General features: G+C 34.8%; 7 protein-coding genes and 1 pseudogene across 8 annotated transcripts; 2 read left to right on the top strand and 6 right to left on the bottom strand.

Moving 5' to 3' along the window:
- Window positions 1–8,432: 8,432 nt before the first annotated feature.
- Window positions 8,433–13,129, bottom strand: LOC110662870 (cytochrome c1-2, heme protein, mitochondrial). Its single transcript, XM_021822013.2, has 8 exons — window positions 12,888–13,129; window positions 11,559–11,632; window positions 11,022–11,242; window positions 10,259–10,538; window positions 10,106–10,177; window positions 9,010–9,126; window positions 8,825–8,890; window positions 8,433–8,742 (listed from the first exon to the last, which is right to left on the bottom strand). The coding sequence occupies exons 2-8, from the start codon at window positions 11,616–11,618 to the stop codon at window positions 8,626–8,628; spliced, it is 933 nt and encodes a 310-aa protein (XP_021677705.1). The 5' UTR covers window positions 11,619–11,632; window positions 12,888–13,129; the 3' UTR covers window positions 8,433–8,625.
- Window positions 13,130–15,242: 2,113 nt separating this feature from the next.
- On the bottom strand, window positions 15,243–21,395 carry LOC110662871 (uncharacterized; annotated as a pseudogene).
- A 3,174-nt stretch (window positions 21,396–24,569) lies between these two features.
- LOC110662866 (protein TPLATE) lies at window positions 24,570–31,905 on the top strand. Its single transcript, XM_021822010.2, has 7 exons — window positions 24,570–25,881; window positions 26,224–26,820; window positions 27,272–27,633; window positions 28,657–28,960; window positions 29,510–29,632; window positions 30,437–30,892; window positions 31,125–31,905. The coding sequence occupies exons 1-7, from the start codon at window positions 24,754–24,756 to the stop codon at window positions 31,635–31,637; spliced, it is 3,483 nt and encodes a 1,160-aa protein (XP_021677702.2). The 5' UTR covers window positions 24,570–24,753; the 3' UTR covers window positions 31,638–31,905.
- A 258-nt stretch (window positions 31,906–32,163) lies between these two features.
- LOC110662867 (COP9 signalosome complex subunit 3) lies at window positions 32,164–45,110 on the bottom strand. The gene is made up of 11 exons (XM_021822011.2): window positions 44,799–45,110; window positions 43,818–43,933; window positions 43,463–43,709; window positions 35,751–35,808; window positions 35,088–35,177; window positions 34,712–34,777; window positions 33,921–34,010; window positions 33,643–33,801; window positions 33,280–33,401; window positions 32,551–32,623; window positions 32,164–32,443 (listed from the first exon to the last, which is right to left on the bottom strand). Exons 1-11 carry the CDS (start codon window positions 44,981–44,983, stop codon window positions 32,375–32,377), a joined length of 1,275 nt encoding a protein of 424 aa, XP_021677703.1. The 5' UTR covers window positions 44,984–45,110; the 3' UTR covers window positions 32,164–32,374.
- Window positions 45,111–45,205: 95 nt separating this feature from the next.
- On the top strand, window positions 45,206–47,403 carry LOC110662868 (uncharacterized). Its single transcript, XM_021822012.2, has 4 exons — window positions 45,206–45,541; window positions 45,767–45,910; window positions 46,012–46,217; window positions 47,036–47,403. Exons 1-4 carry the CDS (start codon window positions 45,300–45,302, stop codon window positions 47,194–47,196), a joined length of 753 nt encoding a protein of 250 aa, XP_021677704.2. The 5' UTR covers window positions 45,206–45,299; the 3' UTR covers window positions 47,197–47,403.
- A 2,829-nt stretch (window positions 47,404–50,232) lies between these two features.
- On the bottom strand, window positions 50,233–58,706 carry LOC110662864 (uncharacterized). The gene is made up of 6 exons (XM_058140880.1): window positions 58,618–58,706; window positions 58,432–58,525; window positions 52,503–52,574; window positions 52,001–52,167; window positions 51,534–51,645; window positions 50,233–50,726 (listed from the first exon to the last, which is right to left on the bottom strand). The coding sequence occupies exons 2-6, from the start codon at window positions 58,471–58,473 to the stop codon at window positions 50,505–50,507; spliced, it is 615 nt and encodes a 204-aa protein (XP_057996863.1). The 5' UTR covers window positions 58,474–58,525; window positions 58,618–58,706; the 3' UTR covers window positions 50,233–50,504.
- A 1,791-nt stretch (window positions 58,707–60,497) lies between these two features.
- On the bottom strand, window positions 60,498–61,870 carry LOC110658478 (mitochondrial pyruvate carrier 1). 2 transcript variants are annotated; one of them, XM_058140865.1, is made up of 5 exons: window positions 61,640–61,870; window positions 61,202–61,320; window positions 61,037–61,091; window positions 60,799–60,934; window positions 60,498–60,615 (listed from the first exon to the last, which is right to left on the bottom strand). In XM_058140865.1, the coding sequence occupies exons 2-5, from the start codon at window positions 61,292–61,294 to the stop codon at window positions 60,573–60,575; spliced, it is 327 nt and encodes a 108-aa protein (XP_057996848.1). In that variant the 5' UTR covers window positions 61,295–61,320; window positions 61,640–61,870; the 3' UTR covers window positions 60,498–60,572. The 2 variants fall into 2 exon arrangements, with proteins under 2 accessions (XP_057996848.1, XP_057996847.1); XM_058140864.1 differs by having other exon boundaries at window positions 61,202–61,301; window positions 61,640–61,864.
- A 1,353-nt stretch (window positions 61,871–63,223) lies between these two features.
- On the bottom strand, window positions 63,224–66,818 carry LOC131175868 (transcription termination factor MTERF5, chloroplastic-like). The gene is made up of 5 exons (XM_058140548.1): window positions 66,669–66,818; window positions 66,491–66,570; window positions 64,934–64,983; window positions 64,588–64,803; window positions 63,224–64,503 (listed from the first exon to the last, which is right to left on the bottom strand). The coding sequence occupies exons 1-5, from the start codon at window positions 66,816–66,818 to the stop codon at window positions 63,416–63,418; spliced, it is 1,584 nt and encodes a 527-aa protein (XP_057996531.1). The 3' UTR covers window positions 63,224–63,415.
- Between the last annotated feature and the right edge of the window lie 3,908 nt (window positions 66,819–70,726).

Raw genomic sequence — 70,726 nt, forward strand, 5'->3', positions numbered from 1 at the left:
CCCCTATACAGCTCTTTTAGTTCTAACCTCTGCCAGTTATATTAACTCAAAGTCGAACTTTCTCTTAGTATCCAAATGTGGGGGCCAATGAGATCAACTCGAGCTGTGCCTACCCCGACTTATCCATAATAAGGAGTGGGTCCCAGCGAGTCAAGCTCCAATCGCGTCTACTCTTCTACCCATATCCATATGCACACCACATGCACACAAACTCACACACACGACTCCAGATCTCCATAAAGTAATAACCACATTAATGTCATCAATTACATATGCAATAAATGGCATACCTAATAATTAACTATGTACATATATTTATAAGTGATGTATGAGTATGCCTTAAATATATAATAATATTGAAATTATAAATAAAATCAATATCTACTCACAGTACTTTACAAGTCACTGTGACGGCTAGGCAGAGTAGGAAGGCTGACCTGATTCGCCTAAAAATTATACCACAAATTTATCAATATTTGCTTAAAGCAAAACTTTACAGAATCAAAAAACAACCTAAGTTTTGTCAAAAATTTGGCAGAGTTCCCCTGCATCTAGGACCTACCCATCTTGCAAAATGGTTTAAATAATACTTCTAAATCATACACCTCAATCTATCCCATCAATATCATATGGCTCCTCCTGGGCCCTCCAAACTAGGCAATAATCACAAAATTGAAAAATTACATTTTAGCCCTTAAAACTAACATTATACAAATATCATTCAAACTAGCTCTAAAAATTCCAAAATTTTGTCCTGTGATCCTTAACAAGGTTATAAAACTATTGCAAAAAGAATTATAATTTTCTAATCGCCCATGAATATTTTATAAATTTTTATTCTAAACCTATTACTATGTAATTAAGGAAACTTAGAGTTCGCGTTGTTACATTCTTCCCCCTTGAAGAAAAATTCATCCCTGAATTTTTAAACAAACAAGGAATAGTAAAAAGAAGGATATTAAAATACCTTATTCTTCAAACTCTTTGTATATTATAGTTTACATTCTACTACTCTCCGGTTCCGCTATAGTCTCTTAGCTATCATCGTCATTTCATAGCGAAACTCGTATCTCAAACCACTCCTCAATCTTTTTCTGACATCTTCGGTACTCACTATACCTACACCGTGCTTGACTTGATATCTCATAACTTCAATCAACTTTGGTGCTTACCCCTCTTCCATTGCACCCTAACATGTCTCTTAGTGGCTTCAGTCCCCATTCCTCTATTTCAACAACCTTTGCTCTTCAAAGACATGAATTATGTTCCTTATCCTATGGTATCATATGAGATGCTTTCCTGTAGCACTTGTCATAGGCATCTCATTCGAAATTTCTACTTGTCCTATGACCTCAATAGTCAATACCTATGTATCTTCTCACTCCCATGATACTTTTAATTTTTAATCTCCTTTGTGTCATTACTAAGGTCCTTAGACCAACTCCTATCCATCTTATGCAACTAGTCATGTAGAGTTCCATTCAAATGCCAAGTGTACCTTGTACCATCTATGCTTCCTCTGCACTCTGATATGGTATCCTGCAGCACTAGCCTTTGTTTCCCTTTATTATCAATCTCTGTGGTGCAATGATGTGACTCATATTGTCTATTTTATAACGTCTCATGAAACACCCTTCTGAAACAACTATTTTTGTATACACCTTACCTAAGATCATTGCTAATTCTATTGGCCATTGAAGCTTTAGCCAGATCTTCCCATATTAAAAACATTATTACCTTCTTAATTCCATGATACTGCGAGCTTCTAACTTTCTTTGTGTCACCAAAGAGTTCCTTGTAACAATTCCTACCTATCTTAAGTAATTAGTTGTGTAGAGTTCCACCCAATCAACACTACTTATCATAGCCTATTCTTTTCCTGAAAAAAGAGTTTATTGACTTCTGCTTGAAACTTCTTACTATCTGACGTGCTTCCGGACACATTGGTACTTAAATCGAGGCTTTATTATTCCTTTAGTCTATCATCTCACCATAACTTGTTTTAAACATCTCTTAGTGTGTCCCTAGCATACTTATTCCTTCTTATTCTCATCATTGTAACCAACTCTACTGAGCTTTCTCCTGTCCTTTGGATCTTATCCACTTTCTTTTCCTATTTTTGCTATTGTTGATATCTTGTCAACTTACTATACTTATTATTTAACCTTTGTCCTCTCTCACCCGTATACCTTTTTCCTTTAAGGTTGTCAATCTTATCATCAACTTTAACCTTCTTTTTATTTCTTAGTCCTTTCTTGATTACTAGTCCCATTACTTCTGAAATTCTAACCTTATGATTGGCTCCTACCAGCACATCCTTCACATTATGTAACACTTGTAATTAACCATAGAAAATTCTTCTTGTATCTCCTTTCCCAACTTGACCATCAGAACATTATCATTCCCTACTGCCATTTATAGGAAATTGCTCATCATGGTTAGATAGGAGCCCTTAAAACTATAAGTTCCACTTGAACTAACATGGCTATGGGAAATGTGTGCTATACTATAATTTCAGATAAGATATTTCCCGTGTTCATTCTTCTTATTATAACCACATATACTGCCCATGGATTTCCAAACTTCAGCCTCAAGTTTACCCATCAATAATAATTTCATCCACTGAAACTCATCCACAAATTGTACTTTCTCCTGCTTATAGTTCAGGAGGGTTGCAAGCCCTAGTAACTAACTCGATTTAATTCCTGTCATTGCTCTGATTGTCCTTTCTTCCTTAACATTAGATACACATTTACCATCATTGCCTTTAAGGAGAATGTGTGTGGACTGGTGCCAACCAAGTTCTTAAATACTGGGTCACTTCAATGCCATTTCCTTTAGTTACATAGTCTTGTAGAGCCAAAAGCATGAGCTCAACTTGAAGAGAATGAGAGATCTCCTCCTACAATCATCAGCACACTATTGTCTATAAAATAATGTTCAACCCATGTCTCTTGATCTTTTTCTTGAAATTTCATCATCTCTTTTTACAAGATATCAGCTGCAATAATCCTTTTGTTGTACCACCGATTGGCTTGACATATCATCTTAAGATTTACTATCCTTACTTATACTTAATTTTTACCTTTTATGCCTACCCTTGCTTCGTTGCATCCCTATATCTTACTGTATTCTATAAGACACCTCTCACTAATAGACTCTTTCAGAATTAATTCTAATCATGCTTACTGCCATAATTCTTATCCTTGTACTTCTCAGGGACTTGTGACTATCACTCATACATATCTCTTCATGCTTTATCTCCTACTGTCGTTTTGTCAATAATTTTCATTCATGTTTCCTTATAAAGTGACCCTATTGGTCACATTGAAAATGCTTACCTAACCCTTGATCGCAGACCCCATAACTATTATCTCACAATCTTTACTTATGACCTAAGCCTATGTGCCATTTTCCACCATCCTTTTTGTTCGTCATTGTTATTTGAACCATTAGGTTTACTTTTATTTAATTTACTACTTATTAATTCACTCCTTTGCCTGATAGGATAGTTCAAGGCATCATTGCACATCCTATAACTTTTGCTTGCTCTGGTTGCATTCCTTAACTAATTTCCTTATACTGTTAGAAGTTTAAATGGATCTTATCCCATTGCTACCTACTCCATCTTGGGAACAGGAATAGATAGAGTTTGATCTATATCCTGCAAATCTGAACTCCGTGTTCTGGCTTCTCATACTGTCCAAACTATGACTTGCTCTAAATCCTACATTTCTGGATCCTATATCTTGACAACTATCCTCACTCATGTAATTTCATTCTGAGCTTTCTAATATTGCTTTTCAATTCATCCTATTTACCTTGCTCAGGATGGCACTTTATGTACTTTATATCTCACTTTAATCTTCCTATTCTTGGCTATTCAGTTTGCTTTTTAATTCATCTCTTTTATCTTACCCAAAATAGAACTTTGATTACTTTATTCCTTAGCTTCATTCTTCTTCTTGACCAGATAGCTATGTTGGATAACTGTACTTTTCAGTGTCTCTGCTAGGTCATCTTTACCTTTGTACTACTTAGAATTAGTTTTTCTACCACTCTGGTTAGCACTTCCACTGCTATTCAAATGTCTCTCCTGTTACATCTGAAACTAACTATTCAAATTTTCATTTTTATATCTTCTTTTATCTACTAATATTCTATGACTTATTTTCGCTGACTTGCAGTCATTATCCTTTCCTCTGCTTAACTACAAACTACCCTCTAATAGCTCAAGGAGAAAATCTACAGGATTTCTTTTTTTTTTTTTTCCTTGCTACTCAAAAGCTCTGCATCCATCATGATATGATTCCTTATAATTCTTACAACGAAAATTGTACTCTCTTTAAGGGGGGGGGGGGTACTTGAGTCACTATTTCCTATCACACTACAGTCCCATTTAGGACATCATTTCACAGATTGTTATATTTGTGGCACTCTTCTATCTCTCCTGAAAAGACATTACCATACTTTGTATCATAACTGATTGCAAGAGAGGTATTATCTCTACTACATTACCACAACTATACAAGGCTATCTGCTCTCTTTTTATATTATAAACTTTCCTAGAATGTCATTTCGCAGGCTATAAATATTATTCATAACCTTCTGTCTCCTTTAGGAAGTAGAATCATACTTATGCTCCACTGTCACACAAAGAAGACTAGATGTAAACTTTAGGCAATACGTTCACTGTAATGCCAACACTGCTAGCGATCTCATACTGGAGACTAGATGATCCCACTAATTAGGGGTCATCATTACACTGTAATCATACTAAAAACCTCTAATCTCTTGCCACTTATGCTATAACTCTGCACTCAAGTTAGGATAACCGAGTCACTGACTCTAGTTATCACCCATCTGTAACCTTTCATATTCAAGCTCAAGGGTTTTAAACCGCTAACTAGGAATTCTAAACTCTTCTGCAAAAATAAAACTCTGTCTTGGCATAACTATACCAAAACAAAGACTGTCTGCAATAACCCTCATCATGGTGCACCAGGAGTAAGCACGCAGCTCTACACAATAATCCTATGCTAGTAATGTAATCTGTAGCTTACAACATAAACATAGAGAATATAGCATAATTACTATGGTATATCCCAACAGATAAGTTTTCTCAATCTCTTATCTCTCTCGAATCCACTGATATCATAAACTTACTCTAACTGGGTTATCCACTGATGACTGCCAACAGTGGTACCCTCACTCCCATCTAGGGTAGCTATACTGTCATAACTCACCTTTAAGTACTCGTGCATTGCACTAGATAGGCACTCTAGTTAACCCTATACTGATAAAACATAACATTTTTTGGGGTACATATTCTCATGGCAGACCTCAATGTGTCTACTAACTCCAGTTCACATTATCATGTACTTTATGAAAATTGAGACACTAAATTGAAACACTCTTACACTACCCAAGGAATAATGCAGAAGCTAGAAATAAGGATTTATAGAAAAAGATAAAACAAGATCCTATACTCCGCATGTGACCTCCTAAAAAGACCCTTTTTAAATCCCTAGACATGCACTTTTCATGAATCTGGAGCCTAAGCTTTGATACAAACTTTATCACGACCTGATCCCACGGGCAAGACCGGCACTAGGACCTGGGTTGGCATAAGACCTCGAGGCCCGTAGTAAGTCTTACTGTTCCCCAAATCCATAATCAGGGCCAAAATCTGAGGCCCAACATGTAAATAAAAAAAAAATATACATATTTTATATTTTTATTCAGGCCAAACCAACCCGATAACCATTAGATACTAAAGTTAGGGAAGCCCGGCTCAACCCTGATACCATCATTTGCAAATAATTTAAATATCATACAAATTTTGCATTTATTAAAAACTCCAAAACTTAAAATTTATATAGCACCTAATAAGATTGTTACTATTGCTAACACATGCGGAGTTCTCGATTACAATTTAAAAAAATAATAATAATACAAATAAATAACTGCTAATAAACCTGCGAAGAAGGAAACAGGTTATTTTGAAAAATAACTCCTCCTGTAGCCTAGAAAAATAGGGTGAACAGAAGTGAGCGTTTGACTCATAGAGTAAGATATTGATTTTATATATAATTTCTATAACCATCTAAGTCTAGTACATCCCTAAAAATAAAATGCAACATTTTTGCACAATTCCAACAATTCAAGTCACAATCACACCAAAGGCAATCTAGAGCACTCACACACCCGTGTGTCAAATCCACACACACACACACACACACACACACACATATATATATGGGAGCTAATCCCCTATACAGCTCTCTTAGTTTCAACCTCTGCCAGCGAGATCAACTCAAAGCCGAACTTTCTCTTAGTATCCAAATGCGAGGGCGAGAGAGATCAACTCGAGCCATGCCTACCTCAACTTATCCATGATAAGGATCGGGTCCCACCGAGTCAAGCTCCAGCTGCGTCTACCCGTCCTACCTTTATCCATATACACACCACATGCATATTAACTCACACACGCAGCTCTAGATAGCTATAAAGCAACAACCACAGCAATGTCATCAATTACATATGCAACACAGGGTGTGCCTAATAATTAACTATGTACATATATTTATAAGTGATGCATGAGTATGTCTTGAATATATAATAATATTTAAATTATAAATAAAATAAATATCGACTCACAGTATTTCACAAGTCACTGCGGCGGCTGGGTGGAGGAGGAAGGCTGACCTGGCTCACCTAAAAATTATACCATAAATTTATCAATATTTACTTAATGCAAAACTTTAAAGAATCAAAGGATATCATAAGTTTTGTCGAAAATCTGGTAGAGTTCCTCCTGTACCTAGGACCTACCCATCCTGCAAAATGGTTCAAATAACACTTACAATTCATACACCTCAATCCATATCCCATCAACATCATATGGCCTCTCCTGGGCCCTCCAAACCAAGCAATAATCACAAAATTAAAAAAATTATATTTTAGCCCCTAAAACTAATATTCTACAAATATCATCAAACTAGCTCTAAAAATTCTAAAATTTTGCTTCACGGTCTTTAACAAGGTTATAAGACTATTGCAAAAGAATTATAATTTTCTAATCACCCATTAGTATTTTATAAATTTTTGTTCTAAATATGATACTAAGTAATTAAATAAACTTAGAGTTCAGGTTGTTACAATTTATAAAAATAGTATTTACTTAAAAAAACATTATTGGGAAAGTAATTTTCTTAATATATCAAATCAATAATTTTTCATCAGAAAGTATAATTGTACCTTTTTTAAAATACCACTCTCAATAGTATTTTCAGAAACACGTAACCAATGCTTTTAAAAATGTCATTGAGTATGCTTTTGAAAACACCACTCTTAGTAACATTTTCAAAAGCATATAATTATTTAAAGGTGTATAATTATTATTTTGTTTGTACTCTTTTTTTTATTCAATCATTTTCCTTTTAATGAGTGTAAAATAAATATATATTTTAAAATTATGTAAGTAAAATGATTTTTAAAATTTTAAAATTATTTAAACTATAATTAAATAAAAAATAAAACAATTATAATATCACAAGGACTCAACTTAGTGAACAAATTGGAAATTTTATTTTATTTTTAATGTGTTGTAGATTTTTTTAGGGTAAATGACAAAATAATTTTTAAATTTTGATAAAATTAATAATTTAGTCCCTATATTTTAAAATAAAATAAGTTAGTTTATCACTTTTTATTATGTTAACAAATTGATTCATTTACTTAATTTCTATCTAATGTACCATTAATTATAATATTTCAATCTAAAATTTATATTTAATTAGCTAATAAATTTTACATTTAAATAACGATGTTATATATATATATATATATTACACTCATTAGAGAGAATGAATAAAAACAACAGCAAAAAATATTTATACACATTTAAATAATTCTATATCTTATTTTATATGCTTCTGAAAATGTTTCTCCTCTTGATATTTTAAAAAATATATTGCTTTGTATTTTTAAAAATGTTTAAAAATGCTATTGACAATGACATTTTTAAAAATATATAATTACGCGTTTTAAAAAATATTATTAAGATGTCTTTAAAAGCACATAATTGCACTTTCTTAAAAAAAATTATTAATTTGACAAATTGAAAAAACTCATTTTTCAACAGCATTTTATTAAGCAAAACATTATTTTAAAATTGACATTAGACTGGTAAATAATTTTTCTTTTTATATTTTTTTAATAATTAATCCGAACTAATATTGCTTGCGATTTCTATGGTTTCCACTACAATATATATATATATATATATATATATTTTTTTTTTTTTTTTTTTTTGAAAAAAAAATTATCGATAATAGCAATAAAGATTGCAATTGAAGCAGACGACCATATCACTTCAGAGGTTTTTTTTTTTTTTTTTTTTTTTTTTTTTTTTTTTAAAAAAATCAATCTAACAAAATTCATGTTGCCTACATGGAGAATAGCTTATTATCTTCCTCAATTCAACAAAAAAAAGACTCCGCAGGTGACTCCATCACCATTACAATATGTCCACCGGCAGAAGCCTAGTTTTCTGACAAAAGCAATTATTGCCAATTTCAAGTCCACACATAATCATTGGAATGAGAGAAACCAGACGGAAGCTTAGTTGACGACGTCAACAACTAGCCTGCGAGACTTGAGAACTGACCACTTCAATCGCCGGTAATATGCAGCCTGAAGTAATGCCAGTGAGAGTACAAATATCCACTTAAAACCCATCTGCATTGGAAGGAATATCGAGTCAGGTACGATAAACTCTAAATGATCAGGCAATAAAAACATAATTGGAAGCCAAAAATACCAATTTCCTTTCTTCCATTTCTGGCTCTGCTGCCCATGATAAGAACGTTACAACATCTTTTCCCATCTGCACCACAAAAAATATTGAAGTGACTTAGCTAGACCCCAGAGACCAGTGTAATCTAATCTAGCAGATATGTTCTTCCTCATAAAAGTAATAAATACAAAGAACCAAACTACACCAACCTGTGCTTCTGTTGCAGGGGTACCATCTTCATACTCAACGGCACCATCATTCAGCATTTTAGGCATGGCAATAGCTCCCCCAGGAAAGTAAGGATTGTAATGCAACCCCTCTCTGATCTATACCATATTTCATTGTTTTAAAATTTATTTCAGGTTAGAACGAAGAACAATAAATAATTATTGTGAAAAAAGAAACATTTAGTCTATAATTGTAAAATGAAAGATACATCTAATTTTCCACAGGCACAAATATGCTTAATGATGAAGTTCCTGACTTACCATAGGGCAGCGACATTTGAGAGAAATGGCCCACCACAGAAGTATGATAGAAACAGGACAAAGCAATTTTATACATGGAGAAAAAGGAATTCAAATCACATTCTTAACTGTGAAACTTAAAGAGATTAATGAAATTAAGGCTCCATTTGTTTTGTGTAAAATATTTTTCTAAAAAATATTTTTTGCATTTTCTAGTATTTGAGGCACTCAAGACATGGATCAACGAAAAATATTTTTCTGATCAAAGAAAAAATTAAACCTGTTTTTAAGGAAAATAACTTCTTTTTTTTCAAAAAAGGAAGTCATTTTCTGGACTTTAACAATCTTATTGAAATATGAAAACACTTATACATCCATAATATAAATATATACCATTAGTTTAACACTGCAACCAAGCAATGAAAAATATTTTCATGGAAACATTGTTTTAAAAAACAATTTTCATGGAAACATTGTTTTAAAAAACAATTTTCATATATAAGTTATTTTTCATGAAACGAGGAGCCTAAGAATTAATAAGTTTAGCAGACACATCCAGGACCAGCCAACCTTCCTCCAAAGACGCAACGGAATTAAAACCGGCATGCTCAACAAAAGAGAAGTGCAAACTGTATTATATCAAAGCTTTTTTCTTGAGAACTTAAGCTGCGACAGAAATCTACCAATTCTCTATAGAGTATATCAAACTAGAAATTTTCCTTCAACACATCATGAAAGGTATTTGTATACAATTGCAACCTGTATTTTTCCAGGGCTATAAAGTTAAATTCTTATAGTTTACGAAAGCATGCCGTAAAAAGAATAAGGCAACACTTACTGAAACACCAGCAGGAGGATCATGGTAACCAGTTAAAAGAGCAAAAACATAATTCTGACCATTGTGACGAGCCTGCAAGAACAAGAAGTTAGGAAATTCTAGAACACACCATTGAAACTTCCAAAAAATTCTTAACAAGGAGTTATGATTTACTTTCGTAATAAGACTTAAATCAGGAGGATAAGCCCCTCCATTAGCAAATCTGGCCGCTTGTTCATTTGCATATGGCTGAGGAAAACGATCACTGAGTTTACCAGGACGAGTAAACATCTCACCCTCATCGTTGGGCCCATCAACTACCTCAATCTCAGCTGCCATTGCTTTCACCTCCTCTTCTGTATATGCAACACCTACCAAATCACGATATGATATCAAAGACATGGAGTGGCAAGATGCACACACTTCCTGGTAAACTTGGTGACCACGGCGAATCCTGCCATGAAAAATTACTACATTAGACACTTCACATTTAATCTACAAACAGTAGAACATCCATGCTCCAGAGCGAAAAAGTTTAATATCCATGTTCCACTGAGAAGGCCCTTGTATCCCATTTTTATGGATATGAAACCAACACCATAAAACAGAAAGAGAAAGTGAAAAAACAAACAGCAAATCAAAACCAAGTTCAAGATTGTTTCCCATCCTGTTGATAGCATAGAAGAAACTAATTAATAGCAGAAAAAAATAGTCCAATTTTATAGAATAATCGCATGTATTCTACAAATAGTATGTATCAGTATTATGGTTCACATTGAAGACATTACAGGCAAATATAGACAAAGGACAGCCTGTGATCATGGGGAAGAAATTTGTGCATATGACTCGACTGAAATTATAGCTATCAAGCATTGAGTGGAATTGTGTGCCCAAGCACAATTTCTATGGCAAAAGATGGTAAAATCATACTACTCACGATGCATGGTCATATGAACTGAGAATGCCTTTGTGAGGCCAAGGATAGCTCGGACATTCTAAGCCGTGTTCAGCCTCATCAGCAGATGCTACAGTTGCGAAACTAAGAAACCCAGAAAGGCCAGCTCCAAGGAGCGCAAATGTTCTTAGGGACTTCATACCCACTGATCCAGTGTCATCATGAACTTTCTTTGAAGTAAAGATAGATAAAAATGGAGATGCCTGTAAAATAATACGTACAATCTATTAACAAGAGATATTTTGCTCCCAAGATGCAAATGTAGAAGTATGCGAAGTTTGCCACTTCGCAAAATGCAGAAATTGCAGTCCATAGCATTAAAACATGAGCACTGGAAATCAGTCACAGACAAGATTTATTTTTTTTTTTCGGTTGTGGGGAGGGGGAGTGTGGAAAGGGAGGCAGGAACCATCCCATATGATCTCACTCAGACAAACATATATACCACCATGAGCTACTGATGAAGCATATGAAACTAAGATTAAACATCAAAGTGAAAAGGTGGAAGAGAATTCTTACAGCAGAGTGTGGCTGAAGCTTCCTCCTCAAAAGCTGGTGGATGAATCCTCCTCCAGCCATTTCAGTGAATATTTCTGCAATGAATCACAGATAACTATAAATGAATATAAACAAAACTCAAGAAGATAACTGTGCAATTTTGAAGTAAGAATTTGACTCAACACGTAATTCTACCCAAACCTGCCCATAAGATTTCAGGGTCTGGATTCAGTTTGCCTCTCTAGACCCAAGGAACTATTATCCTATACCATTTTACAAGAATTAAAATGCAAGATATGTGGAATAAATAGGCCAGATGAATCAGGATAGTGCTGATATATATATGTATGGTTAAGGTTCATAGTAAAATTTTTCAAGCTCATTAATAAGTGGGTCAAGCGTTCACACATTCATAAAACTGCTAAATCAGACCAAACCAATTGCAACCCTAGCTCAATTGTAGCTTACCACAAAGAGTCAAGCACAAGCAAATATTTTTTTAAAAAAAAAAGGTGAGACATTCAACATCCATAGGAAGGAGGAAAAAAGAACATCCCCATCAATTCTATCCTTTTTGTACCCAGGGAGGATGATGACTTGAAAGAAAACACGGTAAAAATTATACTCCAAAATCTGTATAAGCATATTTAGATTATAATTTCTAATTCCATATTAAGATATCCTCAAAGCATAATTTTTTACTAGCCGAAATAGAAAACCATACAAAATATTAGCTTCGCCAGTCCCATCTTTTAGTTCTTACAATCAATTCCCAAAATCAGACTTATCATCACTTTCAAACATCAGAACACTAACACTCCCATACCAGCACAAAAGACACAAATTCGATGAATAACCATAAAGCCTCACTTCCAAACATCTCCAAATTACCACAATTCATAGAAACAATAACTTTCTTTTTACCCTCAAAAGAAACAAAACAAACACATAACTCACGACCATGGAAAACCATCAGAACATAATTGCGTATGCTTTTAGCTGAATCAATCCAAAAACAAACACATATATAAACATAATTAGACATACAAATGAATACCCAAAAACAAAAATACCAAACTTTCGATGGCAAAAATCATTCAACTGAAAAATCACATTATCCAAACAAATCTCAATTGCAGCAAACATAACTTCAATATTCTCGAAACTAACTAATACAACGATCTTCTATGGTCCTCGAAGAAACTAGCGGCTAACAGGCGAGCGACGGCACATAAAAAGGGTATAAACGCATATACATTGAAGGGCATGTAGACCCTAGCATGGTTCATAGATCGAAAAATAAGAGTAGAAAAGGATCAAATAGAAAGCGAAATGGCGCAGTGAACTTACGGGATGAGATTGGAGATGGAATCAGTCAAACGAGCAGCCGTAGCTCAGAGATCCGAATGAAAAGCACAAGAAGAAGAAGAAGACTGGTAAATATGAATCATATACTCTCCCTTCCTATCTTTTTCTCGCCAATTAATTTTCTGGGCTTTCTGGTTGGGCTGCCCCTTGGAGTTTGGATCGTAGCAGCACTACCCAATTTTTTTGTAAAGAGATCAGAAGGAGAGAGAAAGGTTTAAGAAGATGATATGGAGTGAAATAATATTAAAATATTTAAAAGTTTTTGAATACTACAGCAAAACTCGCATGAGCTGAATGGTGGAAAAAAGAAGATTTGGTTGTTTTTGCTATTTATTTTTATGACAAAGTAATATTTAGTTTTAAAATTTTATTTTATTTTTAAAAAATTCAATTGAAAATTTTCAAATACTATAGATTTTCATAACTGGTATATGAGCAAATTTTGTTTCCATTGGATCACATAATTGATTTGGCCTTTAGCAGCAACAAATACCCTATAAATTCTTCACTGTTTCAGGTTGTTTCTGATGATGAAAAGCTTTGCCTGCAGTGCCAAAACCCAACTCCCATATCGAGTGTAATTGTGTACTTGCGAACAATTTGATCATCATTGCTCAGGAACAAGAGAAATGAGTAACAGCTAGCTGGGTACGTTTAACCAAAGCTCGAGATATAATTATAGACCAATGGATGAGAAGGCAAAGAGGTTTTGAAAGGCTGGAAAGAAAAGGCTTGATTCAATTCATCATAATCTACTGTTTAAAAAAAAAAAAAAAACCTACAGTAGCTACCACCATATCAAATGCTCGATAATCGAGATTGCACGAGCATTGCGCAAATCAAGTATTGCTATATTGCTACTAAGGATTCATATTTGCTTAAGTGGTCCCTGGCTGCACCTGCAAATCATATCTCAACATGTAAATGTGCGACCTCAATGCATAGTATTCAAGGAACGTAGTGTGTACGATTGTTATAATCAAGAATCAACCTAAGACCTCCAATAGTTCAAGACTTCTAAGAAAAAAACTCAGCAAAAATTCGAATTAGGACAAATCTAGTTTAAAAAAAATGTTCTACTCAGATACGCAGATTCCAGAAACAACGTTCAGTTAAGCTGGTAAGTCCATTTCCACATTTACAAATCGCCAAATATTCATGAATAGCCAAATTAACCATAGACCTCACATAGCTATGCTAGTCTGTCTTTCTTTTTCCAGATATTCGCTCACCCTTTACAAAGACAATATTTGCTCACCTTTACAGAGACTGATATCACCATCCCAAAGAATTATAGAACAAACAAGTGAATATATGATTAACAGACAAAGAAGTTGGGGTTAGTCTAGGCTGATGAACGTGAAATAAACAAGGAACCCACAGCTTCCAATCACTTGAATGGAAAATGAAATGCTATCCTCTTAAAAGGTCACTCTCTCATCCGCTGCCTTACGGGGTACCCAATTCAAATAAACCTGCAAAACAAGAAAGGCTTATTAACTAAGAACATACAACAAAACTAGCTTATATTCCACTAAATCCTTGCTAAAATTTTATGCAGCCCTTTCTTTCTTTTTCCTAATCTCTTAATAGTTCAAAAGTTGCAATTATTAGGAACAGTAAGAAAAGGACATCAGGAACATTAAAACAAGGACACCTTTCTTTTCACCATAAATTGCAGACAACTTTTGTTCAGCAAGGAATCACCATATCAGTATTTGTCTTCCAAACATAACATCATCATTTTATACAAGTGGAAAATTTTATTAGACCATAATAGGACTAATAATTATAATTCCTTTTTCTAAATCCATTCACCACAATCCAAACCACCAATGTTTTAGGTTTTTGACCACACTCAATATTTTCAAGGCGTCAGGCTCTCTATAAAATATCAACAGTTTTTTTTCATCTTTTATTTATTAGTTTCTAACATCATTTCTTGGATTAAAAAAATTTAAAATGCTAGGTACATTTGAAAAAATGATCCAAAATATACTATATCCACATTTTAAATTAAACTTCAATAATTTTTAAGTCACTAAAGTCATATTTTTACTATCACAGCTCAATGTAGCCATGAAAGCAGTAAAACTTTACCATTTGTGGGCTTCATTCCACTGACCTCATCCATATTTTTGCAGAGAAACCATGTTCCCAAGCATTTCAAAGTAGTTCCACAAGGCAATTAATGATTTCTGCTGGATTTTATCCAAATTAACATCATTGTAATAGACAATCAAAGAAGAAATATCAATGCATGAGAGTATGTGTGCGTGTTAGAGAGAGAGAGAGAGAGAGAGAGAGAGAGATGCCTTTTCTTCATTTCAATATAGGGGCACAAGGAGCTGGCCATGGAGAGACAGTATGATCAGGTAACTGGTTTATTAGATCCAATGTTGCCTGCAGACATGCATTTAGAATTTTCTTTTCCAATCTAACCATCTGAGTAGCAACTTATATTTTAGGGTTCAAGTTATGATCTGCCAACTAATGTAGCCAAACAAAAAGAAGAGTAAATCTCTGTCAACAGTAGATAATGATTCGACAATCAAGAAATCTCATATAGCACTCAAGCTAGTGGGATAACCAGCCAGGCGTCCCTTGAAATAATCCACAAGCTGATCCAACACAGATCGTTCCATACAAGGCTCACCTATACCCAATTAAATTACAGAGTAAAATCTCAGAAAGATGAGCGAAGCAAAGCAATTTCCCACAAGGCACTGCATTATTTGAAGGTCTCCAGGGTTATAGGCATTATAAAATCATTAAGTTACCTTATCTTTACCACATAAATATTGAACAAAACTTTTCTCTTCTAGAAATGTTGACTCAGTAAGGTTATCTCATGAAACATTTCTATATTATTGTAACCATCAAAAAGGAAATCCCTGGTACACAAGGCTCCCCACTTTCTGAGGGTTGAGTCATGGCAATATTAGTTTAAAAATAATTTGAGTGGAACTTCAATCAACCAGAGTTTGTGAGTAAATAATAAACATAAATCTCAATTTTTTAATAAAAATAAATCAAGAAGCAAATAATATCCAAAGTAATCGTGTCATATAACTCAATAAAGATAAACTTACAGGACAAATTGGACCTTGAGAAGAAATAACAGTTTGCATCATAGAAGGATCTGATACATAGCCCAATCGCAAATAAGGAAGCATATCTGAGATAGACTCATTAAAAGATTCAATAGGAAGGAACCATATGCAAACCTTCATTGCCAGAGAAGTATTCATACTCGAAAAACTTGTACTGAGAGTCTGCCATCTCTTTGAGCAACCATTCTTTTGTCTTGATATTGAGGATCCTCAGTGTTGAGTGCTGCCTGAAGCATACAGTACATGTTGCAATATAAACATCATTGACTTGGAGTTGGAGGTGAAAAAATACAGATAAAACACAGCAATCAAGAACACAATACGGTCATAGCAATTATCTTCATCAACAAAACCATAATTTATAAGCAATTTTGAATTAGGTTGTGGTCCACACCAGGACAAAAAAAAAAAAAAAAAAAAAACAAAACTAACTTCAATTTCACAATGGAACAATACAAAGGCCCTCCAGAGAACAAGAAATTGGGGCTAGCAATGACGTACCAGACAACAATGGGTTCCCCAGCCTCGTATGGTCGATCAACCACAACCACTAGTTGTACAGCACCAACAACAGCACTTAACATTGCAGTTGCTCCTGTAAGCTAGCAAAGGGGGTCCAAGTGGAACGAAAGCAAATCTCCGAGCCAAACTAACTTTCTGCACACAACAGTGCATCACCTGATGAATGTCTTATTTCAGAAACAGTCACATAAAACATAAGGTAGTAGACATAGGAAAGCAAAAGAGGTCAGCATATTATGAGAAACTGAGCCATATCACATTCAGATAAGCAACTCAAATGGCATAATGATATTGCTCAGTTTCTGCAAGGAATAATATTTAGAGCACACAATTTAGTTTGTGTTTGTGATGTAGGCAAATCATCTTCACTAACCCTGTAGAAATCAAGCATCAGTCCTAATGAATTAATCAGATCCAAGAAAATTAACTTTTTGAGTCATGTTGATTTGACACCAGAAATCATCATTCTCATTTTCAGCTACTTGGCACACAAGGCAGTCAAGAATGAAATTTAGATGGATTAATTGATGATATTATTTTTCATCAAACAAGTAGCCATTTGCACCTCTCTTTATGTGGATTGTGGAGCATGTTCATGTGGAAGCTGTATTTTTATTTTTAATTTTTCCTATTCAGTTTTAATGTTTCCTATTCCAATTAGGTTTTTTCCCTTTTCAGTTTCCTACTCTATCTAGAATTAGGGGTAGTATTCGGTTCAAACCGAACCGAATTAAATATTTTAGAAACTGAACCGAACCGAAATGAATGAAAAACTGAATCGAACCGAACCGCTCTATTTCGGTTCGGTTCGATTCAAACCAACTGGTTTTGATTTTTGATTTATTTTTTAATTTAGACTTGATTTTCAAGTTATTTGGTTTAATTTTGACTTCGATTTGAACCTAATAACTATTAATCAATGAAATTAAATAATATATATATATATATATATAATTAAATATAATTCATAAATTCTCCATAAAAATAAATCAATTCAAAAATCAATTCGGTTCGATTTAGTTTGATTTGAATATATAAATTACTAATCGGTTCGGTTTAACCGATTTTTTTTAAAAACCGAACCAAACCGAAATAACAAAAATTTTTAAAATATAAAACCCAACCGAACCAATTGAATTTTAAAACTGAACCGATTGAACCGAATTGATTCGGTTTGATTTTTCGGTTTGAACCAAAATCTGCTCACCCCTATCTAGAACTTAAATAATTTCCCATTCTATTTAGGATTTTAATGTATTTTCCTATTCTAGTCAGTGTTATTAAAGGTACCAGGCAAGTATGATATTTTCTGCTTTCTATTTCTCCTATATTACATATAGTGCAAATAATATTTTTTTTCTTTTCAATATGCTTTTTTACTTATTAAACTAGTTAAAAGTATGATATTTTTATGTTTTACACACACACACATCTCACTTCAAAAGGTCCTCACCTCAACTCTCGCCTGAGGCTCTCATAGGGTACCTTATAGCCTTAGTGTCGCCTCTCGCCTTAATAACATTCTAGTTGGGATTTGTTTCTTCCTGTTTTAATTAGTATTTGTTATTTATTTTCCTATTTCTATTAAGATTTAGTTTTTCCCTATTTAATCTAGGATTCCTATTGTAATTTATTTTATCTAAACTTCCTAATTAATAGTTTCCTATTCTTATTAGGTTTAGGAGATAAAATTCTATAAATATCTCATAATTCCGTGTATTAAAGTTTAGTTTTTAATGAATATAATTTCCAGTATATTCATTTTCTACTTTTCTCTCAAATAATTGTGTATTTGTGTGAGTGGTGTTCTATTTAAGCTTCACATTGCATCATCTTGCATCATAACAACACCTTTGCCAATCACATTTCATAGGGGAGGCATGCCTTAAAAGTAAAATGCATATAATAGGACTTGTCTTGTAATAAATGCAACTTTATCAACCAAATTGACCCAAACGGATCCATCCACCATGAAAATCACACAAGACAAACATTTTGCATATAATCGAGTAACAAACCCATTATTTCGGTATTTAACAAGAGTCATTGAGAAGAGAACAAATTTTACCTGCAAGTGCACTACACAGGACTGAATTGCAACAAAAGCTTGTTTGAAAATCTCAAGGCTTCAGTGGGCATGTCATATGGGTATTGCTGCAAAATGCAAATAAAGTAATCAGAAGAATGTCACAAAAGATACCAATCTTCAATCTCCTTCATAAAAGCAAGGAAATATTATGAAGAGATTTCTGATTAACAAACACTAGTCTCTTATTCAGAGCAAGTCACTTATACAAGGTTATAACCTGAAACAAAGAGCCAGCCATGACCAGACAGTATCAAGCTCATCATATTCCCTTCTAATTCCAGCAGCCCTTGCAAGAACTTCAGCCTACTTCACCAACAACAGAATGTAGTCTTAGAACATATTAAACTAGAGGGCATTCCATCAAATCAAAATGTACAAGTCAAATAACATGTGATGCTAAAATCCATTATTCAACAACCAAGAGAGTGCAAGCATCCAGTACCTTAGCCGGGCTACCTGTTAGGTATGCCAATTCATCTTCTGACCACAGAAGTGGGGATTCCACAGCTAGCTGGCCTCTTCCCCGTTGACGATCAAGCTGTCTTATATATGGATACCAGAATGACCTCTTTCCTTGCTTCTTCTCATACATAAGATACAGTGCCAAGCATACCAACTCCAACAATTTGTTTGTGGTTAATAGTTCTGCTGTATGAAAGACCAAGCAGATAAAAGAACTAAAACCATTAAAAAGATTCACGAGCACCAAGCACTATCAGGGAATGCGGAATAGAATCTATGGAATCTGAGAGCAATGCATAACAGAAACAAAACTAAGAGGGCATTCGGGAACACTAGCTTTTTTTTTTAAGGAAAACATAAAACCCATTTGGTAGAAAGGGTTTCATTTATTTTTTTAGCACTTATCTTGAATTGTTTTTTGAAAACAGAAAATGAAATAAAAAAAAAAAAACCACAAATCACGGTTATTGTATTGCTGTTCTAATTTTCACAATTGAAATGACAATGTTTCTGCACCCTTCCTCTCTATGGACCTCACTATTTCATTTCTCCCCTGTACCTGTTATTCTCTCAAGATAACTGTTCACTGTTCTTCGATATCTCAACCATTATTTTTCTCCATTATTTTTCTTTTTTATTAAATTAGAGGCAATGGAGAAGACGGTAACGCTTGGCTTTGCAGGCATGGCTTGGGTATCTTGAAGGCATGCATGTCAATATTGTTAATCATGGGGAAAGATAATTGCTGGGCTTTTGTGGATTTTGCACCATCAATTTGACCTCACCTGAACATTGTCGGTGATACAAATGGGTGATAACTTGCTGAGATCAGTCTTGGTTGTGAAAATAAGGAACAAAAAGAGGCAAACAACAGAGGATAGAGAAATAGAAAATCAAGACAAGCAATGGTTTTTGAAAATTCAAAAACCAAAAGGAAAAAAAAATATAGTTTCTTGTTTCTTTAGAAAACGAAAACAACCATGAAATTTAAAACCACCGTCCAACTTGATACCAATTTCAAATCTATAAGCCTCCAGTTCTCAACAAAGAATTAACAATGCAAAATGTCACTAATATTTTTTTTTGGCAAAGGCAAAATATCACTAATAAAACCCCCAAGTCAATCATCCAATCGAATAATAAATTTCAATTAGAGAAAAACTAAAGAAAGAAACAGCATTAAAAAGCGAAACTGCACCTCAACAATGACCTCGTTTCCTAATACACTCTCAAGCGTCACAACAAGTGAATTCGGAACCGAAAACGCCACATCGCCAGCCTGTAAGCTTGCACCTATAAAGCTTCACCAAAGCTCTAAAGAAGAATAAGAATAAGAAGAATAAAGAATGATTCTTTCACCTGAAGATCCTCACTGGCGGCAATGTAATGAATGGGCCTATGCTTAGCATCGTGAGAGCGTCTCTCTTGAAGAACCACTTTGCAAGGAGGCATTCCATTATCGTGCATCCAAGATTTCAAATCCCGAAACTCCTCGTCCTCTTTCTTGCTCACAACAACTCCACTAGTAGTGCGCTTCTCATCATCCTTCCAAGAATTAGCCACCAAACGCATCGGGGGTAGAAGCGGAGCACAAATTCCTTTGAGGAACTGATGGTAACGAAACGGTGCGTTTAGAGAAGTTGCAGAGAGAAGTAGAAACCCTAGAGAAAAGAGCGATAGGGGCAATGCATTTGTCGCGTAAAGAACCAGGTTCCATTGAAGGTAACATCAGTGAAGAGACAGGTAATTGGGGATTGAAGATTCAGAGAAGGAGAAAGGAGTGAAAATTTTTGGACATATTTTACAGTTTTTCGTCGTTGGCGTAAGCTGAGGTTGCATCGTGTAGAGTCGAGGGGATAAGAAAGGCAAGTGGCGTGAGAGGGAAATGAGAACAGTGTTTGTGAATTTGCATAAGAGGGAGGGGAGGAGCTTTTGGTGTGCAACTCATTGGGCTCCAACATAGATAGGGATATCCCGGAAGGCGCGAGTAGGATGTCAAAGAGACCTACCACTGCCTTTCTAACATGGGTTCTATGATGATGTATGGCTTCCTTACTCTTCTTGGCCTGAGGCTTGTGATTTTAGTGGGTGAAGGTTTCTACCCAATCTTCGCTTTGCTAGTTTGCAGGACTAAGGTTATTCTTATTTTCTTGCAGTCCTTTTTTTGGCTTGCTTTTCTAAGGTGTTGTGATAGGAAGCATCTGTTTGTTGCTTCCTTGTGCGTTGAATGGGTTTGGCTTCCCTGGAAAAGTTTGCTTGCTGGTCGTGGTATGCAGGCATCCTCCTCCTTCGGCCAGTACTCCTTTTGGTCGTTTTAGAGCTTGTTTTATGGGTCGATTTTATTGTTTAGATAGCCTAGATGTTTAAGGCTTTTTTTTTTTGACCTTGATTTGTAATTTCGTTAGGGCTTGGGCTCTTTTCCTCCTTATTTTGTGCAAGATCTCAGTTTTAATCTAATATGAGCCTATAAAACCAAAAAAAAAAACAAAAAAGTCAGTTAAGTGGAATCTATATATATTTTGAGTTGACTCCATCATCATTAAAATTGTTCACTAATCTTCCATGATGTTTACTTATCTCGAATATCAAATTTTCCAATTTGACACTAAACTTAGTTCGTGTCAATCAAATCATTGAATTTATTAAATTTCATCAATTAAACTCAATTCTTTGCTCAGTAAAATAAATTCACACACCTTTAAACAATTGAATAGTTATGCAATGAATCACTATGGTTTATTTCATGGATTTGGCTTTATTATCTTTCATTGAAGAATTAATAAGTTCATTAATCGTTAATTTTATAATCAAAACCAATAAATTCAATGGAAATCAAAATCAAAATCCAAATTCTTTTTTTTTTGTTTTGTCATCCTCTCAATCACTATGGGTGAGCACATAATGATTATAATAAAAAAAATCAAACCAGACCATTTTAGTTTGGATTTTTTAAAAGTTTAGTGTTTGATTTGGTTCAATTTTTAAATTAAAAAATAAAGAAAAAAACATATCATCCAAAAGTTTCTTTCTCTTTTATGTTATAAATAAACCATGTCTACTGACTAAAAGCTCAGTCCATTCTTACTCCCTTAACGACCTAAACCTAAAGCCCATTTATCTAATTCCATCTCCTCATTTGATTTCGCCATTTCAATACTAAATCCATTATCCTCCATATATTGTTATTGTCTACCCAAATCTAAAGTCCCGACTACTAGTGTCGCCTTCTCCCATTTTCTTCCCTTGCCTACGTTAGAATTAATATGCGCTCTCTCTCTATGTGCGACTTACCTTGACCTCAACTAGTTATTTACTTACTGAGAATACCGACTCCTTGCCTTTGTGCCTCTTCGCAATGTCTCAATACTTTGTTTATGCTGATTCTATCATCAAGTCTTCTTTTTGCACTCATCTAGTAATACATGCAATCCCTTATTGTTGTTTTGTTGTGGCTTTGTTTCATTGTTTGGGCATGCGTTTATGTTAGGATTTAGGTTTATATTGTGGCTTCGTTTCATCGTTGCATTTTCATCGTTGCTTGTTGTAATTGTGCGATGGCAAATTTTCTGATTTGGGGGTTTTCTTCATTTTTTTTTTAAAATCTTTTCTTCATGTAATCTTATTGAGGTGAAGGAGATTGAAATAAAAGAAAGTAAAATGAATTTTCAAAGATAAAAGGAATAAAATTCTTCTTGTTTGGCTTGATAGAAACCGCAAGAAAATGAAAGAAATAGAATTTCAAAACCGATTAACGGTATGTTGATTTGGTTTGATTCAGTTCATTTAATACTTCGTTTTGATTTGGTTTAAAATATCAATTGTTTAAATCTCTAATTTTTTCAGTTTTATTCGAAATCGAACCGACCAATTGCACACCTCTATCAACTATTATGCTTTATTTTCTCTCTCCATCCACCTTTAAATTCGACTCTTTTAATTTTATATATTATGAGATAAATACTGGATCACTAAGTTATGATAAATACCATGCAAAATTAAAATTTGAAGAAAAATAAAAGATCCAACACATGGATTCAATTACATGGATTGCAACTCATGTTCATACAAAATGTCATAGAGTTTTCACCATATTTATTTCATTAATCAACTATGTAATCACATGTTTATAATCATGAGGTTCATAGATAAATCATAGTCTAAGTGTACCTTGAATTACAGAAAAATGATGTCCCACCAATTGAAAAATGAACGAGAGTCTCTAACAAGCTAAGAACCAATAAACCAAAACACGTGCACCCTTTCCTCTTATGTTTATTATTTTTCTTTGAAAAATGGTGCCTATTTTACACATTTCTTTCTTATAATTTGCTTAAAAAAAAGTGTATTGATGGAATAGGCCTTTTAACCTTATATAGTTTTGTGTTGCAACTCTTAATTATATTACTTGGAAAACAAGGCCACATTTGACTAATAATTATGTCATTTAAGTATAGCAATGCAACCCACCCTTCTATAAAGCCATGTACCCTTAGATTTTATATAATTTTGCATGGCTGCAACATGCAGTTATATGCTATTTGGTTTTGATTCTTTTTCTTATTATTACAATAAATAATCACATAGATCCAAATTTATTTATCATGAATGATCGGTCCATATTTTCAATAAATTTTAAATATAAACTATTTTTTAATAAAAATATTTTAAATTACATAAAAAGATGTTTAATTAAGTTTTTACCATTAGAGTCGATAATTATAGTTTTTTTTTTCTTATTGAGCAAAGAATTATATATTTTGGTGAGATTTGAACTTGAAATCACTGAAAATCTAGCTTGAGCTTAATTCAATTGTATTTGAGTTGAATTTAAATAATTCACGAATCAAAGCTACTTCTTTTAGTAACATAAAATGTAGTTGATGAAAATAAATGACACTTAATGAGTAAAATAAACTCCAAATATTAAGCTTTGGCTTCATTTGAGTTGATTGTTGTAATGTTTGAACCTGATTTAGTTCTCAAGCTCAACCCAGTCAACGAGATAAATGAGACAATGCCGCATTTTCTATTAGCTAAAATGTTCAATTTCATCTAGAGCTAATTCATTTGTAATTTTTTTTATCTAAATTAATTTAAAAATTATAATTTAAACTCAATTTACTTAAAAATTAAAATTGATGAGTTAAATTTATTAATTTAAATAAAAAATAAAAAGTTTATTGTTTTCATTTTTAGGTTAAATTTTAATTTATTAATTTAAATTTAAAAATCAAGAAATTTAATTTTTTATTTTTTTATTTTTAAATTAAATTGAACTTAAATTGAGATTACTCTAATTTAGAAACAAAATTAAAAATGGATTAGATTAAACTTAATAAGTTGGAGCTAAAATGGAAATTTAAGCCTTTTATATTTTTCATGCAAACTATCATTATGGGCCCCAATTGTTAGAGCCGACTAGGATAGGAAGAATTGTGGCCCGTGGACCAAACCAGCCACATAACTAACCCAGTCACCCAGACAACTCCTCCAGGCTGCAGCTGAAAACAAAGCTCACATTGCGGTTCTCATCACCTTCCCTCCATCCTTTCTCCATTTCCAATCAAATTTTGCTTCAAATTATCCATGTTTCAATCGCCAGAAAATAGCCTCTAATTGATCCAAAGTAAATCTTCGAATCTTGGTCTCTGCATAGACCAAGATGGATATACTCTTCGCTCAGATCCAAGCGGACCTCCGCTCCAATGACGCTTTGCGCCAATCTGGTGCTCTCCTCCAAGCTCTCCAGCAGTCTGCTGCTGGCCGTGACATTTCTGTCATCGCCAAGACCGCCGTCGAAGAGATCGTCGCTGCACCAGCCTCAGCCGTTTGTAAGAAGCTCTCTTTTGACTTGATTCGATCCACTCGTCTCACTGCTGATCTCTGGGACTCCGTATGCACTGGCGTCCGTTCTGATCTCCACTTCCCTGACCCTGACGTCACTGCTGCCGCTGTTTCAATTCTTGCTGCTATGCCATCCTACTCGCTCTCTAAACTGATCATGGATTCCAATGCTGAAATATCCGGATGTTTTGATTCTCCTAGCGATAATTTGCGTTTTTCTATTACTGAAACCCTTGGTTGCATTTTGGCGCGGGATGATATGGTGACTCTGTGTGAAAACAATGTGAATTTGCTCAATAAGGTCTCTAAATGGTGGGCGCGAATTGGGCAAAACATGTTGGATAAATCCGACAACGTTGCCAAAGTCGCATTTGAATCAGTTGGGAGGTTGTTTCAGGAGTTTGATTTGAAGAGAATGAGTCGATTGGCGGGTGATAAGCTAGTTGATAGTGAAAATTCATTAGCGATTAGGTCTAATTGGGTTTCATCGATGGTGGATTTCGTTTGGAAGAGAAGAAATGCTTTAATGTCAAGGTCATTGATCTTACCTGTGGAGAACGTTAGGGCTACTGTGTTCCCACTTGTGTATTCAGTAAAAGCAGTCGCGTCGGGGAACGTGGAGGTGATCAGGAAGGTTTCCAAGACAGCGGCCAGTGGCGCCAATGTTAACGTGGTGGATTCCAATGCAGAAAAGTTAGTTGGAGTTTCTGATGTGGTCACACATTTGGCACCCTTCTTAGCGTCGTCGTTGGATCCGGCCTTGATTTTTGAGGTGGGAATTAATATGTTGTACTTGTCTGATGTGCCTGGAGGCAAGCCGGAGTGGGCTTCACAATCTATTATTGCCATTTTGACGCTTTGGGATAGGCAGGAATTTTCTTCGGCGAGGGAGAGTATTGTTCGAGCTGTTGTTACAAATCTGCACCTCCTTGATCTTCATATGCAAGTATGATTTTGATTCTTCTGTTTAATTAAAGAAGCTTGATTTTGATTCTTCTGTTTAATTAAAGAAGCTTACACATTTTTCTTATATGGGGACTTATAAACTAGAATAATATATGCAAGTTCTCTACCTTCTGATTCTTAATGGTTGGTACACTAAGAACCAGAAATGCTTTGTTGAGATTGTGAGTTTGGATCTAAATTGTTGATAAATTTCCTTCACCAAATGAACTCCAATGAAGACGCAAGGAAAACTATTGCAGAAGACTTTTTTGAAATTAGATAACGTTATTTTGTTGATGTTGTCTTTCATTTTTTAGTGATATTGTCAAGTTTATGTTTGAAGGTTTCATTGTTTAAAAGGCTACTTCTGATGGTGAGAAATTTGAGAGCAGAATCAGACCGTATGCATGCTTTAGCATGTATTTGCCGGACAGCTCTTTGTGTTGACCTTTTTGCTAAGGAAAGTGTACGAAGAGGTCAGAAACCTCTTGCAGGCACTGACATTGCTTCTCTTTTTGAGGATGCAAGAATAAGGGATGATCTCAATAGTGCAACAAGTAAAAGCTTATTTAGGGAGGAGTTAGTGGCATCACTGGTGGAAAGTTGCTTCCAGTTGTCTCTACCTTTGCCCGAACAGACGAACTCAGGAATGGAGAGCAGAGTGATTGGAGCTTTGGCTTACGGAACTGGTTATGGTGCCCTGAACTGGACGGAGCCTGCTTTGGAAGTAGTTGAAGTCTGTAGGCCTTGTGTCAAATGGGATTGTGATGGCAGGACCTATGCAATTGATTGCTATCTGAAGTTGCTTGTAAGGCTGTGCCATACCTATGATACCCGAGGAGGTGTAAAAACCGTTAAAGATGGTGCTTCTCAGGATCAGATTTTAAATGAGACAAGACTGCAAAACTTGCAACGTAAACTTGTGAAGGATCTACGTGAGGTGCGTAAGATGTTATCAAATACTACATTTACTGACAATAAAATGTTAGCCATTGATGCTAGACGAGCTAGTTATTATGTGGTTTGTGCACTAAGTTTATCAAATACAGTTTATGGACTTAAAAAGTTGTATGTGTGTTTTCAACACATATTATTGGCCTCTATTTTCATTTTTGGAGTGTGGACCATAATTCTCAGTGACCATTGTTCTTCCTGCAACTATTATATGATTTCTCATGAACTATAGAAATGTTCATTGGGATAATTCAGTGTTATATGGTTGTTATTTGGGAAGGAATATTCTTTCTTTGCTTTAATGTTTTCTCTTGGATCTATTGTTTATATGCTTAAAAATCTAACATCTTTATTCTCATTCCAATGTTTTTTTAGATCATATAAATTATGGGTCAGGTTAACAGTTGCTATTTTTTACTTATTTGTCAATTTGACAGGTAAGTGCCCCAAGAGTATGTGCACGTCTTATTTGGGCAATTGATGAACACATAAATCTAGATGGTTTGGATCCACTTCTAGCTGATGATCCTGAGGATACCTTGAACATTATTATATCAAATATCCACAAGGTCTTATTCAACATTGATTCATCTGCAAATACATCAAATAAGCTTCAAGATGTTCAAGCAGTTCTTTTAAGTGCACAGCGGTTGGGATCACGTAACCTTAGGGCTGGCCAGTTACTAACTAAAGAGCTAGAAGAATTTAGAAACAATGGGTTGGCTGATTCTGTCAACAAGCATCAGTGCCGTTTGATATTGCAGAGAATTAAATATGTTCAAAATCATCCAGATAATAGGTGTGCATTTCATTTTATTGCTATAATTCTGAATTTGAGGGTGAATAGATTCAAGTATCGTTATAGTTTCAAATTTGCTTATGATGTCACATTTCTTAATGTGATGAAGTGCTTTGGACATATTGTTGCTGAACTGCATTATAATTCTTATCTACATCAAAATAGGTGCCATTCAATTTCTTTCTTTCTCCACTTACTGATGTAGAACCAATAGAACAATGGGGAACAAAGGGAGTGAGAAAGAAATTCTCAAAGGGTTGAGAAACAAATTCTCAATTTTATTAGCTCAAATCAATTGCCAATCATAGCAAAAGTCTCTAAAATATGTAGGCAAAGTGTTCAATGCAATTTGGAGCGTTTGAATGAGCCACCTATTACTTAATGAGTGGTCATGAAACAAAAACTAAAGGAGAAGTATTTGGCCACCTATTATAAGAATCACGTAGTGAGCCAAATGGTAAATCTTGCGTGACTGATTATATGCAAAAATATTGATGAATTCTTGCTTAGGTGTAATATGGTAGAGTACCCTTTTATTGTACTTGATAGGTTTATTAATGGTTTGGGAACAAATATTTAAAGGGAACTCTTGCTTCATTCTCTTTAGACAATAGAGGAGGCCTATCAAAAGGCTTTAGAAATAGAAAAGTACAACAAAATTTTCTCTTTTTGTCATGTAGCTTCACAGTCTATGACCATATCAGTTCAATTTTTTTTTTGCCAGATCATCTAATTCTAGAGATAGCGCTAGTAAAAGAAAAGATGTCCCTAATAAAGGTAAAATTGTTTCTTCTAATAATCATTCTGTTGTTGCATCTATAGGTTCTTCATCACTTACTTTCTCGGTTGAGTTGTGGAGGGCATCAGTTCTATGAAATGGAATTGGGAGAAAGGTATAGGGGCTTCCCTATATCTGCATCCATTCATTTTTTTTGTTGCTTGTTTTCTACAGCACGCACTTGCCTTTTCCTTAAATTAATGGTATTTTCTACAGTGGATATTGAGATAGCTTTTTTCTTTTAGGTGGGCTGGGGTTAGTGAAGCCAGTGGAGACTATCCATTTAGCCATCACAAATTTACTGTTCAGTTTTATGAAGCAGCTGCCTCTCAGGACAGAAAGTTAGAAGGATTGGTTCACAAGGCTATTTTAGAGCTTTGGAGGCCAGGTCCTAGTGAATTAACTATTTTGCTGACAAAAGGAATTGATTCTAAATTATTAAAGGTTATGCCTGCTGCATATGCTTTGACGGGTAGCAGTGATCCATGCTATGTTGAAGCTTATCATTTGGCAGACTCAGGTGATGGAAGGATCACTTTGCATCTGAAGGTTAAGAATCTTTCACTCTATGCATGACTGTTTGGGATGTTTCTGTTGATCACTGTATTTGTGTACCGCGTAATATGTTAACTGAAGGTTTTCATTTTAAGTGATTTACTCTGTAACATGGCACCATAACTCTCCTTATCACTTCATGGAGGGAATTACTGTCTACTAGAATTCATTTCATATTACTTCTTGAATAGTTGAATCTAGTTAATTTGTGGGGAGATTTCATCTCTAATTTGTCTCCTAGGACCTGTATGGGTGGGTTATGTTTGATCTGACTCGGAGGATCTTCATCCATATTCTACATTGATAAGAATCTTATATTTTTATTCCACACCAGTGATTTTTTGATGTCAGGGTTGCTACAGTTACACTAGGTCCTTGGTTATGTTCAGATCTGTGCATTAGTATATACTGTTTCAACAGTACATGAACAGGGAGTGGGTGCTATCATTTGTATTCCAGTTAAATGGGGTTTCTGAATGTGCTGTCTTATTTTCATTTTATGTTGATGGTGTTCTTTTTGTTAATCTAATAAACTTCTTGCAGGTTTTAAACTTGACTGAACTCAAACTCAGTAGGGTGGATATTCGGGTTGGATTATCTGGTGCATTATATTTTATGGATGGATCTCCTCAGGCTGTGCGACAGCTATGTAATCTTGTTTCACAGGTATATTTTGTGCCTTGGTTTCAAAGACATCCTTCCTGAAACATTTCTCATATCCTTCTCCACACTTCTGTTTGCAACACCATCTCATTTTTTCTTGTTGGTTTTATTTATTTTTTTTCCTGTTAAGAGTGACTTTGACTATTCTAATGTCAGTATTTATTTTGTTATTCTTGTTTAAGAGGATTTCCAACTACTAATTGCCTTTCTGAGAGTTAAACGATAAATTGTATCATAGTATGTGATTTTAGAAGTACCTTTTTACTAGGTATTCACATGATTAAGGAGGGGCTGAGCTGCAGAGGGGAATTTCATTATTTTTAATGCTGAAATTTTCTTAAAGATCCCAACTTTTTCTTAGGATCCTGGGGACTTTTCGTATTCAGTTTTTCACCATTTGTACTGTTAAGGTCACAAAAAATCTTATTTTAATGACTTTCTACATGCTCTGAGAATTCTGTTTCTGAGATATTGCCTGAGCGATGTAGTTGCTTTAACAAGTAATCTTAAATGTGAGAGAGATAAAAAAGTCGTTTTTGTTTTTAGTTTACAGCTTAGCTTTACATGGTTTTTCTTGAAATGGCTTGCTAAAGACGGCCTACCAGTGAAAACTTGGGTCTCCACAACACCACACACCCACCCCCCCCCCCCCCCACCCCCCCCCCCCCAAAAAAAAAAAAAAAAAAAGGCATGTTTCTATGGATTGATATAAGCCCACCATAATATTTCTCCCACTCATTGCTAATATTATGTTTCTTCTCCTGTGTACTGCCACTTATTAGATTTTCTGATTCTTACACTTGATAGGATCCGGTACTCTGCAGTGTAACAGTGGGTGTGTCCCACTATGAAAGATGTGCCTTTTGGGTTCAAGTCTTGTACTACCCATTCTATGGAAGTGGTGCGATAGGAGATTATGATGGTGACTATACTGAGGAGGATCCACAAATCATGAGGCAGAAGAGAAGCTCAAGGCCAGAACTAGGAGAACCTGTGATTTTGAGGTGTCAGCCTTACAAAATTCCATTGACTGAACTTCTTTTGCCACATAAAATATCGCCTGTTGAGTTCTTTCGCTTATGGCCTAGTTTGCCAGCTGTAGTAGAGTATACTGGCATGTATATTTATGAAGGAAGTGGCTTCAAGGCGACTGCTGCACAACAATATGGGTCTTCTCCTTTTCTTAGTGGACTTAAATCTTTGTCCTCCAAGCCTTTCCACAGAATTTGTTCCCACATCATCCAGACAGTAGCAGGATTTCAGGTAGGATCTTTTCTTTCTCGATGTTTGAAATCATCATTTCCTTGCATTTGCCTTAATGTTTGTTGTATGTTGTGGTCTATTAGAGCTATGTCCTGTCAATAATATAGTTTGTCCTTCCATATTTATTATACTGAAAAAAATAATCAATACTTTATGGAATTGGAAATGACTTATTTGTCAAACTAAGATGTATAAACTAATTCATACGATGCCAAATTCTGTCATTGAACAGCTTTGCTATGCTGCAAAAACTTGGTTTGGGGGCTTTGTGGGTATGATGGTTTTTGGAGCCAGTGAAGTTAGCAGAAATGTGGACCTTGGGGACGAGACAACCACCATGTTGTGCAAATTTGTTGTCCGAGCATCTGATGCATCAATCACTAAGGAGATTGAATCAGACTTACAGGGTTGGTTGGATGACCTTACTGACGGGGGTGTGGAGTACATGCCTGAAGATGAAGTGAAGGAGGCTGCAGCTGAGAGGCTTAGGATTTCAATGGAACGGATAGCCTTGCTAAAAGCAGCCGAACCACCTCCTAAATCTCCAGAATCTGATGATGAAGAGGAACCTGAGGAAGATAAGGATAAGGAGGAAAAGAACAAGGAAAAGAAAGATGGTAAACCCAAAGGATCATCAACCTTATCAAGGCTGACTGCAGAGGAGGTTGAGCATATGGCTCTTCAAGCAGCTGTACTCCAGGAGTGGCACATGCTTTGCAAAGAGAGAAGCACCAAAGTTAATTAACCTCATCTATTGTTCTGCAGAAGAAAAAAGTGTTTGCTTACATTTTTTGTATTCTCATGTAATCTAATTCTGGTACGTGGAATAGGTAGAAGAAAATCCGGATATAGAGACTCTTTCCCTTTTTCTGATTTTATTTTCTGGGGGTATTCCCTTTGTACATCTTGTATCGGCTAGGCTTTGTTTCATTGCTTCTTGAGAGGAATTAAAAGATTTATTTGTAATTTTTTTTTTTTAAAATAGCAGTAATCTCATTCTTTCCATTTTGGAACTGACCGCACTTGTATACGCAATTGGTTCAATGTGCATAATTGCTTTTGCTTTGCGTTTCCTCACTTTGTTTATTTTTTCACAATTTTACTATTGTGTTGTTATTCCCAGTAACCTATAGTCTCGAGGAAGACACGCCGATCAATTCATAATTTGCCTTAAGAAAAAAGATCCGACGCTTTGTTATTACTTCAAAGCCAGAATGCGTCTGGGGACACAAGGATAAAAATCAATAATCCAATAGGTAGGAGCACTTGCATACAGTAAAACATGATTGAAATGTTTTAATAACTAAAACCGGATGCTTATCACAATGTCAAGAAAAAAGAGGGGGCTTTGACATGTGCATTAATTTCCATTGGTGGAACAAAAGGAAAAAATTTCCCCATCTCTTTCAACATGGCGCAGATAAAACAAAATATGAGCCTAGCATCATTTACAACATCTCGTCCACATGCCTCTGGCTCTGATCATATATTGAATTTCTGAGGAACAGTGTCAAAATCGTCAAAATCAAATCTCTGACGTTCCCTCCCAGCCTGGATGTACGACATAAGAATCATCTGATCAGCACTACAGGTTCCAAAACAAGGTTGGCCAATACATACTACAGGAATTAAAAGAGATAAATCAGAGTATAGCTCACCTTTGCCAGGTACAAGGGATCGCATGACATGAGTTCATCCATCGTAGTTAACTTCTTTGACAGTTCCATCATCCTGTAATAACAAAAAGGGGAATTAAATAGTTATGGATCAATTTATAAACAACTGTTTTATTGCAACTTTGCAGCAGCCATGCCATTGTTACTTAAAGCGTGGCCACAGATCACTCGGGTATATGGAACGAAAACAGGAATGTAAATTGTCTGTCTCGAAATGTGGTAGGTGGAAGTATTTTTCTTTCAGATTGGTTAGTACCAAATTCCAAATTTATAGTATAATAATGACAATAATAAAAACATTATTTGAGATTTACTTGATTGAGATTGATTCTCCATTTGTAGTAACTTGCATTTCAAAACGCTAGTTTCAATGTGCCAAAAAACTAATGATCCATATTCCAGATCATATGATACCGGACGTAAATCACTGAGGGCGCATCTGGTAAACCTCAATCATTTGTTTTGCTGTGAAAATAACATACCAAATTTTAAGCTTGTTTTGCAAGATAGTGGTTCCATTTCAGCTAAATTTAATTACATTTAGGCATGTTTAATTGCTTAGGATTAATTCACTTGTTTCCACATTTGTGAAATCTTTATATTTGCAAAGTTCTCGAGGTAAAATCTGTTCTATGTTGAATTGTTCCGGAAATTGCTGGCAAAAGGAAAGTATTTGTCTAATATTAAATAACAATGTTAGAACTACCATACCTTTGTATTGAGGAGTCGATATGCTTGATCATCTCACAAGTTTTATATTGCTCAGGATCCTCTAGGAATCTAACCATCCCATCTTTTTGGTTGATTGTTGCATATATTTCACCATCTTGGATCTAAAATTTGACATATAAAGTATTAGCCATATGACATATGACAATGGAGTGCAATATTAAAGATAAGTTCTAGTCAAAGTACATCAGAGAACAGTACTTCAAACTACAACAAACCCCACCCCACACCCCCCCCCCCCCCCAACCCCTCCTCTTTTCCCCTCTCTCTTTCTTCTCTTTCTCTTTCCCCCAAAGAAAGTTTGTGCGCACGTGTAGATTGTAGAATGCAGACATTGGGAACTACCATTTGAAGCACATGCATTTCCGCCTCTTTTGGGCTATTGAGTTGCACTGTGTTGGCTATATCTTGGAGGGAGAGAGTCAAATATGTCTGGGTCAATCTCTGGATATTTCTCTTGTACATAGATGATAGAACCTGCTTAACAAGTCCTAGATTATTGTCCTGCAATTTGAAAGCCTCTATTAGAAGAATTGAGGAACAATTGAAAATTTTTATTTAACTATGAGGAAGATCTCTGCTTTGAGCAAAGAGTTATTTGAAATATAAAATAGTTGACTCACACTTTCAAACTTCTCCCTGCTTGTCTGGACATATGTCTCTAGTTCTGCAATTTTTCCAGTACTATAACTATTTGCCAATTCAATGTACGGCTGCTCAAGGACAAAAATAATGGATTGAAGAATAGAACTAAATGAAAAGTCAACATGATTCAACTAGAAACCAAATGGTTGGAAACTCTGCATGAAAATTTAAACTAATAGTATTCATAGAAAGCAACAAGTAATCTAGTCTCATTAATTAAAAATTTTGTAACAGAAAAATTAAAATATATTAAAATATATATATCCAGGAAGATCAAAATTTTTTTGCACCAAAATCATAGTGGCGTATCATTGGTCATCTGATGCTGGATAGTAAGGGTGAATTTTCCTTTTTGAAAGGAAATACAAATGATATTAAAAGTACCACCAACCTATTCCTGATGAAGAATATCTGCTCATTCATATTGCAGGAAGCTATTCCCTATTTTGTTCTGAAAATAACTTTGGGTCATTATGATTGTGATCCCTGTCAAAGCCTCAATTGGGAAAATTTTCCATATGGTTACTTAAGATAATCAGCAAAATGGCTCATTTTGGATGATTTTCAACTGTTGATCCCAGCTAAAGTACTAAATGCCATTCAACTACTAGCCTAGTAGTCCAATGCTGGCAATGCAGTGTAAAAAGTCAATGCTCTAAACATTGAAACCCCCTTCTCCTTCAAAAGTTCCCAATGTACCAAAAAAAGAGTATTAATGCAACATAAACAGTAAATACCAAATAATGTTTAGCTAAAATTTTCCAATTACCTGACAGAAGTTCTTCAGATTTCTCTGAGCTGCTGAGGAAGCATATTTAGGGAGACTGGTGGAGAACTGCCACCACAAAAATAACAAGTCATACACCAAGCCTCAAAAGGCTCAAAGAAATTAATGGAGAGATTACACACCCACACACAAAAACAGATGAACATGCAAAGTTAAAGATTACTTATGCTGTACATTTGAACCGACAATTCTTAATTGATTTGAGCCTGTAGATATAATTTATTTTTCCACAAACTTAATGCTATAAGAGAATTACTGTGACCGAGAATTATTAAATTGATGTCCTGTGATGTCCCAACTCCCAAGTTAATATGCATGTTAAGAAAGGAGGGCGTGAGGGAAAAAACACAAAGTTTACCTGTCCCTGGTGAATAAGAGAAACCAATATGTATTTTTTGTACGCTTCAACAGCTATAGCATTTATAGAAGACATAGGAGCAGTGACAACCTGAATCGAGGAATATAACAGAGTCAAACCACTGTGACACAATAAGATGTAGGGGGGTGCAAACGGTCGGTTCGGTTCCGAACCGAAAAAACCAAAAATTAAAAATTTTAAAAACCGAACCAAACCGATTAATAAGAGAAAACTGAACCGAACTAAACCGATAAATATTAGTTCGGTTCGGTTTTAAACCCATCAAACCGAATTTTATAAAATTTCATATTTTTAACATTAAATCTAAATAACAAAAACATAAAAACAAAAAAATTAGAAATCAAAACTCAAAAATCTTACGGTTCGGTTCGGTTTTCTTTGATTTTCCTTGATATATATATATATATATATATATTAATAATTCGGTTCGGTTCGTTTTTTTTTTGTGAAAATAACCGAACCGAACTGATTAACCGAAATTATCAAAAATTATAAATCGAACCGAGCCGATTGAATTTTAAAACCGAACCGATTGAACCGAATTGACTCGGTTCGGTTCGGTTTTTCGGTTTAAACCGAATTCTGCTCTCCCCTAATAAGATGATCAAAATAAATGAACTGATATTCAAATAAAATACATACATTGTGCAGAAGCTCTAATGCTTTTTGAAAGCGCTTTTGTCCAATGCACATCATCCCTCTGTCAATGTAGAAAGCCGTTAGGCACTTAAAGTCCAGAGAACAAAGCATCTGCTAAGTTTTCAATAAAACAGTCTTTTTCTTCTTCTGTTTTACTTGTTTGTTTATCATTTTTCATAAGTCATCCAAACTCTAATTTTTTTCTTGGTAACCAAAATTGTAAATTTGGTCACAATCAGAATCAGATACATGATGGCTCAATGATTTATGACTGAAACCGGTAACAGATGCTGATGCAGAATACCCTTCTAAAGATTTTAGGAGCACTTATTTTAGGAAAAAATATAGAAAATAAGAATTTTAGTTTAATAAGAATTTTAGTTTTTTATGATTGTGTATCCTAAATAGATTAGGTTCCTAATTAAATTGGGATTCTTCAATTCCTAATTATGATTGAATTAGGGTTTTAACATCCTAATGAGATTGAGATTCCTAATCCCATAAATAAAACCTAGATTTTTCATTGTTAGGGTTATTGTGATAACAACTTTTGAGATCAATAAAATTTGAGAATTAGTTCTCTTTTCTTCAAGTATTGGTCCTTGATTTTTCTTTGCTTTGATTCTTTCCCTTTGTTTTACATCAGTTTTGGTATCAGAGCCAAAAATCAATTCAAATTTTCACAGCTTCCATGAATTCTTTCTCCTGTCAACAAAACCCAGCCTTCCTTAGCATTCGAAAACAACCCCTGTCCTTCAAACGACCAACACCAAAATAGCCACAACATCTAAAAGACCTTCATTCCTTCAAAATTTCATTACTGTTTATAAAAAAAAAAAAAAAATTGTGAAACAGAGAAACCCAAAAGCCGCCGCCACCACCTTTTCATACAAGACCCACCATTAGTGGCCATTCCCCAGCCACGCCGCCACCACCAGCTAACTCGCCGGCTTATGGCGAGTCTAAAGATACTCTTTCGGTCACCTGAAATTCGCCGGATTCCAAGATCCGACCAGGTCAAGTGACGACCCAAAACACGACCCGTGAGTTTTCTGGCATCAGTGCTTTCCCGGACGCTTGCCAGCCACTTATCTAGGAGTTGCCGTTGTCAGAAGCTCTATTTGACTTCTCAATTGCGAGATCCGACAGGGCCAGATCAGTAGATCCATTGGGCAAGAGAGGTAAGCTCACCACAACTTTAATGAGCCGCGTTACACTTGATCAGCTTCTACTCCTGCCACATTAGATCGACACATCAGCACCACATCACCATCTATTGCCACATCATCATTGCCACATCATCAAAGGAACCACATCATCACTGTCGCATCATCAACACATCACCATGTAGTGCCACATCACCACCACACCTCATCAACATGTCAGTGCCACATCACCATATAGTGCCACATCATCGCTACCACCTCACCAGCATGTCAGTGCCACATCAACCATCCAGTGCCACATCATCACTGCCATGTCAACAAAAAATTGAAAGTGTCTCGCCTTGCTAATTTCGACGTTCTGAATCCGATTTAGGCATTTGTTTTGGCAAAAAACGACTCCAAGAGACTAAAGTTTGTTTTTTCAGTGAGGTATACTTCTCTACTTGAGATTTGATTATTATTTATAAATTAGGTAGTTTTGTACGGTGTTTTAGATCCAAGAATTTGCTTCATTATTCATCTTACCCATTCAACATTAGCCTTACTCAGTTTCATTCCTTTAATTTGTCTTTTTACTTATATTCAATCCAATCACCCATAACCTTGACATAAATCATTAAAATTAGATTTCATAATCTTATTGGTGTGTGCTTGCATTAAGTTTGTTATTTGCATTAATTTTAGTAATTTTAGTCTGCTTAGCATCCGTTATGACTAAAGATAAGCACCATGCCTTTATCTCACACCCACCCCCTAATTCCACATTACATGATCAACCTGAATTTGTTGAATTAAAGAGACAAATGGAACAAATTGTTGAACATCTGAAAGGTATGGGCAAACCAATTGCAATGGAAGAAGGGTCTGTTAAGCTACACCTAGGGTCACCTTATTCTGTTGAGTCCGTACCTACTGTAGTTTATACACTGGGTGCACAAAATGCATTACATAGGGGTAGTAATGTAGCAACAAAACAAGTGAGATTTAATCCTGTTGGTAATATGCTTTTGCACTTTGAAGAAAGGACACATATTGATTATGATGAGCATGTTCTTGATGCACCGCCAAACATTCATTTTACTCAAGATCCTCATTTTGAGCATTATAATACTCATGGTAGGGCCTTTGATAGAAACTACAGGCAACCTGATCCTCATGGCAGACTCTTTAATAGAGACCATAGGCAACCTCCTAGATGTGCTAATAATGAAAATGTTGATATTACTAGGAAGGTCAAACTAAATGCTCCTGAATATGATGGAAAATTAGACCCTAATGTTTTCATTGATTGGTTAGATGGGATAGAGGAGTATTGTAATTTTTATCATATGATTGATTTGGAGCGTGTTCGTTTTGCCAAAATAAAATTGACTGGAGCCGCTAGAAAATATTGGCAAAGTGTTCAACGCAATATGGAGCGCTTGAATGAGCCTCCTATTACTCAATGGGCTGTCATGAAAAGTAAGTTGAAGGATAAGTATGTACCTAGCTATTATAAGGACAATATAGCACATGAGATGATGAATCTTAAGTAATGAACCTCTAGTATTACTAAATACATGGAAAATTTTGAGGAAACTTTGCTTAGATGAGATTTATATTGTGATTCAGTTGAGAACCCTTTCCTTGTACTTCATTGGTTTATTAATGGATTGAGACTTGACATTCAAAAGGAATTCAAATTGCATTCTCTTGAAACAATAAAAGAAGCCTATCACAAGGCTTTAAAGATTGAGAGATATTACCAATTCCCCACCTCCTGTAGGTTTGCTTCATAGTCAGTTAGATCATATCAATCTAAATCTTCTCCAAAATATGTAGGTCCAAGTCAGTCTAAAACTATGTCAAAATCATCTTTCAATCCTAAAGGTAGCACAGGAAAAAGCATAGGTAAGGCAACTATTTTTGCTAATTCTCATTCTGTTGTGGTATCTGCTGGGTCTCGAGCTAATAGCTCTTCCATAAAATGCTTTCATTGTCATGATAAAGGTCATATTGCATCTCAGTGTCTACATCGTGCACTAGTTTTAGAACAAGCATGTGAAGAGGAACAAGAAAGTGAGCATAACTCATCTGATTATGAAGACGAATTTGTAGGATCTATTGATTATTCTAGTGATGAAGATGAGCTAGATATAGATGATGAGCATGTTAATGTTGGTCAACTGTTGTTGATGATGATTGGAAACGCACTAACATGTTTCATACTTTTGTTAAAAGTGGGGATAGGTCATGCAAGTTAGCAATTGATAGGGGAAGCACCGTGAATGTGGTAGCTAAGAAAGCCATTGATAGACTCAACCTTAAGGCAGAGCCACATCCTAAACCTTTTACGGTTGCTTGGGTAAATAATACAACTTTGCCTGTAACTGAAAGACGTCTTGTTCCCATCCAAATGGGTCATTATAAAGATGAAATTTATTGTGATATTGTACCTGTGGATGTTGCTCATATGCTTTTAGGTCGCCATTGTATTTATGATCATGATGTGCTTAAACATGGTAAGGACAATACCTATGTGTTTAAGTTTAACGGAAAGAAAGTCATTTTGACACATGCCAAACCTTCCCAAAAGAACTCTTCATCCTGAAACCCAAAGCCTAATTCTTCACTTAAGGCTCAAAAGAAAATTACTATCTTAAATCATCTGGCTTTTGAAAAGGTAGGAAGGGAAAGTAACTATTGCTTAGCTGTCATAGCTAAAGAGGTCTCTTGTGATTCTAGTCCTGACACCTCCTCTTAGGTAAAACACTTGTTAGAGTTCTCAGACATTATGCCTAATGAGTTGCCTAGTGAGTTACCACCAATGAGAGATACTTAGCATGCTATTAACTTAGTTCCTGGATCACAGTTACCTAATCTTCCTCATTATACGATGAACCCTATGGAGCAAGCTAAGTTAAATAGGCAAGTTGAGGAACTTTTGACAAAGGGCTTTGTTCGGCATAGTCTTAGCCCATGTGTTGTTCCTGCACTCTTGACACCCAAGAACGATGGTTCCTAGAGAATATGTGTGGATAGTAGAGCCATAAACAAGATCACTATTAAATATAGGTTCCCGATTCCTAGACTTGAGTATATGTTGGACTCGTTTGCAGGATTTTGTGTGTTCTCTAAAATTGACTTGCATAGTGGGTATCATCAAATCAGAATTAGACTAGGTGATGAATAGAAGACTGCTTTTAAAACCCAAGAAAGATTGTATGAATGGTTAGTGATGCCATTTGGATTGTCTAATGCACCTAGTACTTTTATGTGTGTCATGAATCATATTTTACAATCTTTCATTGGTAAGTTTTTGGTAGTTTATTTTGATGATATTTTGATCTATAGTAAATATAAAGAGGAGCATTTGGATCATCTTCGACGGGTTTTTAATACTCTTAACCTTAAGAAGTGTTCTTTTATGCAATCTAAAGTGTTTTTCTTAAGTTTTATTGTATCTGCGCAAGGTATAGCAACTGATCTTGAAAAGGTAAGAGTCATTAAAGAATGGATTACACCTAAAACAATTTCTGAGGTACGTAGTTTTCATGGACTGGCTACTTTTATAGAAGGTTCATTAGAGGATTTAGTTCAATCATGGCTCCTATTACAGATTGTCTTAAGAAATGTGAGTTTAATTGGACTAAAGTTGATGCTAAAGCCTTTAATGAAATTAAGTTGAAAATAACTAAAGCACATGTTTTAGGGCATTCTTATTTTGATAAAGTTTTTGAGGTTGCTTGTGATGCTTCAGGTGTTGGTATTAGAGGTGTCTTGAGTCAAGAAAGTCATCCTATAGCATTCTTTAGTGAAAAACTCAATGAGGCTAAATAAAGATATTCCACTTATGATAAAGAGTTTTATGCTATAGTCCAGTCTCTTCGTCATTGGCAATATTATTTATTACCACAAGAGTTTGTTTTGTTTTCTGACCACCAAACATTGTGGTATTTGAACTCACAAAAGAAATTGAATTCTAGACATGCTAGGTGAGTTGAGTTTCTTAATGAGTATTCCTTTGTTCTTAAACATCGTTCTAGTGTTGAGAATAAAGCAGTTGATGCACTCAATCGCATGGCAATTGTTCTTCATGAAATGAGTGCACATGTCATTGGATTTGAAAAGATGAAAGATGATTATGATACTTGTCTTGATTTTGGTCTTATTTTTCAAGAGGTGAATACAGGTAATCGTCATGATTTTGTTGATTTTGTTATTCATGATGGTTATTTATTTAAGGCCACTAAATTGTGCATTCCTTGTACTTTACTTAGAGAATTTTTAGTATGAAAATTACATGTAGGTGGGCTAGCAAGACATCTTGAAAAAGATAAGACCATTACACTTGTTGAGGATGGGTTCTATTGGCCTTCTTTATAGAGAAATGTTGCTAGGATTGTCTCATAGTGTCGCATTTGTCTATTAGCTAAGGCTAAGAAACATAACACAGGTATGTACCTCTTTCTATTCCACATAACCCTTGGAAAAATGTGAGTATGGATTTTGTTCTAGGGTTACCTAAAACAGCTCGAAGGCATGATTCTATCTTAGTAGTAGTGGATAGGTTTTCAAAAATGGCACATTTCATTCCATGTAACAAGACATATGATGCTTCACATGTAGCTGCATTGTTCTTTAGGGAAGTTGTCAAATTGCATGGTTTACCTTCTTCTATAGTGTCTGATAGGGATGTTAAGTTTGTTAGTAACTTTTGGAAGACACTTTGGAAGTTGTTTGGCACTACATTGAAATTTTCTTCAACTTTTCACCCTTAAACAGTTGGTCAAACTTAGGTTGTGAATTGTAGTTTGGGTGATTTGCTTAGGTGTCTTGTAGGAGAGAAGCAAGGTAATTGGAATTTGGTTCTTTCTATTGCAAAGTTTGCCTATAACAATTCAATAAATCGTTCCTCAGGTAAGAGCCCTTTTGAGATTGTTCATGGCTATTCTTCCCGTACCCCAGTTGACCTTGTTCCTCTTCCACCTGATATTCGTGTTTCCCAACTTGCTGAATCTTTTGCTTAACATATTCATGATTTGCATGCTGAGATTAGGCGAAAGATTGCTTTAAGTAATGAAAATTACAAACTTGCTACTAACGTGCATCGTAGGAATAAAAAATTTAATGTTGGTGATTATGTCATGGTTCGTATCCGTCCTAAAAGATTTCCTAAAAATTCTCTAAAGAAACTTCATGCTCGAGCCATTGGCCCTTTCTCCATTTTGTAAAAACTTGGATCTAATGCATATTTACTTGACTTACCTAAAGATATGAATATTAGTTCTATTTTCAATGTGGATGACTTGTCACCTTATCGAGGCAATTTTGAGCCTTCTATTTTGCCTTCTAGTGTTTTTGCAGGTCAACTTGTGCCAAAGTCGCCATCACTTCCTCAGCCTAAAGATATTATGGACACCGTACTTGATGATGAGTTCATTACTTCCTCACAAGGTGGATTTCGCAGATTTCTTGTCAAGTGGCTAGGCCGTCCTAATTTTGATGCTACTTGGATCACACAAGAGGAAATCCAGAGCCTAGATCCTTCTCTCTTTGATGCTTATTTGCAAATCAACTCTACGGAGTCGAGTTCTTTTCAACCAAGGGGGAATGATGCAGAATACACTCCTAAAGATTTTAGGAGTAATTATTTTAGGAAAAAATATAGAAAATAAGAATTTTAGTTTTTTTATGATTGTGCATCCTAAATAGATTAGGTTCCTAATTAAATTGGGATTCTTCAATTCCTAATTATGATTGAATTAGGGTTCTAACATCCTAATGAGATTGGGATTCCTAATCCTATAAATAAGACCTAGATTTTTCATTGTTAGGGTTTTTATAATGACAATCTTATGAGATCAATAAAATTAGAGAATTAGTTCTCTTTTTTTCAAGGATTGGTCCTTGATTTTTTTTTGCTTTGATTCTTTCCCTTTGTTCTACATCAGATGCGTTACAATTTAACATGTAAAACTACATATCTTTGCATAACTCCCGATTAATTTAAAAGCTAATTCATATGATGCTTTCTAGAGTAAAGGAAGGCTTCAAATGCGGTACATCTATATAATTTGAATTGTTCTAAAAAACTCAAAAATTCAAAAACGTAGGCCCCTCCAAGATAGTAAGCCTAAAAATCATGTAGATATCGTAACATTATTTCATCCAATAACAATCCTGGTATCAATGAACGATGTAAACTGATAGGGGGAAAATTTTGAACACCAAGATGTTTAGTTTGCAACTCATTTCTGACTTAAAACTGAAAAAACTAATTTTTAAAGGGAATTGAACACAAATATGTCCAGGTTGACAATCCTCATGGAAAGTCACATGAAGAATTAGAGATCTCAAGAGGATAATACATGTAATCCTTGATCGAAGTGAGAAATGCCAAATAAACAAGGATCACCATAAAGAAGTTAAACCCAGACAAAACAACAAGTATCAACATCAACTGAAACAACAACAACTTCCAAATGAAAAAGCATCCCAGCCCAGCAATAATGAAATTAAAAGAATATCAGATAAAACAAATAAATGACAGCAGCAAAAACAGCTCACCCATAATAACAATAGAGAAACAGGTCTCTTGGCTGATCAACCTCAAAAATATCATCTTCCAGAACAGAAAGACCAGTTTTATAGCTCTTTGACAATAAGCAAAGTTGAAGGAACTCTGGATGCAAAGTGGTCAAATGTGCAGAGGAAGACTGAAGCTTTCGTACAGCAGATAGCATTGCAGCCACCCCCTGCATAGGTGCTTTAAGCAGCATAACTTGGTCCTTGAACCTCTTGCAAACAGATACAACTGCAAATTCAAAGTAATTAAAGTAAATGGTTATGCAACAAAGCACTTTTTAAGATATTTAAACACCATCTAGAACATTTTAGTTCAATTAAAAGTAAAGAAAACTACACTTATCAGATGCCAAACGAATCTGCTCTGCAACACAAGAAGTGATGAACCTGGCAAAGATTAAGACCAATGTTTTGGCTTGCTCTTCAGAAATTGGACCTGATGTACATGCATCCCTGCCACCAGAAATAGGCAAGCAATCAGGTATATTACTCCCTACTCCAAAAGCACACTAGCATGGGAATGGATGAGGAAGTTAATGAAGGTATAGGAAAGGAATGGATAGAATGCAAAGGAAGCTCAATTAACCTCCATTTATTTTAGAGTTTTAAGAAGATTAGTAGGTCTAAAAATTTTAAATTACACCTTTGATTAACAAAATGGATATTAGGAGGTTCACAGATATAAATGTTTAACCTCCATTAATCTTTCTTCTCTACAAGGTTAGAATATTAATCTCCATTTGAATTCCACCTTTTAACACCTCTTACCAACTTCCATGTATAGAAGTAAACATTTTATCTTAACTAATAGACAATGTCACATATAGAAAATTGTTCAGAATACTCGGATCACTCAAATTTGAAATCAAACCCGAAGCTAAAAATTATTTTTCTTCCTAAGTATAATAAATCTTACATTCTAAAGTATATATCTACTCGTTTTATAAACAATTAAAATGGAATTTTTATATTTATAATAAGGTATACAAGTAAAGATATAAACCCAAATGACCAAAATGCAACTGCTGTCTCAATGGATTTTAAAACTTCATCCTCATACTTTAGCAACCCATCTGTCTCTCTTGAACTTCATGTTCCCCTCTTTTCTTCAATTTTCTCAGCAAACAGAACAATGGACTAAAGAAAAAAAATATTTATGCCCAATCGTATATGCTAATGCATACCTAACCTACAATAGACTGAGAGACTAAACCCTAACATCATATAACCAGAGTCAATTAATATACATTAAAATGAAAAAAACACAGTAAAAAAAACTAAAACAATTATACAATTAGAACAGAGAATCAGAAAGTACAGGATATAGAGGTAACCGAGAGAATGTATGGACGGGTCAAGATGGTCGAGGAAGGGCAACAACCGAGCGGACTCAGTGTGAAGCGACTCATCTGCCTGTTTCAAATAAGTATGAAGTGCAGCGATATCTGTCGCGCTGCTCGATAGCCCTTGGATTTGCGTAACCACCGATTCTACAATGTTCATCCTCGCTTTCCTTTCTCTAGGTTTCGATCAACCTATCAATCACACCACGGACAAATTCACTCCCCGAAAAGAAATTATCAGTGCCTGTGCTCTATGTGGGTTCAGTCGTTACCGAGGGACTCAGCATCAACTCGGCTATAAATAGGTGAAAGGTTTTGTGGGCTGGAGGCCCAAAATCCAGACCAAACCTACAAAGGGTTAAAATGGTAAATATGGAAATGGGAGCACCACAACTTCACCGTACACAGATTTGCTTGGAAGTTCATACAAAGGGGAAGAATCGAAAGCAGGAGAAAGAGGAGGGAGAAGGAGAGTAATGGCGGACTATCACTTTGTGTACAAGGATGTTGAAGGAGCATCGACTCAGTGGGATGATATACAGATAAAGCTTGGGAATTTACCTCCAAAGCCACCTGCTTTCAAGCCACCGTCCTTCACTCCAGCTCCAGACGAAGATTCAATTCCTAAAGATAAGTCCTGGATCGATGAGAAAACTGAAGAAGAGCTCGAGGACCTCGAAGACGATCTTAACGACGATCGATTCCTTGAAGAATACAGGTCTGTCTCTTTCTCATCAATCAATTAATCGACTAGTGAATTGAAACTGTGGACTGTTATTCGTTTGTATGGGAATCGAGAAAACTAAAAGATAAAAAGCGGGATTTTTTAATTAGTTGAACTTGTTAAGGGGAGTTTGATTTCATTCTACGGGGAAAACTTTCCCTGTGGATTATTGACAATATTCATTCTTCTGCTCATTTGAATGGTGAAATGTGTTGATAGGAAGAAGAGGATAGCTGAGATGAGGGAAGCAGCTAAAATTTCGAGGTTTGGATCAATGATTCCAATTTCAGGGTCAGACTTTATTAGAGAGGTGACCGAAGCAAGCCATGATGTTTGGGTCGTTGTGATTCTCTACAAGGATGGGTATTGCCTCAGACATTTTATGTTATTTAACTTTGGCTAATACAAGTTGTACTTGCTTAATTGTGTTTTTACTTTTTGGTTAATTTCTTCTCTCTCAACAGATATCAGGAATGTGGAGTACTGCTGCGATGTCTGGAAGAGTTGGCAACTAGATATCCTGCTACAAAGTTTGTTAAGATCATATCCACAGATTGTATACCAAACTACCCAGATCGTAATCTTCCCACTATGCTGGTGTACAATAATGGTGCAGTGAAAGCAAATTATGTGGGTTTGCATAGTTTTGGCCGGAGATGCACCCCTGAAGGTATTTTACAAATGATTACTTTCTACGTCCAGAGTGTTCAGATTTGTGATTGCTTTGTTACTTATCTTTGCATTGTCTTAATGTATCAGTAATCTGTTTATGTTTTTTCTTGCCTGTGCTGAAAATCATCACTGGATCTTCTCAGGCCCACGTCTCTATTATGTTATGCAAGAATCTGCCTGCAAAACCTTGTGGAGTCTATTTATCATAATTCTATCATGCTGTAAAACTGAAATGTTGCATTCTGGTCTGTCTGGGATTATAAAATGCTAAATTTCATTTTCAACTTTCAAACCTGTATGAATGACATTATAATGTTTTCCTAACTTTGAATGGCAAACCAGAACTAGATGAAACGTATCCTGAAGATGAAATTTGAATTCATAGTTCCTGCTGTGTAGAATGGACTTAAAGTTCCTACAGAGATATGTTAGGCAATTCCCTCCTGGAGTGATACATTTCTGGACAAATCCTGGTTGTTGTATTGTCAGATTTTGACCTTATTTCTCTTGCGAATTGGTAAGAAAAAAAAAGAAGAATAATTTCAAGTTCATTTGGTCAGACACAGTTTTAAAATTAAAAAATGAAAGGCAGAAATTGGTGATTTTGTACCATTTTTTGTGATTCAGTTGTAGAACAAAAATGATAATTTGTGGACATGTACAAGACAGATTCAAAGTACTTTAAATTATTATTCTCCTGATGGAGATGTTGCTTAGTTTTCCCATTTTAAGCTGTCAAGATATTAGATTTTTTTGGACTGTTTTTATTGTCAACGGGTTATTCTGATAGGTATTTTTCCCCTCCGTGAATATCAGGTGTCGCATTAGTCCTTTGTCAATTGGGCCCGGTACTAAATGATGGTCAGAGTGGAAGTGATCCATCAAGAGAAACCGTCATGGAAGGAGAACAGAGGAGGCTCTTAGAGAAAGTTGTTAAGGAGCACGAGGATGATGATGATGGATCATCAAGTGATTAGAATTTTAGTAGTTTTTGGGTTTTTATGAGGAAAAAAAATTGTATTTTACGCATTCTAACCAGTTTGTGGCTATTTGTTGATGCTTCAGGTATTTTGTTTATGATGTGCTTAAGACTGTAAGGATTATCAGTCGTCCTCCTGATCCAGAAGTATGTGTGTGGGTTTTTTTTTATTTATTTATTTTTAACAGCAAAAAAGTTTCCTTAATTTCTTATTCAGCTATGAAAATTGCCATTGTGGCTTGGATTAAAGAACAAATAATTTAATCCCAATTATGCTGTCGGCATGATGAGGCATTTTGCCTTATTTCTCGGGTTTTAGTGAAATGAAATCATAGCAAGAAAAAATGGTTGGGCATCTTTGCTCATTTTCTCTCACTAAAACCTCTCGCTTCTCTCTCAAAGATAAATCCCAGTTTTCATTCGGGGGGAGGACGGCCTCATGGCCGACGGCCCTCCCTCCTTCCACTTTCTTTTTTGGTCTGGTTTTAGTAGATTTAATTGGTTTTATTTTTATTGTTTAGTCCAATATATAGTGAGAGCTTGTCTCTCTTTAGCGAGAGAGTTTTCCTTCCTCTCGAAGGGGCTCGAATGAGATGGAGGTCATTAGTTACTAAGCTATTCGAGAATGAGCGTCAAGCTCTATGTCCTTGCAGTTGCTTATACAACGAGATGAATATGAGGGTTGGTATGATTGGGCAGGCTATTAGTTTTGATTAACCCTTAAGTCCCTTAAGTTATGCTTCCAAAGTATGTGCATTTCCTATGGGCAGAAGGTCTCCCGCTGATGATGGCGGTGGGGCATGATCTGATTCTCCTTTGGCCGAGTCATTGGCCTCGGCTTAAATGCCTGTATGTAGTTTTGGATTTTATTGTTGTTAGGGCATTGGTGGTTCTTTTGATGGACTTGGATTTCGTTGATTAATTAAGTTCTTATTACAGTATGAGCTTGAATTTGGAACCATAGTTTTAATAATGGGAGTTAAACCTAAACCGAACCGATTACCTTCAGTAAAGTAAAACAAGGAGAGCGCCATGATACCCTTAAAAGAAGGCACGCCATCATATCAACTTTTGACATTTGATTACAATAATTTTTATACATATTCTACCAACTATATTATTACATATACTATTTCATTTATTACATTATATTATATTTTATTTATATAAAATGGTTAATAATTATTAATCTATCATTATTAAAAAAATTTTAACTTCACCTACTTATAACTTAAAGAATTAATGGGCTGAGCAAAATGTGTAAAGGCCTGGGATACCTCCTTGGAAATGCAGAAAAAAAAAAAAGAATTAATATTATTAATAATTTATTTTATTAATATGTATAATTAATTATTAAATTAATTTTCTATTTTATTTTTATATAATAAAAGTAAATAATTTTTTTCTATTTATTGTCATATATAATTTTAATATATTAATTTTATTTTTCATTAATATGAATAAATTTATCATTATAAAAATTTTTAATTTTAAGTATTTTTATTATAAATAATTAAATATTGTTATTTGAATTTCTAATTATTTTCTAAAAAAATATTTAAATATTAGAACTTAATTAAATCTATTTTAATAAAAATCTCTCTGTCTTTAGAGATTTTATGATTGAATCAGATTTAAAAACATTGGCTTTAATTTCTGAAATGTACCTTCTCAACTCAATTCAACTAAACTTTTATCCTAAAATTTTGGAGTCGGCTATATGGATTCTCTTTCTCCACTCTAAATGATTTTGAGTTAAATCATCGAAAATGTGTAATGCTTCTAGATCATGTTGTACTACTCTCCTACAAGTCAGTTTAGGTCTACCCCTTCTTTTTTTTTCTATCATTTATCCTAATGTGCTCTACTTGTCTAACTAGAGTTTCCGTATGTTTACGCTTCACATGACCAAACCACCTCAATCTCCCTTCTCTCAACTTATCCTCAATTGATAACACTCCTACCTTTTCTCTGATACTCTCATTACGGACTTTATCTAGTCTAGTATGGCCACTCATCCACCTTGACATTCTCATCTTCGCAACTCTTATCTTAGACACATACGACTCCTTCAGTGTTCAATACTCACTACCATATAACATAATCGGTCGTATGACTGTAGGGTAAAATTTTCCTTTCAACTTATTGGGAATCTTGCGATCACATAAAACTCCCGTGGCACGTCTCCACTTCAACCATCCGACTTTAATCCTATAACTAACATCCTCCTCATATCGCCCATCTACTTAAATGACTGATCCGAGATATTTAAAGTAATTACTTTGGGATAGTATCACTCCATCCAAATTAACTCATTTCCAATCACTAGTTCGGCCTTCAATGAACTTGCAATGCATGTATTCTGTTTTTGTTCTACTTAACTTAAAACCCTTTGACTCTAGAGTACTTTTACAAAGCTCTACCTTTCTATTAACTCCTTGGGTCTCATCTATCAAAACTATATCATCCGCAAATATCATGCACCAAGGAATACTCTCTTGTATATGTTTCGTTAATTCTTCTAAAACTAATATAAAAATATAAGGACTTACAACTGAACTTTGGTGTAATCCAATTGAGATAGAAAAATCTCTTGTATCCCCTCCCACTGTGCGCACAATAGTAGTTGATCCTTCATACATATCTTTCAACACTTGTATGTAACTAATAGACTCTCCTTTTGTTCTAACACTCTCCATAAGACATATGAAATGTATCTTCATTAAAAAAAAAATGTAAAAGGCCCTACTTTGCTTCCCTAGCACCCAAACCGAGCACAACGGTAATTCCTGTTGGCAATGTTTTGTAAACGCACAGAAATATACAAATTCATAAAACGTGTGAAGTATGCTAGCATATAAAATCTCAGAAGCTATCTACACATTATGTCACAACTCACAACATTGAGAATGTCGTGTTCATCCTACAAAAATTCAAAATATGACATCTGTTTTTATACTTACATCGCGATATATTTGCATACAACATTGTAAGCATAATTTTATCTACATTCTGGATGTAAACAATCAGTCAATAGATGAAACTCGGCATTGCAATATCGTGAAATAAGTTGTCGCCAGGGCAACTTCAGAGCTTCAAACAAGCATAAGTTTAATTGAAATGTACGCACTAAATGTTTATAAAGGGATTCAGGAACCAGGAGCAGAGTTCTCAATTTGTAACAGATGGGGACAAGACCATTTATGGTGACTACATACAGAATAAAAATGCATCCATCTGACAGTCACGCATATTAGATCTTCCCAATTTCACCTGGTTACTTCTACCATTTCTCGTATCACATTTTTACTCGGTCACTTCTGCTTCAGCTTCTTTCTTTCTGCCTTTTCTCATATCAATAGCGCCTTGCAGTTGCTGCTCAGCTTTTTTCTGAGCTCGAATCAAGGCTCGTCTAGCACGCGGCCGCATCTCTCGTATTGTTCTAGGAGGTATTACATATGGCTCAAGGGGCCAATCACCAAAAGGGTGCTCACTTCCAGCAAAAATCCTCAATTTTCTATCTCTATCCTACATCCATAAAAAGATCAATTCTATATAGCAATCTACTTCTGAAATGCTCCAAGCCATATACTTGAACTGAACAAAATGGAATTTTAGTTAGTAAAACAAATTTGCAATATCTATTATTATAGATTCAAGATGCGGCAACACATCCAAGGCTTACAACCAAAGGGAGAAAAGGCCACCAAGAGCATCATTCGATTGAGTCTAATCCAACAGTCAGCTCTCCATTTATTTCAGAGGAGAAACTAGATCCAAGAAAAAACATTGATAGAGATCATGTCCCACAATTATGTATCAAAATTTACAAGGAAAAAACCTACACAAGTGAGATTTGAAATGCATGAGATTGTAAGTAGAGAAACCCCATACTTCAGACTTTGGAGCTCCCAACCCAGTATGAACTAAATCTGGCCTAATTAGGATTTCAGGTTTTATAAATTTTCACAAAGGATTCTGTTGTATTATCCATTTTCAATGTTTTGTTAAGTGTGCAAGGGTGGCTTTATGGTTCTTACTTTTGACAGGTTCTCTTTTTATGTCTTGTACATCATTATTATTGTAGTGGATTCTGCCAAAGTACATAAATTTGTGTCTTCTATCTTTGTTGTTCTTTGTTTCGCACCTGTACAAAACTAGAGTTTGCCTCAACATTCTTCTCCATGACTACAGCAGTAGAAAAACTGGTAGCAATATGGCTCTCACTTGCAGTGGGAGGTGGGTGTGATTGAAGACAGAATACTAGAAAGATGTGTCAGAAGACAAGAAAGATTAGTATTTCAGGTCAATAGAAATGCTTGGTAAAGTACTAACATCACGCAGTTTGTTTCTAGGAAGCATACGCAACACTGCTTTCCGAATTACTTCTGTAGGGTCCTTAGCCATCTGATCCTTTAAGCTCCTTTCCTTGAGATGGCCCACATACCTATAGGAAACATATAATTTCAACATCAAGACAAGACTTAACGTCAAGGAATGCATAAGGGGAGGCACTAGGTTCCAGTAATACATAAAACCACATTCAGCTTCTTTCAATTGGATAAAAATTGAAAAATGAAACTATATTCTGTGAGATGTAACAATTTTACTTGGAATCCACAATAATTCTCTCAAAATATCATTGTTTACATATTTTGGATACCTTGGACATTTGTTTATGGCAATTACAATCTTGAAACACTCAACGATAAGTAATAACAAATTTTGATTATTTATTTCCTTATTACATCCACCATTATGTAATAAGCATGGTTCTTAGGATATGAAAAGATGATACTTGCCTAGTGTGCCAGCGATAAAATTTATCCGTCATCTTTCTCCCTGTAACACATACATCCTTTGCATTAAGCACGATGCACATATCCCCATCATCACGATATGGAGCATATGTAGGCTTATCCTTGCCTTGAATTACTGTTGATATTTGAGACGCTAATCTTCCAAGGACCTACAAGAAAGTGGATACATGTTAATATTTCCAAACTTCAAGAGCCAAAGAAAATAGAGTACGATACCAAACAATTTCATTTGAGAAAGACAAGTAAATAAACAAAACCAAATCAACAAATTAGTTACTTCAGCAAACCTTCCATCTGCTCTCAGTTGGGCTTGTTTCATAAACAATTCACTAAATCACTCAGATTATCATTTTCCCAAATCAGAGTAGAAAGACACGCATCATCACTTTTTCTCATTAAAAATGGTCAGTATAGCCAACTTTTTCTAACCTACTAGTCTATCAAATCGCACAAAACCCAATGATGAAAAGGAGGGCAGGACCACCTGGCCTTTGGCATCAAATACTCTCCATCGCAAACCTTCCAGGTTGATACGTCTGAGGCCAGCAAGTGCTTTCTGCAAGCATACAAGAAGGAAGGTTCAGTTATTGATTGGAATAATTGTTAATGTCAATTATGAATTAACAAGTCATAAGTCAATGCAATTGTTATGGAAAGTCAATCACTATATTATTTCTCTGTATATTCTGTATTCTGTATTCCTATTTAGGATTTCTTATTTAGGATTTCTTCCTAATTAGTAGAACACAATTATAGGAATCAATTGTATATATATACCCATGTACAGATTAATTGAAATCAATGAGAATCATCTCTTTCTACATGGTATCAGAGCAGGTCATCAATCTAGGGTGACTATTTGTTCTCACTACCCAGCTCAGGAGAGACCTTGGCCGCCGACCGGCCGTTTCAACCCCGATCAACATCGCCGGCGTCGCCTCAACCCCCTCATTCCACCACTGTGTGCTGTTGCCTGATCCAGTACACCATTAAAGGACTTCTGAGACAATAAGAATGTTATTTCTGATGTGATTCCGGTGATGACTAAGATCACGGAACACAAACTTAATGGTTCGAATTACCTGGAGTGGAGTAAGACTGTTAGGGTCTATTTGCGTAGCATTGATAAGGATGATCACCTTACTAAAGATCCACCCACTGATGATACACGACAAACTTGGCTAAGGGAGGATGCTCGGTTGTTTTTGCAGCTTCGGAACTCGATTCATAGTGAGGTAATTAGTTTAATTAATCACTGTGAATTTGTTAAGGAATTGATGGATTACTTAGATTTTCTGTATTCTGGTAAAGGGAATATCTCCCGTATTTATGATGTTTGTAAGGCATTCTATCGTGCTGAGAAAGAGGATAAGTCTCTCACGGCTTATTTTATGGATTTTAAACGGGTATATGAGGAACTTAATGTATTGTTGCCTTTTAGTCCTGATGTGAAAGTTCAGCAGGCACAACGGGAGCAACTGGCTGTTATGAGTTTTCTTGCAGGCCTTCCTTCGAGTATGAGATCGCTAAATCTCGATTCTCTCGCTCGAGATTTCCTCTTTGCATGAAACGTTCACACGGGTCCTTAGTACAGAGAGTACTCAATCTTCACAGACTGCCAGTAGTGCTCTTATTAGCCGTAATCCAAATGGACAACAGGTTAATAGAAGAGGAAGTAGAGGAGGAATTACAGCAAATGTATAATCAGCGTAATGGAGAGGCTAGTTCTAATCAGGACTCAAGAGGAGTCATTTGTTATTATTGCCATGAGCCTGGCCATACAAAATATAATTGTCCGCAACTTCAGAGGAAAAATCAGCGGTCACATATGGCAAATATGGCAGCAGAGAATTCTACAGTATCTTCCTCTGAGAAAACTATTTTGGTATCTGCAGAGAATTTTGCACAATTTTCCCAGTATCAGGCATCTCTAAAGCCTACCAGTTCCCCTGTCACTGCGATCGCTGAGTCAGGTAAATCCTCTACATGCCTTGTGTCTTCCTCATCCAAATGGGTTATTGATTCTGGTGCGACAGATCACATGACAGGTAATTCTAGTCTTCTATCTGCTTTTCAGTTTAATCTCACTTCCTCTACTGTTACTTTAGCTGATGGTTCTACTTCTTGTGTCATGGGTTCTGGAACTGCGAACCCGACTTCGTCAATTTCTTTGTCTTCTGTTTTGTGTCTACCAAAATTCTCTTTTAATCTATTTTCTGTTAGTAAACTTACTCGTACCTTAAATTGTTTTGTTTCCTTTTTTCCTGACCAGTGTTTGTTTCAGGATCTTACGACGAAGCAGATTATTGGTAGAGGACGCGAGTCAGGTGGTCTCTACATTCTGGAAAATCATGTACCGCGGTCGCTTGTTTGCTCCAGTACACCTCTTGAAGCTCATTGGAGATTGGGTCATCTTTCTTTGTCTACCATGAAGAAGCTGTGTCCTCAATTTCAATCTTTATCAGTACTAGAATGTGAGTCGTGTCAGTTTGCAAAACATCATCGTTTGCCTTCTGTGTCTAGAGTCAATAAACGGGCTTCATCCCCTTTTGAGTTAGTTCATTATGATGTTTGGGGTCCTTGTTCTGTTACTTCTAAAACTGGATTTCGTTATTTTGTTACTTTTGTTGATGATTACTCTCGTGTTACTTGGTTATATTTAATGAAGAATCGTTCTGAGTTGTTTTCTATCTTTTGTGCCTTTTGTAATGAAATCAAAACTCAATTTAATATTTCTGTGCACATATTAAGAAGTGACAATGCCAAAGAATACTTTTCAGCACAATTTCAGTCTTATATGACACAAAATGGCATTCTTCATCAGTCTTCCTGTGTGGATACCCCATTCTAAAATGGCGTGGCCGAAAGAAAAAATCGGCATCTTCTTGAGGTAACTCGTGCTCTTCTTTTTCAGATGAAAGTACCTAAACACTTTTGGGCGGATGCAGTTTCTACGGTATGTTTTTTGATCAATCGTATGCCGTCTTCTGTCCTTAATGGGGATATTCCTTATACTGCTTTGTTTCCTACAAAATCTTTGTTCCCTATTGAACCCCGTATTTTTTGTTGTACCTGTTTTGTGCGTGATGTTCGTCCACAGGTTATTAAATTGGATCCAAAATCTCTCAAATGTGTCTTCCTTGGGTATTCCCGGCTCCAAAAAGGGTACCGTTGTTTCTCTCCTACTCTTAATCGTTATCTTGTTTCTGCAGATGTCACATTTTATGAGTCCACTCCATCTTTTCCTCCATCATCCGTGTATGAGAGTCGGGGAGGAGGATGATCTCTTAATATATACCGCCCAACCAATGTCTAGTCCTCTCCCACACTGTTCCTTCGTCTCTAGACCTACTCGACTTCCCGTTGTTCATGTTTATTCCAGAGATTGAGATTCCCGACTCGGATCCTCCACCGGCTACTTCGTTGGGAGATCCTGCACCTCATACCGATCATGATTACGATCTAGACTTACCCATTGCTCTTCGTAAAGGTAAACGTTCATGTACTTACCCTATCTCTTCTTTTGTTTCTTATAATCAATTGTCTTCTTGTTCTCGGTGTTTTGTTACTTCTTTAGACTCTGTTCCTATCCCTAATCGTTGGTGAGGCACCTTTGTCTCATCCTGGTGATGTCTTTGCTATGAAAGAGGAAATGGAGGCTTTAGATGCTAATGGTACATGGGAACTATTGCCTTTGCCCACCGATAAGAAAGCTATTGGTTGCAAATGGGTATTCTGAAAGGTAAATCTCGATGGTTACGTGGCTAGGTTAAAAGCACGCCTTGTAGCAAAAGGATATGCTCGGACATATGGGGTTGATTACTCGATACTTTTTCTCCTGTAGCTAAACTTACTTCTATTCGCTTGTTTATCTCTTTAGCGACTACATATGATTGGCCCTGCATCAATTGGATATCAAGAATGCTTTCCTTCATGGTGATCTTCAGGAGGAGGTGTATATGGAGCAACCACCTGGGTTTGTTGCTCAGGGGGAGTTAGGTAAAATTTGTAGGCTTCGGAAGTCTCTTTATGGCTTGAAACAAAGTCCTAGGGCCTGGTTTGGGAGATTCAGTGAAGCAGTACAGGAATTTGGTATGCAAAATAGTAAGTGTGATCACTCAGTATTTTATAGGCAATCTGAGGTGGTCTAATTCTCTTGGTAGTCTATGTGGATGACATTGTCATCACCGGGAGTGACTCTGCAGTATTTCATCTCTTAAAACCTTCCTCCAAACTCGGTTGCACCAAAGACTTGGGATTGTTAAAGTATTTCTTGGGTATCGAAGTTATGAGAAGTAAGAAGGGTATTTTCTTATCTCAAAGAAAATATGTCCTCGATCTATTGACAGAGACAGGAAAATTAGGTGCTAAGCCTTGTAACGCACCAATGACTCCAACTTTACAAATCATAGCGGGGATAGTGAGTTGTTTGAAGATCCAGAGATACAGGAGATTGGTAGGAAAATTGAACTACCTTACAGTCACTCGTCCTGACATTGCTTATGCCGTTAATGTGGTAAGTCAGTTTATGTCTTCCCCAACTGTTGCTCATTGGGAAGCCTTGGAACAAATCTTGTGTTATCTGAAGGGCGCTCCAAGAAGAGGTTTGCTATATGGTAATCATGGGCATTTGAATATTGAATGTTTTTCAGATGCCGACTGGGCTGGATCTAAGGTTGACAGGAGGTCAACTACTGGATATTGCGTTTTTATTGGAGGAAATTTGGTGTCTTGGAGAAGCAAGAAGCAGAGTGTAGTTTCTCGATCTAGTGCTGAATCCGAATACAGAGCCATGGTACAATCAGTATGTGAGGTAATGTGGATACTTCAATTACTAGATGAGACAGGTTTTAAGACCTCCCTGCCTGCGAAATTGTGGTGTGATAATCAAGCTGCTCTTCACATTGCTTCTAATCCGGTGTTTCATGAGCGGACCAAACATATTGAGATTGATTGTCACTTTATTCATGAAAAGATTCAACAACAGATCATCTCAACATGACACATCAAAACTGGAGAGCAGTTAGGAGATATTTTCACAAAAGCTCTGAATGGAGCTAGGATTGACTACATTTGTAACAAGTTGGGCATGATTAACATCTATGCTCCAACTTGAGGGGGAGTGTTATGGAAAGTCAATCACTATATTATTTCTCTGTATATTCTGTATTATGTATTCCTATTTAGGATTTCTTATTTAGGATTTCTTCCTAATTAGTAGAACACAATTATAGGAATCAATTGTATATATATACCCATGTACAGATTAATTGAAATCAATGAGAATCATCTCTTTCTACAGCAATAATAACTAAAGGTATGCTGCATCATCCATGCTGAAAGTATGAGGTATACCATAAAAAATCTGTCAAGCACACATTGATATATGAGTGTTTTGTCTCTTTCAGGATGTCCTAAAAATTTATGTTATCTGTGGCAGGTATAAAATAGAACACTTTAGTTCCTTCAACAAGTATCCTTATACTGATATTTAATTAAATGTGAAATAGTAGTTACTTTAAAACCAAGAGTAATTCTAGTGAACTGTACTGGTTTCCTTGAATTATATATATTTTATTTGACTGCTTGAAATATACAAATGGTGCACCACCTAACCACATGGGTAATGCAGCCCCAAGGAAACAACAGGAACTAAAACACACTCACACACAGAAAAATAAACACAAAACAAAACAAGAGATGATACAAGCTTGAACAAACAAAGTAAACCATTCATCTGAACCACCTGTAAAATTTGAAATACAGCTTAGGTAAGACATCCATTTCACGTATAAGAAAACAAAAGAGAAAAAGCATTTGCTCGTGTAAACAAGTAGGGTAGGCAAGATGAACCAAAAAATTGAACCATGGACCGATGAAAACAGCAAAAAACCAATCCGAAAAGAGGGTTAACTTAACTGATTAGTTTCAAATGGTTGGGTATACGAATTTTATTTTGTAAAAACTGATAGAAATCGATGTCAACTGTTTAGTTAAAAAATAATGTACTGGTTAACTGAACCAGCCATCCCTAGTAACAATTCATCCAAGAACACACCTGCAGAACCAATGTGGGACGCATCACTTACCAATGCTATCTTTCTGTGAGAGTCATCAAGGAAAGCAAAACAAAATCTTACTTTTTTTATGTTAACCTCTATTCTAAACAAATAATCCATGAAGCAGGAAAGGATCTTGTCACACCAGAAACTTTCACGAAAGCATCTATATCCGTGGTTATACAAATATGAGTGAAAGTCAAGTCATTCAGTGCATTTTCACAAACACTTAGCGTGCTCAAAATGAAACTCTAATTTGATATCGAACTAAGGATTAAAGAATTTGATTTATACAGCCAAATAAGAGAAACGAATATGCAGAAAAAATGGGTAATTAAATATAAAAAGAAGTACCTTCATGTTGCCATTAAAAGCGGCAGCTGCTTGGCTTGCCATGTTTCCTCTACACAGTGAGTTTTCTCGTTTGTCACACCAAAATCATTCACCTCTGTAAACACCAAGCAAAGAACTAATACTACATATATCGATTTATGCATAGACAAAATTTTAAGAAAAGAATATTGAGTTTAACATGGATACCTTGGGGAGTAGTAGGGCTTGTTTGCAAATTGCAGAGGAACGAAAACACAGACAATGAGGTTTAGCTATGGCGGAGAGCAAACCGTCTGGGCTGGGTTCTACTTGGCCCAATATAAGGCCCAACAAAATATATTAGTTAATTTTTTTTTTGACAGCAGTTAATTCTTTTATCATTCTTAATTTTTTTATTTTAAGAAGACGGATTTATGGTTTCATTATGGGTAAATTTCACTATCCCTCAGTTTGTGTGATTACACCCTTACTAATAATAACAGGTTTCTAAATTCAAAAAATAAAATTGCTCTTTTACCTTTTTTTCCTTCTTTTTTTTTTATCTTTATTATTAAATTAATTAATAATTATTGCCAATAAAATTATTTTATTTTAACTAATTTTGTTAATAAAATTATTTATTATATTTGTTATTTATTATTAATTAAAATTAATTTGTAACAACATGAAAAAATAAGAATATAATAATAAATTTTAAATTTAAAAATAATATTTTATTAATATATGATATTTTATCAATATTTATTTTTATATAAAAAAATAAATAATAAGTAATAATTTATCAATTTATTTTGATTAAATATTAATTTAGTGTTAGTTAAAAATAATAAAATGAATCTGAAAATTCATTATGATATGTTAAACAAACTTTTTTTGAAATAAAACAAAAGTTGAGGTATTTTATTTTAACAAATTGAAGTCAAATAACTGAAATGAAATAATTATCTAAATTGAGGACAATAATGCAATTTACTCTATTTTAAGAAGTGTTAGAGTATAGAAAAGGACTTTTTCTCTTTTGAGAGTAAGTTATTTTTCTTAAAAATTATTTAATTTTTTTTTAATTGAAAAAATATTTTCTATTAATTTATTTTCTAAATATTTCAAATGCCGAAAAATATGAAAATTATATTTTAAGAAAATATTTTTTACGAAACAAAAAGAAGTTAACACTATGAAATTCTAAAATTGAATTACAAAATGGGTCTGTTTGACATTACTGTTGAAACTATCGTTGAGAAAATTACTTTTTTTAGGTATACTAGTTAGAGAGTATTAAAAAATAATTTAAAATTAAATTTGATAAGTTTCAATCAAAAAACACTGAAATGATAAAATAATTTTTTTTAACAGCATCAAAAATAGTATTTTTATTTAGAAAAATAATTTTAACCTCCAAATTCAATGCCAAACAATCACAAAGTTAATGTAACTTTCATTTGTATATAAATTTCATTATATGAGCTAAACAAATACTGCGACTAACATAATAACAATAGATGTATTGTGGTTGAGTTGTTTGTTCAAGTTGATACAAAACTAAACAAAATTAAGTTTGTATCATGTAAGGGTATTTACTAATTAATTATTTAAAATTTCATATTTAAAAAATGGTAATCTAAACAATTGAAATTTCTATTATTTACTATATAAATTATTATATTTTTTTCATTAGATTCAATTCAATTTATTTAATCAAATGCTTGTCCTTACTTTTTATGCGTAAGTATGCAATGGTTAATCATAATTAATAAGGAAAAAATATTTTACCAAATTCGAATTCAATTGCTAATGCATTGTTGTAATTGTACAACTAATCAAACTATGTGAATTAAAGACCTTAATGGCTTTCTTTATCTACAAAATTAGCTATATTGCCAATTTATGAAGAACAAATTAGGGAAAATGCTAATCATTAGCATTGTAATGCAAGATTGCAGTCTTTTTGCATTGTGACACTGGGAATTGGTTTATCATCGCCTCAAGACTCAAACACAAGCATGTAAGTCTCACCTATTCTATATGCGGGTCATGTTATGTTTTGAAATTGCCATGAACTAGTCTAAAATTAAGAAAAAAATCCCAAAGAAAAAGAAGTATAGTTTTACATTATCAGAACAAGTGAAAAAAGATAGCATAAATTATAACAGATAATCTGTGGATCACTGTCCTTTAGCTTGTTCCTCTTTCTCCTGCTGCAAGGATCTGCAAAATAGAGTCCAACCATGAAGATTGAAAAGTTAATTTAATTTATCAAACATTTGCTAAAGAAAACATTAAGGCCAACACTGCAATTTGACACAGAAGCATGTCATTTATGTAACAGTAGTAATTGATTTATTCTGATTCATCTCTGCAAAATTGAAACCAGATGCTAATGTTTCCTACCCTCTAGCCTTTATCCAACGCGAAAGCTGATAAAGCTGCACTGTTTCATTGGAGACATGGCATACAAGAAGATGCAAGTTTCGAGGCTGTACCATCCAAGCAAATCTCATGAACATTGCTGAATAAACACACATTACTGCAGTGACAATCATAAAATTGGAACAGTAAGTCCATTCAATATAATTATACATATAGGACTGCACAAAAATCATTTCCTTTATTATGTGAACATAGAAACCTGCAGTCATGTTGCCAGATATCATTTCTGGGGGTTTCTTTGTGTCAACAAATGCCTGTCAAAATCAATCATATTAAAAACAGAGAAACTGGTTGTGCTTTGATCTGTAGAAATGTAAAGAAAGAGTATAAATATTGATGAAGCAAAGCATAAGTAGATGCATACTGCAATTGGGATGCTCCAGTTGAAAACAGGACCCCAAAAATGAGTTGTTTTAGGACCAATAGGACTATTCCAAAATGCCCGGAAGAATGCCATTTACAAGCTAATGAAAAATTAGATACCTGCATTAATACTCAAGCATATATGCCTCAAGAGGAATCAGCAATAAATAGCAGCTAGGCATGAACTTTCATTTCCATAAACTAGGAGCTAGACAGCCCAGAGCTAGCTTTAAAATTTTCCTTATTAGTACATAACGGTCTTGTCAGATAATTCGCCCAATATTATCAGAGAAATTGAGTCATCAAACAATTATTATTACAGGAGAAAAAAAGAAAAGAAAAGAAAATCATCAATAGAAAAGTGAATCAAATTCTTCCATGACTTCTTATCTTTGGTGTTAAAACCATATAACATAGGGGAATGAATGGGATATCTTACTGAGATGGAACCTGAAGGTTCTAAAGTGCAGAAATTCTTGCGAGATACAGAACGTTACATGAGCAAGGAATCAGAAAGCTAAAAGAGTTGAGAACAGCAATGAAGTGATCTTCTTTCAACATCTAAGCTGTGATAAAGAGTATGTATTGTCTGCATGATGATGCTGTTTTTCCAATGGCATAAAAAAAAAAAAAATCTTATTAGGCTTGTATTTTGGACAAACTTGCTATTGGAGCTTTAATTGACTTTAACGCGATAAAATAATACAGTAGACGCAACCTGATGTTTGCATCAATTACTTTTGTAACCAAGTAGAAAATGATGTTTTCTTTTTATCCTGTAGTGTACTTGCCCAAAATGTAATATGATTCTCTATTGGCTATACTCTTCTGACTTGTGATGTTGATAGACCATGCTTTTTTTTTTTTTCTGATAGACCATGCTTTTAGCTTGGACTTGTATGTATGTGAATTCCAAGAATTCCAAGAAAGCCTTATCCAAACACATAACACAAGCCTTATCTTTACAACTTGATCTTAATCTGATGAATAAGGTAAGCAATGGCTATATAAAGTTGCCTTAATTATGAAAAGGCAAAATATCATGCCAGATATGTTTTGCATAAAGGTTCCTGTAAAAATGAAAATATTTCTTTGCCCCCCTCTTCAGGAGATATAATATCTGAGTTTTATTATTATTTTTTTTTTTTAATTTGATAAGCTCATTTCGAATTGTATACAAATGAAGTTATCATCTCATGCATTTATGGTGTAGAGTGGTGGTGAGGTGCTTGCATAGAAGCTTTCTAAATCAAAAGGAAAGAAAAGAGGAGGAGGAAGTAACTCCAAAAACATGGAAGCGCAGGCGCGTCTCTATCACGTTAATGGGTTATGCTGCAAAACAAGCACAGTGAAGTGTAACGAAGTACTAGTACACGAAAAGAATAAGAAAACAAAATAAAAGAAAGAGCATAACAAAGTACTAAATCTAATCAATCCCATCAAAAGCATTCATCTTCATTCATGATACTGCTGGACAATGAAGAAGAGATACAGCCAACAAACTACGCTGAAGGCCGACACATGTTGATCCAAAACACCTTTGCATTTTGGGCATTGCATTGATTTCCCTCAACAAAAATCCAAGTTTAAATAAGAATGATACTGACATGTAAGTCAACATTTGAAATATAAGAAGAGAATAAAGCTTTGACTTAGTAAAGAAGCAACAAGATTATCTCATCATATAGAAATTAATACAGGCTTGTTCCAACAGCAGGTTAAAACAAATAGGATTCATACTATTTCCATGCATCTCCTCCTAAAACAATGCTGAAGTCAAAAAGTACAACAACAAGTTAGGAAGCATCAGGGAAAGTTGATGACTAGGCAAGTTAGATGCCTCTGTATTACTCCTGCATGGGCCATTCGATAACAAAACATATGGTTCTGAAACTTAATTAAGTTCATCCTAAAAGGGCCATGGCAGTGTTTTGCAAATCCAACTGATTAAAGCTTTACCATAAAAGTGACATGCCAATTTTGAAGGAACTTAACCAGCTGTGAATTTATTAGACATGCCCCATATTGCATATGCAGATGTGCATTCGTATGTTCATCAAAATAACAGATCCAATTCCAATGCCTCCATTAAGAACATCAATATTGTTTACCATAAAGGCGTGTTTTCCACTATTGGCATCCTGAATTATAATACTATCACTTAGTGTCATTTTTCAATTCCTCAAAGAAGATCTTCACCAATGTCGGTATCATTTTAGGTCTTGTCAGAAAGCATTTTCTTCATTTTCTTTTTCAAAGCCTTATCAAAGTCAGAATATGATAATGATAACACCTGGTTCAGCAGCAATTTGACTCCACACTTTTTCACTAGTGCATACCTTGGTTTTATTCTGTCTTCCAAACTGTAGCCAAAATATTGAGGGAATTTAACAAGCTCTTCTTTTGAATAATCCATGGTTAAAAAGAATTCCCACTTTGGTATCAAATTTTCTGCCAAGCTAAAAGTATATAAAGCTCCATATCTTGAAATCATAATTCCGACTTCTTCTATACTATACCCCCTTCCTAAGAAAAATTCTGTCATAGGCTTCAAATTGGCCTTGACACTGAGGCCAAATGTCTGTGGACATCGATGCAGAAGAACAGCAACATTAACCCCCATTGAATGGAAGTATTCAGCTGTAGGCCGTAGTTTTTCTTCCACTCTGTAACTTATAATGTTTGGACAACGTGTTAGAATCTTACCAATACTCTCTGCTGAGAGACCCATCTCTTGAAGGAAATCTACAGTCACTCTAACTTTTTGCCTGCTATAAGTCAGAAGTGCTGGAAAACGGTATATAACTTTAGCCCATTGTCTCTTGTCTACACCCAAATTTTCTAAGAATGTCATGGTGGGTATGAGATTTTCAGAAAGACTAATTCCACACAGTTGAGGTCTTTTGACAAGGATGGTTGGAAGGTCTGATTTAGGTACTCCAAGATCGAGAAGGAACTCAACTACTGGCTTAATTTTGCCCTCCAAGCTGTAGTAAGCAAAAGCAGGAAATCTGCATGTAATTCCCTTGATCTGTTCAAGATTCATGCCAAGGTCCATAAGATAAACAATATGAGGGGGAAGCTTCCCAGCAGGGCCTGTCTCGCTTACTCTAGACACAGCTTTAAGCTTCTTGGAATCAAGTGTTATCTGGGAAGGAGATAGAGGTTGAACCGGTTTTCCTTTAACAGATGGGTTTGGAAAGTTCTCTACTAAATCTACCAAAACACTTCTGTGCTCTTCAAGAAGAGATTCTAGGTATGGAATAAGAGCATCCCTGATTTCTAGAGTTGTGAGCTCTCTTCCTGCATTGTTGAAATTTGATTAGAAAGGGACAAATATAGAATAAAACCATAAAATTACTTGTTGCCAAACAAATGCAATTGAACCTACTAGATACCGAGATTTATGAACAGAATGAAGCCTTGAGACAAGATGGTCAATGAACAGGTCCGATTTGTTGATAGTTCTAGCAGCAACTGCATTGCTCAAACCTTGTTTCTTCAAGAACAAAGTTAAGACAGCCTTGGCTTCTTCTTTCTCTGCTGCCAATAGGGTTGGAGGCACTACTTGTGAGCTGAATGATCCATCTACCCCAGAATCAGCTTTTATAATATTAAAATAAATTGGTCAATTTTACAAAGAGAAAAGGATACACGCTAACATTAACAACTTTAAGGAACTTAAACTAGCACTACAAAGAATCCTACATAAAAATTTAAAATTAACTCTTACCAAGCTTTACTTGGCAAGAGAAGAGTTTCCTCGGAAGAGAGAGTTGAGTCCTGTGGAAATGTAAACCAAAGTAAATAGACTGTGCTAAGAAGGATGAAAACATATTATTATAGCTAAAACCCCATGAAGAAACAAAAATGGAAAGGAAGGGAAGGCAGAGAGAGAAAGGAGGTGGAAAGATATATGTGTAATAAATCCACAGATCTTTCCATATAAGTTAAACCCAGAGTCTACAGGAATCATCTCTAGAATTCCAAAGCTCCACTTTGCTAATTTACGCTAAGGAAAACAGGCTCTAAGACAATCAATCACAAACGAAAAATACCCAAAATAATCTAACTAGTTCTTTTTGCACATATATGATTAAGGTACAAACGGATATAATGAGATATCTAAAAAGACCGTTTGAAATTATTTTTTAAAAATTATGCTTTTATTATGAAAATTATGGTAATGTTCAAAATGAGTTTTATACTCTTTGTCAGACATATAGAATATTCTGTTCAGATAAACTTTTGAATACGCAGCTTTTCAATGTAATTTGTAGCTATCAAAAATCTCCTGATATAACCTTATGTTAAAAAGGTAAAAAGTGTATGAAAAAACTAATAGTTCTATATTTATTTTAACCAAAGTAGTTGCACCCACGACTCAAACTTTCACCATTGCAAGCTTAAAGCTTCATCATTGCACCAGGCAAAAATATAAATCTTCTGTGCATTCTCTCTTTTTTTCACTTGTAAGTATTTCTCCATCGCTTCTCCTTATCACTAGATCACCAGAAAAGTGTATCTACCAAAGCATGTAAAATTCTAAAGCATGCCAATTTCTTTTGTATTTCAATATAACTATCTGAAAATCCTCACTTCAATTTTTAATGCAATGCAAGCTATTTGTATGCCTAGACTGACCAATATTTTACATCCAAAAGTACAGATACAGAAGATATTTTCTACATTATATGTTAATGCCAATGCAATGGCATGCGAATCCACATTATCATCGAGCATTACAAGGAATATATATTGTGATTTATAGTGAAAAACCCATGAATCTTACTCCAACCAATCATTTTTTCCCCCAAAACCAATAAAAAAACACTTCTTTTTGCGCACACAAGAAGTGCAATTACTCGTAAAATATCCATGAATCTTACATCAAGAAAGTTCTTGCTCCTATTAACACACAAAACCAATTCATTCACTCAAAAATAAGTGTCAAAAAGTCAATTATCTTTCAAGTTTCAGGAAATATGTATCAGATAAATAATTCGGAGCATAATTCAATCTTTGAAAATAATAATTTAAAAAATCCAAAAATGCTGACTCTTTTAAATTCCCTAGTTTAAAAACGTAAATGAAAAGAAACATAATCATTTGACACAGCAACAATAATACAAAAACAAGATTTTGCCATAGCAACAAAGAACAAGTTAGGAAGACAACAGAAACTTACATCAGAAATGTTAAATAAAGAATCTGTACGATGATAAGATAGAGAAAAGAAAAGAAAAGAAAAGAAAAGAAAAAGGCAAGTAATGCTTGGTCAGAAGGGTACCTACGAACAAAGAGAACTCCTCTAGATAGATAAATGAGGGTCAAAGAGCGGATTGCAGGGAATGTTCTTATCTTTTTCAGCTAAAATTGTAATTGAAGAATGCTTTGGAGGCGAAGGTGGCAGATTTATCTTGTTATAGAGAACTTGATTTGATTGAAATTTTCTTCTAGTGAGTGACAAGAGCAGGCAATGGTGATAAGGAAAATGACTGGTGTTGGACATGTTCTTGGGTGGGCCGGTGGGGTTCTAATATTTCTGGCTTCCTATGCGGCCAATAGGAAGAAGGAACTAATGGCACGTGCAAAAAAAAAATATTGCCTGTGCTCATATATCCAACGTCGTTTTATTTATTTTTTATTTTTTTTAAATAAAAAAATATGACATTTTTATTTGGTTATTGTTCTGATTTTTCATTGACATTTTTAAAGTGAGATTTTTTTTTTTAATAGGTAGATGGGAATTTCATTGATTTAAAATATTGAGCACAAGCCCATGGGCCAATTATAACCTAACCCAATTATCCAAAACTCAGAACAAAGGCCCAACCCCACCAAGCAAACTCTAGGGCAATATTAGATGTTGGACCTAGATAAACCATGGCCCGATCCATTGTGCAGAACTTCTCGATATCGCCACCATCACCAGGCTAGCCTTTTAGCCCTTAGAACAAACTCAAACACTCAGAGGAGCGCTAGAGAAACTTCTTTGAAACAAAATGACAACCATGTTAAGGTATTTGCACTTGATCATACTCGAAGAATCTTCTCTTCGCAATCGCATCCCAAAAGCCTCCAGGTAGTCCAACCACGGTCGAAAAGTCAGAACCTCCACTAGATGCAGTAAAATGGTACCAATAAGAGAAGAGGATAAGCAATAATGGTGTTCTTTTACATCTTACTAGCATCTTCCAAGCTAGTCCTGTTGTCTACATCTCACATGCCACCACCACCAGCTTCCTCGTCAAATCATGCATCACTGGATTCATAAACCTGCAAGACTAAATGAACTAGAACAAACTAACAAAAAGAGAACCAAAATAAGTTACACGTGAAATCCTTTTCCTACAAAACCTCAAACTTGTGAACTTAAAATAGAACCACAATTTTTATACAATTCCTACCACGGTGAGGGGAGGATTAAACTCACGCCCAAGTAGAGAGGAGGAATTCCAGTTTGCGCGGAAGGAATAAAAGGAAGTTGCACGTCGCCGACAAACAAAGAAGATACGCTCTTGAAAACCAAGAAAAAACTCAAGAGAAAACTCTCTCACTAACGGCTAGAAAGAAAATTTAAAAGTAAGTTTCGGAACTTGACATAGCAAGTGCATTAACTTATTTTTTAGTAATTTTAATTTTTTATATTCAATAAAACAGATTTTATCAAATTATTTTTTTAATAATATAATGGTTATTTTATTTAAAAATATAATTTTGATTCATCAAACGCAATATTAAGAGCCTGTTTGGTTTAACTGTTGGATACAGCTGATAACTGATAGCTGATAGCTGATAGTAACTGATTGATGTTAAGTGTTTGGTAAAATTATATTGGCTGCTGCTGTTCATATGTAAAATAATCAATAAAGGTATGTATCATGTAATTTATTTTATTATTAAAATAATTATATAATTATTAATTTCTTGTTTATTGATAGCATACTGGAAAAGGCGTCCATCATGAGCTGTACCTTCTCATCCTGCCATTACGAATGTAAATTGCATATCAAAGCTACAAACAGCCATAATATTCTGGGTAGGCACCCATTTTTCTACCAATAAATCGAATCAAATTTTCTTCTTGAACACAAGCAGGCACATGAGTTCTATCAATTGCTCCAATGAAGTCCTATTTTTTAAATGTTTAGATTTTAAAATTAAAATACTTAATGATTTTTAATGATATTTGTAATATAGTACTACATATAAAGATAAGAAAAAAATTTGAAAAATATACCTTGAAATGAGGCATATATCTGTCATCATTCAATATCTCAGGAGGAATATTACTGAACGTGGGGTCTGTCGGTTTTATCATATCAATTGATAAACACAGCATTGCTTTTAATACTTCATGAAAGTTCCTACTGACAGTTTCTCCTGAATGCTGAAACCTTTCTTGAACTTGCCTATTTGAAGCTCCCAAAGCTAGAACATATAAAAACATGTCAACTTTTTCTAAAATAATTATTTTTTTAGAACATTTTAATTTGTAATGACACTCTAAGTCTAGACAAAGTTTTATTAATGTGTCTTTATCCATTATGAATAAATTAACACATCTTCTCTCATTACCTCTCATTATTTCTTGTAACCATACAAGTCCTGTATGGAATGAATCCATACAAGGTTCTTTATGAATATAAGACAAGTAATAGCCACATATAATATCAACTGCATATGTGGTTGTCTGCCAAACTTCATCATCATCATCATCCCAAATCATTCGCTGAACAACATTCATATCTATCAAGAAAAAATAAAAACAAATAAACCTCATATATAAATTAATATCAAGTACTAAATATTTTAACTTTAAAAGTTCATGATTACACTAAAACTTTATTGCAATGCCAAACTTGATAATTAAGAGTTCAAACAAGTAATGAAAATAAGAAAAATAGCAAATACAAGTAATAGCATCTACTAAGTAGAAGGCTTCCACACACCATTAGTCCATAATGAGAAATGAAATTGAAGCCATTTCCACTTTGTTTCTGCATCTTCGAGAGTATTGTACATCTCTCTTTTTGACTTTTGATCAAGTAATAGTGTGCAGAAAAAATGAATATCGCTTCCTTTCTCTATAAGTGGCAAAGTTAATACATCTTTCATAACTTCTTCAATAGAACAACCTGGGCGATCTCCCAAAAGACTACACATAGTTGCAGTCTTAGACTCCATGGTCTCTTTTATAGTTTCTTTTAGCTCTTTAACTGTATCAGTCATCTGTGTAGCACCTGAAACCTTTTTGCCCTTATTATCCTTTTTTTTCTTTGTTGCAAGGTCATTAGACAACTCTTTCCTCTTTTGTTTTTGCACGTTATGTTGACTATTATCATTTTTTGTATTCTCTAAACCCACATTTTCACCTACTGCTTGACTGAATGAACCTCCAGATCCAAAACCAGCATTCATCATTTCATTTAAATCATCATCAAAATTAGATTCTGCATTAATATTCTCCTCAACATGATCTGCGGTATTAAATTGTTGCGTCTCCTGAGTTTCATTAGGTAAAACTCCAGATGATGGTGCATATGCAAATTCTCCAGTAGCCACAGTTCCTAGAAATAATTCTTGATAGTTTTCATAAAGCTCTTGTCCAATTCCTTTCTCTCGAAATCTTGCAAATTTTAAATTTTCCTAATACATATAAAAATCAAAACACTAGTGTTAATAAATAATTAAATGCCTATTTGTTTAATAAAGCCTTAAAAGCTAGTTCTTTATTTAACTTACCTTAATTTTTTTGTTCCACCACTCATCAGGAGCAACAACTGTGCCTTTTATGGGATCCCATCCTAATCCTGTTTCATTCCCTTTTAATGCTTTCCACATCTTCCATTGATCTTTCATCCAATCCCACTTATGCCTTAATTGCTCTTTTGTATACTCTACACCAACTTGCCTCAATTCATTCTATAACCATGTATATCCTTTGTCACCCTATCCACCACCATTTCTCTTGCCCAAATTAGTGCCTCGAATACAAATTTTAACAAACAAGTTAAATTGTTCACTACTCCATGCAACCCTTCCAGCACCCTTATTTTTTGTAGCCATATCAACCTATAAAGATGAATGCTATTAACTCTAAATAAAAATAACATTCAAGTAAATAAAAGTATGCAAAAGTATTAAACATAAATACCCATTTGAGATTAATTCAAGAAAAAAAGCATGAAAGTAAGTTTCCTATTTTGTAAGAATTCAAGCTTTTGAAAGGCAAATAAAACTAAAAATAATAATCTAGACCTTCAGTATTACATGAATTTATCATGAGATAACTAATAATAACTCTTTCCATAATCTCCAAATTCCAATGATAAACATCAAATAATTCCTAGTATTATAGCTAATTCCAGCATTAAAATTGATCATGAGAATTGAAAATTGACTTGTTTAGTTAATAAAAGAACTGTACAACCAACTTCTATTACAAATTGACCTCTTGAAAAAATACCAAGAAACACGAGATCACCATATTCTAGACTTTATATATCTAACATAATTAACA

The sequence above is a fragment of the Hevea brasiliensis genome, chromosome 18, assembly GCF_030052815.1.
Source record: "Hevea brasiliensis isolate MT/VB/25A 57/8 chromosome 18, ASM3005281v1, whole genome shotgun sequence".
NCBI classification, from domain to species: domain Eukaryota; kingdom Viridiplantae; phylum Streptophyta; class Magnoliopsida; order Malpighiales; family Euphorbiaceae; genus Hevea; species Hevea brasiliensis.

Bases quoted from the DNA above. Each gene is read 5' to 3' on its own strand.
- LOC131175868 (XM_058140548.1), bottom strand. From the start codon at position 66,818: ATGAGCACAGGCAATATTTTTTTTTTGCACGTGCCATTAGTTCCTTCT. The intron at 64,984-66,490 runs GTACCCTTCTGA...ACATTTCCACAG, and splicing joins GGAGTTCTCTTTGTTCGTAG to GACTCAACTCTCTCTTCCGA. The intron at 64,804-64,933 runs GTAAGAGTTAAT...ATATTATAAAAG, and splicing joins CTCTTGCCAAGTAAAGCTTG to CTGATTCTGGGGTAGATGGA.
- LOC110662867 (XM_021822011.2), bottom strand. From the start codon at position 44,983: ATGAACATTGTAGAATCGGTGGTTACGCAAATCCAAGGGCTATCGAGC. The intron at 43,934-44,798 runs GTACTTTCTGAT...TTCTGGTGGCAG, and splicing joins CTCGGTTACCTCTATATCCT to GGATGCATGTACATCAGGTC. The intron at 32,624-33,279 runs GTATGGTAGTTC...TTGTTATTACAG, and splicing joins ATCGACTCCTCAATACAAAG to GATGATGGAACTGTCAAAGA.
- LOC110662866 (XM_021822010.2), top strand. From the start codon at position 24,754: ATGGATATACTCTTCGCTCAGATCCAAGCGGACCTCCGCTCCAATGAC. The intron at 27,634-28,656 runs GTGTGCATTTCA...TTTTTCTTTTAG, and splicing joins CAAAATCATCCAGATAATAG to GTGGGCTGGGGTTAGTGAAG. The intron at 30,893-31,124 runs GTAGGATCTTTT...GTCATTGAACAG, and splicing joins AGACAGTAGCAGGATTTCAG to CTTTGCTATGCTGCAAAAAC.
- LOC110662868 (XM_021822012.2), top strand. From the start codon at position 45,300: ATGGCGGACTATCACTTTGTGTACAAGGATGTTGAAGGAGCATCGACT. The intron at 45,911-46,011 runs GTATTGCCTCAG...CTCTCTCAACAG, and splicing joins GTGATTCTCTACAAGGATGG to ATATCAGGAATGTGGAGTAC. The intron at 46,218-47,035 runs GTATTTTACAAA...CGTGAATATCAG, and splicing joins CCGGAGATGCACCCCTGAAG to GTGTCGCATTAGTCCTTTGT.
- LOC110662864 (XM_058140880.1), bottom strand. From the start codon at position 58,473: ATGGCAAGCCAAGCAGCTGCCGCTTTTAATGGCAACATGAAG. The intron at 52,575-58,431 runs GTACTTCTTTTT...GTATGCTTGCAG, and splicing joins CTTTTAATGGCAACATGAAG to AAAGCACTTGCTGGCCTCAG. The intron at 50,727-51,533 runs GTTAGTACTTTA...TTATGGATGTAG, and splicing joins CTAGAAACAAACTGCGTGAT to GATAGAGATAGAAAATTGAG.
- LOC110662870 (XM_021822013.2), bottom strand. From the start codon at position 11,618: ATGGCTGGAGGAGGATTCATCCACCAGCTTTTGAGGAGGAAGCTTCAG. The intron at 8,891-9,009 runs GTTGGTGTAGTT...TTTGTGGTGCAG, and splicing joins CCCCTGCAACAGAAGCACAG to ATGGGAAAAGATGTTGTAAC. The intron at 8,743-8,824 runs GTATTTTTGGCT...CTTCCAATGCAG, and splicing joins AAATGGAAGAAAGGAAATTG to ATGGGTTTTAAGTGGATATT.
- LOC110658478 (XM_058140865.1), bottom strand. From the start codon at position 61,294: ATGGCATTCTTCCGGGCATTTTGGAATAGTCCTATTGGTCCTAAAACA. The intron at 60,935-61,036 runs GTTTCTATGTTC...TTGTCACTGCAG, and splicing joins ATCTGGCAACATGACTGCAG to TAATGTGTGTTTATTCAGCA. The intron at 60,616-60,798 runs GTAGGAAACATT...TCTATTTTGCAG, and splicing joins CGTTGGATAAAGGCTAGAGG to ATCCTTGCAGCAGGAGAAAG.